At 40.1% G+C, this 72089-nt stretch overlaps 3 gene segments (V, D, J or C); all 3 read left to right on the top strand.

Moving 5' to 3' along the window:
* Nucleotides 1-46379: 46379 nt before the first annotated feature.
* LOC139185211 (T cell receptor alpha variable 38-1-like) lies at nucleotides 46380-47538 on the top strand. The segment is given in 2 exon segments: nucleotides 46380-46478; nucleotides 46713-47538. Coding segments are annotated over 2 exon segments (357 nt in total).
* A 1666-nt stretch (nucleotides 47539-49204) lies between these two features.
* On the top strand, nucleotides 49205-50616 carry LOC109564836 (T cell receptor alpha variable 38-2/delta variable 8-like). The segment is given in 2 exon segments: nucleotides 49205-49340; nucleotides 49594-50616. Coding segments are annotated over 2 exon segments (357 nt in total).
* Nucleotides 50617-57258: 6642 nt separating this feature from the next.
* Nucleotides 57259-58382, top strand: LOC109564215 (T cell receptor alpha variable 38-2/delta variable 8-like). The segment is given in 2 exon segments: nucleotides 57259-57394; nucleotides 57648-58382. Coding segments are annotated over 2 exon segments (357 nt in total).
* Nucleotides 58383-72089: the final 13707 nt, after the last annotated feature.

The following is a 72089-nucleotide window of genomic DNA, read 5'->3' as shown; positions in this document are numbered from 1 at the left end:
AGATTGCCAGGAGAAATATCAATAACCTCAGATATGCAGATGACACCACCCTTATGGCAGAAAGTGAGGAGGAACTAAAAAGCCTCTTGATGAAGGTCAAAGTGGAGAGTGAAAAAGTTGGCTTAAAGCTCAACATTCAGAAAACGAAGATCATGGCATCCGGTCCCATCACTTCATGGGAAATAGATGGGGTAACATTGGAAACAGTGTCAGATTTTATTTTTCTGGGCTCCAAAATCACTGCAGATGGTGACTGCAACCACGAAATTAAAAGACACTTATTCCTTGGAAGGAAAGTTATGGCCAACCTAGACAGCATATTCAAAAGCAGAGACATTACTTTGCCAACAAAGGTTCGTCTAGTCAAGGCTATGGTTTTTCCTGTGGTCATGTATGGATGTGAGAGTTGGACTGTGAAGAAGGCTGAGCGCCGAAGAATTGATGCTTTTGAACTGTGGTGTTGGAAAAGACTCTTGAGAGTCCCTTGGACTGCAAGGAGATCCAACCAGTCCATTCTGAAGGAGATCAGCCCTGGGATTTCTTTGGAAGGAATGATGCTGAAGCTGAAACTCCAGTACTTTGGCCACCTCATGAGAAGAGTTGACTCATTGGAAAAGACTCTGATGCTGGGAGGGTTTGGGGGCAGGAGGAGAAGGGGACGACAGAGGATGAGATGGCTGGATGGCATCACTGACTCGATGGACATGAGTTTGAGTGAACTCCAGGAGTTGGTGATATACAGGGAGGCCTGGCATGCTGCGATTCATGGGGTCGCAAAGAGTCAGACACAACTGAGCAACTGAACTGAACTGAAGTGAAGACCTTAAACTCACAGGCTGTTACACATCAAATTTATTCAATTAAACACAAATAAATAAAATATAAAATAAAACAAAAAGATAGCCATCAATGAAATAGAGTTGAGAGACCAGGAATAAATCCATACATCTGTGGCCAATTAATTTTCAACAAAGTGCCAAGGCCATTCAAAAAGGAAGCAACCCAGGGACAACTAGATAGCTATATGCAAGAGCACATACATATGTAAGAATTAACTTAAATGGTTCAAAGGCTTGAACATAAAAGCTATAACTAGAAACCCTTAGAAGAAAACATATGTAAAATTTGGTGACCTTGGACTATGAAACAGTTTCTTAGATGTGACATCAAAAGCAAAGTAACCAAAGAAAAAAATAGGTAAGTTCAACTTCATCAAAATTTAAAATTTTTGTGCATCAAAGGTCATAAAGTTTTCCACAAATGAGAGCAAAAAGGCAACCCCAAAAATGGAAGACTATATTCACAAATCATGTATCTGATGAAGATATACAATTGAAACTATATTTAAAAAGTAACTTACAATTCAGTAATGAAACGACAAATACCAATTTAAAAATGGGTTAAGGATTTGAATAGTCTTTGCTCCAAATAAGATCTGTAAATGGCCAGTGAGACCAAGAAAAGATGCTCAACATCATTATTCATTAGGGAACGTAGATCAAAATCACGAGATACCACATCACACTGACTAGAATAGACATCTTTCTTTAAATGGAAAATGATAAGTGCTGGTCAGACTGTGGAGAAATAGAAATGCTACATGATGTAGCCACTTTGGAAAACAGCTTGGCAGTTCTTTAATTGGTTAAAAATAGAGTTACCATTTTGGAGAAGACAATGGAACCCCACTCCAGTACTCTTGCCTGGAAAATCCCATGGGCGGAGGAGCCTGGTAGGCTGCAGTCCATGGCGTCCCTGAGGGTCGGACATGACTGAGTGACTTCACTTTCTCTTTTCACTTTTATGCATTGGAGAAGTAAATGGCAACCCACTCCAGTGTTCTTGCCTGGAGAATCCCAGGGACGGGGGAGCCTGGTGAGCCTGGTGGACTCCTCACACGACTGAAGTGACTTAGCAGTAGCAGAGTTACCATTTGACCCAGTAATTACACTCCTAGGTGTCTACAGAAGGATTGAAAATATGTTTGCAAAAGCTTATATACAAATATTTATAGCAGAATGATTCCTAATAGCCAAAAAGATTGAAACAACTCAAGTGTCCATCCACTACAAAAGAGATATATGAAATGTGGCTTATCCATATTATCACAGTATATTGCATTATATTCATATTAGGATTATGTCAAATTCTATACCCAACAATTATAAATTAATCTAATTTGGCTGAAAAGAAAACAAAACTAAAGAGCCAAACTCGTAAAAAACTGATCTCTTGACAGAATCTAACAGAAATAGAAAGAATCCACAAAAACATAATTAAAACACTCCATATAATTTAGATACTTTAAAACACACTACATAAAATTTTATGATGGGACTCAAACTATTTTAATTCAATGAAAATGAAAACACCACCTGTCAAGCTTGTGGGATACAACTAAAACAATACCTAAAAGGATATTTCTAGTCCTAAATTACGTATTAGAAAAGAAGAGGTTGCATGTCCATTGAACTGAGTAATCAACTTAACATAGAAAAGGGGCAACAAATAAGTCCCAAACAGAATAATAAATACAAAATTTAATTAATAAAATAGAGCAAAAGCAAAATATCATTTGAAATGACAAATAATGTTGATAAACCTCTGGCAAAACTGGTGAAAGAGGAAGCAATTGATAAAAAGAAACAACATTAGGAATGGGAAAGAAAAGAGAATATCATTAAAGATACAATAGATTTATAGCGATAGAAATAATTCATGCTAATAAATTGAAAACAGATACAATAGTTGATTTCATAGGGCAAAAAAAGAAAAAACCTCACCAACACTGACAAGAAAAATATCTGCACTACTACATATAAAATAGATAACTAATAGCAACCTGCTCCATAGCACTGGGCACTCTTCTCAATACTCTGTAATGATCTTTGTAGGAAAAGAAGTTTTTAAAATGTGGATACATATTTATATGTGTATAACTGATTCACTGTGCTATACAGCAGAAACTAACACATTTTAAATCAACTATACAGCAATTGAATTTTTTAAAATGAGAAAAAATCTGAATATATCTATCAAAACAACAAAATTGAATTAGTAGCTAAATGTTTACACACAAAAACACACACAGACACACACACAGGAACATACCAATCTCAGGTTCAGTTTTTTGAAAAGATATTTTAAAAGATAATTAGCATCATTTAAAAATTATTTTGGAAAGAAAACAAAGAAAAATCTTCCTAATTCATTTTGTGATGCTTTACAACTTTGATTTAAAAAAAAACACAGTTAAGATGATTGAATAGGAGAAATTTCTTCCTGAAAATAACTGAAAAATAAAAATTAAAAATATTGGCAAATTTAAACTGTAATGAATACATAACATAAAATAATATGAGTAATTAGAGTTCATTTTAGAAATGTGTGGAAAATAACATTAGGAAAATCCATTGGGTCACAAAGAGTTGGACGTGACTGAAAATGTGCACATGCCTTCATGTAATTTCAACTTAGTAGATTAAAAGAAAAAATTGCAAGAGTATCTCAGTAGATAATATTTTTTAATTGATGTTTTATTATGGACATTTTCAAATATGTACAAAGGAAGATAGAATAATGTAAATAATAATAAATAATATAATATAAATAGTAAATACTATAAATAATAATATAGGTATGCCTCACCGGAATTCAACAATTATCAGTAATCTCAGCATGACTAATTTTTCTTCATTCATACTCCTTCATCCCCTCTCACCCTCACCCAGTTGAATTACTTTAAAGCAGTTCCTTTGATCACAATCCCTTCCTGCATCTCAGATCTTCCTTCTGAGATTTCGTGTGTGTGTGTGTGTGTGTGTGTGTGTGTGTGTGTGTGTGTGTTTGATCACACCTAGCTGCATGCTTCATTTCCTGACTGGGAATGGAACCCACATCCCTTGCATTGAGACCTCAAAGTCCTAACTATTGGACCAGCAGGGAAGTCTCATTCTGAGAGACTGCTTTTGCTCCTTTCTTTCTAGGAACAAAGTCCGCAGTCTTAATTTCAACCTCATTTTTTTTTCCAACCTCATTCTTGAAGATAGTTTACTCATAATTTTAGTTTATTACTCATTAATTTATTACTCGTTAATAGGTTAATAGCTATTTTCTATCAGTATTTTGAAGACATTTTCCAGTATATTATAGCTTCCATTGCTGATTTTGATATATCTGCTCAGTGTCATTGCCATTCCTTTGTCAATAACTTTTTTTTTCTTTCTGACTTCTTTTAAAATCTTCTCTTTGACTTGGCAATATTTCTAAAATGTGGCTGTTTATAGAAATAACCTGAGCTGCTGGTTTAAAAAATGGAGACTCTCAGGTCTCTTCCTTGGAGATTCTATGTTATACTGAATTCACAAAAATTCACATCTATCGTTCAATTCATGAATTATCCTTTTAATTCTATTAATCTATTGTTTGGCCCATCCACTGAATTATGACATCCAACAATTACATTATTTCATTTATGAAAGTTATATTTGGTTCTTTATCCAATCCACCTAGCCAGTTTTTTCATCTTGATTCTTTTCTCATCGTTGACTTCCTGTATTATCTTTTTAATATTGCATACATAGATATTTTAGATTTAATAATTCCAAATTTGAAGACCCTGGGAATATTGACGTGTTGCTTATTTTCTAGCGGCTCTCATGTCTTCCAGGATAATGAGATCAATAGTGAGTCTTCAAAGGAGTTTTGGGAAAGACGTTTTGCCTCTCTCCCCACCTGTTCCTCTGTTCCAGCTCTCCACAGAATGCTTCAGCCCTTCACCCCACAGCGTGGGTTCCTCCTGGAACTAACAGCATTTTCTAACTTTCTGGTGTACCGTTTCCCTCTGCCTTCGCTGAGCCACAACCACTATTAGCGGTATGGGTAGCTTGGAGTAGTCTGTCCTTCAACGGTGACGCAATTTTGGAAGAACCTATCATCACTGTTAAAACATGTGGATTCAAGTTTACAGCTATTCTTCACCAGCTCACAAGATGGCAGTGCTCTGTTTTAAATGACTCCGAGTGACTGATGGGAGGGATTTGAATTTGAATTAGAGCTAAACGATACTTGTTTTCCTGGCTGGCTGAATAGTCAAATTGCTATTTCCCTTTTGTGGTGTGTGTGTCTGTGTCTGTGTCTGTGTGTCTGCACACATGTATGCACATACATGTGCTAGAGAGAGAGGGTGTTGGTTTAAAAAAGGAAAGCTTGGGGCAGTAAAAACAAACCCAAGAAGCGAAGGATGGAGACATGGCCACGAGCTTCTCTAGTGATCTTCTGGCTTCAACTGAGCTGTGAGTAGCACAACTCTTAATATAAAAGATGAGGGACAGTCAGGAAAATCTGAGGATTGATCCTCAGAAAACACAAGGAGGGGAAAGTGAAATTCATTCTGACTTATCTGGGAGCATCTAATGTTTTTACCGGAGAATATTTATGATCTCTGACAAGATTTGACCTGACATCATTCATTCTCTGACCAATTTATTTATTGATCTTTTCTAAACAGTGGTGAAGAGTGATGACCATGTGATGCAGAGCCCCCCATCTCTGATTGTCCATGAGGGAAGCAATGCAACTCTCAGTTGCAGTTACAAAGTGACTTTCAAAGCCTGCACTGGTATAAGCAGGAAGAGAAAGTTCCCACATTTCCATTTGCGCTAATTTCAACTGGGATTGAGAAGAAGTTAGGAAGATTAATAGGCACATTAGATGGAAAAGAACTTCTCAGCACCCTGCACATCACAGTCACTGAGCTCGGAGACTCAGCCACCTACCTCTGTGGAGGCACAATGCTTTCTAGGCACCTGCCGCCTGGACCCAAATGCTACAACTGAGGCTCCTATAACTGTTAGATGGGTTTCTTGCTAAATCACGCATGCCTTCAAAATCAAGCTGTATGGAAAAGCAACTATTGGTGAAGATCCTAGTGCCCCTGTTGACAATTACTCAGGAAGCTTAATGAGTCAGATCATACCAACTCATATCACGCTATTAGTGCTTTGCTACGAAAGTCAGCATAGCTAATATTTTCAGTGAATACCAACTCCATTACCACACTATTATGGCCTGTGGTAGAAAGAAAGCCTTTTACCAGGATTGCACCAGCAACTAGCATGTGTACCACCCATCATTCACTTTGCCTGACAGCTTCTATGGATAAAAAGTTCAGTTTATTTTTGGTTTTCTAGTCCCACCTAGAATAGACTTATTTACAGATGGAGTTCTCCCTGCAGCTTTTTTGCTGGACCTATTAGTAAAGAACAAAAAGTGAAAACCAAGGCATCGTTGTTTGATTCAAATGAAAGTTTTTCTTCCCTACTTTCAGTATTCTCACTCACTCCCTTGATTTGAGAGTTGTTGCTTATACTAGGTGCTTCATAAAATGATATAGTAGAATTTTCTTAAGATATAACACATTAATTTGAACACTTAGTATCTTAAGCAGTCTCCTCCCCAAAAAATAAGTGTTAGCCAACCCAAGTTATGCAAAACTAACATAAGCTTAGCCTGGTTGAGTTATGATATATTTTTCCATGAAATATTCTTTCATCATATTTATTGTATTAACAAAGAGTTTGTAATGAAAACAACTGTTTATTGAGATGAGAAAATACTATGTGCTTCGTTGGAGAAGGAAATGGCAACCCACTCCAGTACTCTTGCCTGGGAAATTCCATGGACAGAGGAGCCTGGTAGGTTGCAGTCCATGGGGTCACAAAGAATCAGACACGACTGAGCGACTTCACTTTCTTTCTTTCTTTCTTGTACTTCACAAATATTACTTCATTGAATTTTCATAGTAACTCTGATTGATCATTGTTCCTATTCCCTGTTAACAGATCAGGAAATGCAATTTCAGGAAGACTAAGGTATCCCCCCATAAAAAAACCTGATAGAATTTGAAATTAAGACTATCCAACTCCAAAGGCTATGCTTTCTCCAATACATGCCCCATGTTATATATCATGGGGAGAAAAATTATCACAGCATGACCACAATTTTATACCAGAGAAATACACAAAACATCAGAATAGCACATTTGACACATGAATAAAGTAACATGTTCACAATAACATGTGAATTAAACAACACCAAAATGTTTGCAGCAATATTATTGATAGTTGTCTTTGAGTACTGTGTGTGTGCTAAATCACTTCAGTTTTGTCCTATTCTTTGTGAGCCCGTGGACTGTAGCCTACAAGCTCCTCTGTCCATGGGATTCTTCAGGCAAGAGCACTAGAGAGGGTTGCCATTTGCTCCTCCAGGGGATTTTCCTGACCAAGGGATTGAACCTGCATCTCTTTACATCTACTTTACATCTACAGTGCACTTCTTTGCATAGGCAGGCAGGTTCTTTACTACTAATACCACCTGGGAAACCCAAAGGCTTAGTACTATTTATTATTTTTCTGCTTTATAATATTCTTTACTGTTTAAACTGCCTGCAAGGCGAAAAAATACAATATGTTTCATTTTAAAATACCAAAATCCCAGGAAACTGAAACTGCATTATAGGGTTATTATCTGACATATACAGTGTCGCTGGATTATGACAAGAACAATACATGACCAAACGACACAGCATTAAAACAAGATTTTTTATTGGTAGCAGATTAATGCTATCCCTTAAACTGGGAAGGTGCTAAAGCTACAAAGTGACCTATTTCTCCTGATAATCAATTTTAAAGATTAACCTATAAGTGGAGTGTTCTAATACCCTGTCTGTAAAAGAATGCAGACAATAAAGACAACTTGGGCTCATGAGTGTTAAGAAAACACATTGCAAGTTGAGCACAGCTCTGATTACACTGACCAGGAAAGGAGGAGACAGAGCAGGAAAACAGCAGATAATCATTAAAGGAAGAAACAGAGTTAAATGTGCCAGGATGTTGCTGCCTTTCTTCAGCCTCCACACACCTCTCTTTCCATTTTTCTTTCCTCCTTTTCTTTCTACACAAAGAGCCAGAAGCCAGGGATGGGATAAGAACTCATCTTTAATTTATTTAAGGCTACAAAATTGAAGTAAGAAACTCTATGGCAAATATAAAGTGAAGACAACAGGAAGAACAAGACAAAATATTTCTTTTTTCATTTGAAGTCCTAGGAAGAAAAGGTCTAGGAGTCTGATGACTAATCACTCTGCAGATGGCCTTCTTTAATGCAGGAGGTGTGTTCCTCAAAAGTTGTATGTAAACTGGGTTTTTATCTTATCACCCTCCCCCAATTCTTAATCCTCAAGAAGTATACAAGGCCAAACACTGAAAAATAAAAATCACAGTGTTAACTCATTATTCACTGTAGAAATCATCTTACCCTCAGCAATTTACAGTCCACATGCCCTCAAGTTTTCCCATATACAAGACCTGTCAGACACTTCGCCTCCAATGCATTAAATATACAGTTATATATATATATGTTTATAAGTTATGATGTTTTTAATATTTATAAAATTCATGTGGTGGGTAAAGGAAGTCTATTGCATTATTTGATCTGGTTTTCAATCTGTTTAAAATATTTCTTAATTTTAGTTACTCCTTTCATGCATGGTAAGGAAGGGAGTTTATGAGATTTTTCAACATATAGGCTGAAATCAGGGCCCTTTTATGACAACCTGGGACATGGTTTTTACCTGGCTATCTCCCTTGTCATTCTTGACAACTCATCAAGATAAAGTAGGTCCTTTTCATTCTCAGCAGATGGCTATATAGTCATGAATCCCATGAATTCTACTGAATTTTTCCTAAAGAAGAAATTTACTAGAAGAAAAAAAAACTGAGAAACATGAAACTTGAACTGCTATATTCAGAAACAATTTAAATATTCACCCATAGGATGCAGCCTACTTGTTAGAGTATATTTTTTAAAATACTCTAAAATATAGAGATTCAGTTCAGTTAAGTCACTCAGTCATGTCCAACTCTTTGCGACCACATAGACTGCAGCACACCAGGCTTCCCTGTCCATCACCAACTCCTGGAGCTTGCTCAAATTCAGGTTGATTGAGTCAGTGATGCCATCCAACCATCTCATCCTGTCATCCCCTTCTCCTCCTGCCTTCAATTTTTTCCAGCATCAGAGTCTTTTCAGATGAGTCAGTTCTTTGCATCAGATGGCCAAAGTATTGAAGTTTCAGCTTCAGCATCAGCCCTTCCAATGAATATTCAGGACTGATTTCCTTTAGGATGGACTGGTTGGATCTCCTTTCAGTCCAAGGGACTCTCAAGAGTCTTCTCCAACACCACAGTTCAAAAACATCAATTCTTCGGCACTCACCTTTCTTTACAGTCCAAATCTCACATCCATACATGACTACTGGAAAAACTATAGCTTTGACTAGACAGACCTTTGTCGGCAAAGTAATGTCTCTGGTTTTTAGTATGCTGTCTAGGTTGGTCATAGCTTCTCTTCCAAGGTACAAGTGTCTTTTAATTTCATTGCTGCAGTCACCATCTGCAGTGACTTTGGAGCCCAAGAAAACATAGTCTCTCACTGCTTCCATTTTTCCCCATCTATTTGCCATGAAGTGATGGGAGCAGGTGACATGATCTTAGTTTTTTGAATGTTGAGTTTTAAGCCAGCTTTTTCAGAAATTGCACTCATCTCACATGCTAGCAAAGTAACACTCAAAATTCTGCAAGCCAGGCTTCAACAGTACATGAACGATGAACTTCCAGATGTTCAAGCTGGATTTAGAAAAGGCAGAGGAACCAGAGATCAAATTGCAAACATCCATTGGATCATCAAAAAAGCAATAGAATTCCAGAAAAACATCTACTTCTGCTTTATTGTTTACACCAAAGCCTTTGACTATGTAGATTAAAACAAACTGTGGAGAATTCAAGAGATGGGAATACCAGACCACATTACCTGCCTCCTGAGAAATGTGTATGCAGGTCAAGAAGCAATAGTTAGAACCAGCCATGGAACAACAGACTGGTTCCAAATCGGGAAAGGAGTACATCAAGGCTGTATATTGTCACTCTGCTTATTTAACTTATATGCAGAGTACATCATGAGAAATGCAAGGCTGGATGAAGCACAAGCTGGAATCAAGATTGCTGGGAGAAATATCAATAACCTCAGATATGCAGATGACACCACCCTTATGGCAGAAAGTGAAGAGGAACTAAAGAGCCTGTTGATGAAAGTGAAAGAGGAGAGTGATAAAGCTGGCTTAAAACTCAACATTCAAAAATATAGAGATTATGAAGTGATATCAATAGTGTTTATAGGATAACATTAAGTTAAAGAAACAGTACAATGCCATCACCTTGTTACTCAAGTGTTCTTAGTTTAATTTCTACTCAAAATCACTGCAGATGGTGATTGCAGCCACGAAATTAAAAGACACTTACTCCTTGGAAGGAAAGTTATGACCAACCTAGATAGCATATTCAAAAGCAGAGACATTACTTTGCCAACAAAGGTCCGTCTAGTCAAGGCTATGGTTTTTCCTGTGGTCATGTATGGATGTGAAAGTTGGACTGTGAAGAAAGCTGAGCACCAAAGAATTGATGCTTTTGAACTGTGGTGTTGGAGAAGACTCTTGAGAGTCCCTTGGACTGCAAGGAGATCCAACCAGTTCATTCTAAAAGAGATCAGTCCTGGGTGTTTGGAAGGAATGACAGCGAAAGCTGAAACTCCAGTACTTTGGCCATCTCATGGGAAGAATTGACTCACTGGAAAAGACTCTGATGCTGGGACGGATTGGGGGCAGGGGAGAAGGGGACGACAGAGGATGAGATGGCTGGATGGCATCACTGACTCGATAGACATGAGTTTGAGTGAACTCCAGGAGTTGGTGATGGATAGGGAGTCCTGGCATGCTGCGATTCATGGGGTCGCAAAGAGTCAGACATGACTGACCGACTGAACTGAACTGAAATCAACTATGTTGTTTTATTTAAGCTTCTGCCTTAAAAACTATGTTTCTTATTCAATAGAATTTTTAAGGCTCTCCTCACCCCCTGCTTCTTTTTTTCCTTGTCTGACATGCTTGAATCCAGGGTATCCCACCTCTTCACAATATAACCAGAAAGTCCTCAGGAGATACACTCAAAACATAAATGAGTTTTTATAAGTTCCCACATCCCTGAGTCTGTATCTTAAAATATATACATCTGGTGCTTTGATGCAAAGGCATCTCTCATGACCAAAACCTCCTGTGGAGTATTTGAACACATGTCTTTGCACTAGTTCAGAGCTACACAAGGAGGGCATTTACACAAATGGCATTCCGGGCATTGATACCACTTAAAACGCAGACCTCCGTGAGCAGCAGGTCCTCTTACCCACCAGTCAAGCCAAATGTGCTCTTCTGCCCTTTCTGGACTCTAAGAAGCTACCTTATCATTCCAGACTATGACCCCCCATCACCTCCTTTTTTCTCTTTTTCACTTTGCTGAATCTACCTAGACTTCTAAAAGAAAACATTGGTGTTAGACTTTTTGTCTGCTTGTCCGTTTTTTTCCAGAAGACCCCTGAGATACAAAGAACATTTTGATATTTGGCAAAACTAATACAATTATGTAAAGTTTAAAAATAAAATAAAATAAAATAAACAAAGAACATGGTAACTCCTCTCACAGCTGGTCATTGGCTCAGGGATATGAAGAGCTTGCAATTTAGTTTAGTCCTGGGGCGAAAAACGCAGCTGAAATGGGAACTGTTTCTTTTTCATTCATTCCTGCTTTCTTCTATTAACAAGAACCAACAGAATTTACATCTCAAAAGAGTAACCTGTCACCAAAAGAAATATTCTAATTACAAGACCAGTATTTATTTGTCATAAAAAAAAAAGAACAAAGAAAATCATGTTAAAGAAACACCTATAACCTCAACCTACAGGAATTACCACTGTGGACAGTTAAGCATTTCTACTTTCCATTTCATCTTGTTCACAAACATGAAAAAATAAGTCTAGAGAGATGTGGGAAGTTCACATTATTTCAAAGAACCAGTGTTTTTCAAAGTCTCTGCAAGAAAAGATAGTTTTGTTTCTTTAAAAAAAAAAAATCTTCTTATGTAGTTCAGTTGAGCTCCTCCCATTTCTGATCTGAAACCCAGTGACCTGATTCTGAGACACTGTCCTCTTGGAAGCTGTCACCAAATAATGTAAACTCATTACCAAGAGATCCAGAAGAATGACGAATATGAAGTTTATCTTCACTTCACTTCTAGCACTGGCCCTTCCAGGTAACTGAGTCCTGTCCTGCATCTGAGTTGCCCTCCTGGAAGAGGCAGCCTGAATGAGCCTTGGTTGAGGTCTGCTTTGTGTTTCAGGGTTGAGAAGAGCAGACTGGATCAGATCCCAGGAGTCAGAAGTGTCTGGAGAAGAGGGGAAGACTGTGAGCCTCTTTTGTAATTATTATACTTCATCTAAGAGCTTCATTAGTCTCCTCTGGTATCGACAATATCCAAATCAGGCACCAGAATATATTCTCTACAGACAATGGGGGTCCTCTGGAAAAGGATATGCCAGTTTTGCCACAGAACGGTTTTACTCAGATAATACAGCCAACACAACAAATTTGTACATCAAAAAGGTGGTGCCTTCAGACACAGCCTTGTATCTCTGTGCCCTGGAGAGGCACAAAGAGAATACTGCATAGGGTGGCCGTACAAGAACATCAACGCACAGGAGGAAGCAGAATGTAGCACCCAAAACCACACTGAGGAAACCAGAATTGAAAGAGACACGTGTACCCCAATGTTCATCACAGCACTGTTTACAATAGCCAGGACATGGAAGCAGCCTAGATGTCCATCGGCAGATGAATAGATAAGAAAGCTGTGGTACCTATACACGATGGGATATTACTCAGCTATTAAAAAGAATGCATTTGAATCAGTTCTAACGAGGTGGATGAAACTGGAGCCTATTATACAGAGTGAAGTAAGTCAGAAAGAAAAACACCAATACAGTATACTAACGCATATATATGGAATTTAGAAAGATGGTAACAATAAGCCTATATACGAGATAGCAAAAGAAACACAGATATAAAGAATAGACTTTTGGACTCTGTGGGAGAGGGCGAGGGTGGGATGATTTGAGAGAATAGCACTGAAACATGTATATTATCATATGTGAAATAGATCGCCAGTCCAGGTTCGATGCATGAGACAGGGTGTTCAGGGGCTGGTGCACTGGGATGACCCTGAGGGATGGGATGGGGAGGGAAGAGGATGGGGGGTTCAGGATGGGGAACACATGTACACCCATGGCTGATTCATGTCAATGTATGGTAAAAACCACTACAGTATTGTAAAGTAATTAGCATCCAATTAAAATAAATTAATTAAAAAATACACACTGATTTTTTTTTTTTTGTAAGACACATCATGGTAGTTTGGAGATATGAGATCAGAAAAATTCTGCTCTGACTACATTACAGCTATTCAGTTGTAAGCAAATAGCTTAAGCTTTTGGAATTCTTATTTCCTGAAATTAGAGATAATAATACCATATTTCTTTGTCAGTTCTTACCTTTCCAGTTGGAGACAGGAGGCCAAGTGAGTAAGGGAAATTTTCACACAGGCTGCTTGAGTCAGAGGACACCTGCTGCAATGGTTCAAACCACACTTCTAACTGTCTACTACCATCCAAAGCCTAGCATCTTTGTACAAATGTTGGACAGGGTGTAAAAGACAAAGTAAGACTTTAAACCTAATTCATTATAAACTGTGTTAGCACAAGCAGCCTTGTTAGCCTTGTGATACCACAAGCGGCTTCCAGGCTAGAAACCTAGGGTTCCTGCAGTTCACAGTGAAGCCCTCACCAGCCTCACTGTGGCTGAATAACTGCACCAGTCATTATAAGAGAACTTATTTCTACATAAACAAAATGTTTTTCAAGTCTTAGCTCCAAACTTTGTAGCTAGTGTGAAACAACTGAGGACTCTTCTCAATTCTAGCTCAGCATCCTGGCTCTTCCTCCTCTCTTGAACTGGAGGCACCAGCTTTATGGTTCGCTGCCCCCTAAATCCTCTTCCTTAGTTGTCCCAGACCCACTGACAGAGGCCCCCCACTCCCTGGAATGCACTGTGTATGTCTCCAACTCATCTTTTACATGGATAAATAAGAAAAAGCAACCTTCAGCTCTTCACTCTAGAGTAGACCAGTCAGTGGAAGATTGAACTGATTGTGCCAAGCATTCAGAAATCTCCATTGACCTCTCATGGGAAACCACTTTGGTCTCAAAGAAAGAAGATAAGTTAAAGCTATAATCTTCATAATTAATTTTGTCTGATGATTGTTTTAAAATAGTTAAAAATTGTGGAATCTAAACTATGGCACAAATGAACTTATCTATGAAACAGAAACAGACTCACAGACCTAGAAAACACACTTGTGGTTGCCAAGCGGGGTGGGGGAAAGATGGATTAGGATTAGCAGATGGATAGACCAAAAGGTCCTACTGTATAGCACAGGGAACTATGTTCAATATCCTGTGGTAAACCATAACAGGAAGGAATACAGAAAGGAATGTGTATATGTATAACGGAATCACATCACTTTGCTACATACCAGAAATTAACACATTATAAATCAACTATACTCCAATAAAAAAGTTATATATTGAATTGTCTTTAAGAGATGAATACCTTCTCATTTTTAAAAAGTTGGAACATTATTGGAACATTACAGGTAAGGCATAAGTCCTTCCTGCTCACATCTTCATCTGGTCTCTTCTCCTAGAGGTAAATGCTGCTTTAGGTTTATATGGTAATATATATTACAGCCCTTTATCATAATTAATATGGGCATATATGTATACATGTACTCATGGAAAATATGTACTGTTATTTTGTGGCATTTTTACATAAATTTTAACAGACATGTTTTACTCAGCAACTTCCCTTTATTTTACTCACAAAATAGTCTTGAAGACAACCCATGTTAATAGATAGAGATCATTTCATTTCCTTTTAATTCATGCAAAGTAATTCATTGTATCAATGTTAATACATATGTTTTACTCAGCAACTTCCCTTTATTTTACTCACAAAATGGATTTGAAAACTAGCCATGTTGATAGATAGAGATCATTTCATTCCCTTTTAATTCATACAAAGTAATTCGTTGTCTCAATTGTCTTCATCTTATTTAATACTACCAGTAATAGTAATAATACAATTCCTCTATGAGGTAGTGAGCCAAGGCTTAGAAGATTAACTGACCAACATCACATGACTAGTAAGTGGCAGAATGGAACACAAATCAAATCTTCTGACTTTATTTAGAAGGTATTTCTGAATCTAGTCTAGGTTTTTCTTGTTTCTCATTGTCACCATGCTCAGTGACCAGGAAGAAGACTTTCTTCACAGAAACCCCTTTCTCCAGAGCCAACAAAGGTCTGTCTAGTCAAAGCTATGGTTTTTCCAGTAGTCATGTATGGATGTGAGAGTTGGGCTATAAAGACAGCTGAGCGCTGAAGAATCGATGCTTTTGAACTGTGGTGTTGGGAGAAGACTCGAGAGTCCCTTGAACTGCAAGGAGATCCAACCAGTCCATCCTAAAGGAAATCAGTCCTGAATATTTATTGTAAGGACTGATGTTGAAGCTGAAACTCCAATACCTTGGCCACCTGATTTGAAGAATGGACTCATTGGAAAAGACCCTGATACTGGGAAAGATTGAAGGAGGGAGGAGAAGGGAATGACAGAGGATGAGATGGTTGGATGGCATCACTGATTCAATGGACATAAGTTTGAGTAAACTCCGGGAGTTGGTGATGGACAGGGAGGCCTGGCGTGCTGTGGTTCATGGGGTCACAAAGAGTTGGACACGACTGAGTGACTGAACTGAAATGAACTGAATCTGAATATATGGCTTATATAAATCGCTGCTCATTTGGCATGATTCTTATGATTCTTGGGCAGGATAGCAAAACCCCTCTCCTCCATATTTGTAAACTTTCCTATAATGCAACTCTGGTTGGTGCTGCCAAGTTTTTCCTTCATTCCTTTCTCTCCAATCAAAGAAAACTATGTCTCTTCAAAATGCTCAATAACAGGGAATCAAGCCTGATGTTGAAATCTAATAGGAAACATAAAAAGGATTAAACTCAGATAACTGTGGGGAATAGTGACATGATGGAGTGTCGACATATTGTATTGGTTGTCATGTTTCCACCTGTGGCTGCAGCATCGCGCACAACTCCAGTGCTCTGCATGAGGCTGGCCATGCACACAGAGCAGAATGGAGCCTTGGGCTTGTCAGAACACACCAGATTTTACTCAGGGAGATCAGAGGACTGCCCACATGTGCTGCCCAAGACTGCCATGGGCAGTTGTAATTCCATCTTCCTCAGCAGGGACTGAGTCACCTGGAGGTGGAAGCTTTTCTGAAAGATGCTTGCAGTGAAGGAGAGGGAAAGAGTAAAAGAGATCAGGCTGCAATTTCTTCTGCAGTCTTCTTCAGACACTGGGGCTTGTAGAGGTTCTAAACAGGTTGTCCAGAACTATTGCACTGTGAGTCACAGATCCAGCCTGGCCTGTTCTCTGTTGCTACTTTTTCTGCTGGTTTCAGCAGCACTCAAAGAATCATTCTATCCTAACCTGGCATCTTTACAGAAGGGGGATCTTGGCTCTGAACTGCAAATACTTTACAAGTAATCCAGTTATTTTCTTTCTTGGTTTAGGTGGCATCCCAGTGGGGAGATATGATATTTTTCAAGTGATTGTTCGAAGTTCAGCAGCTTCTAGGAACAGACAATTTTCTGAGAACTTGCAGAAAGCAGCCAACACTGTCATTCTCACCATCTGAGCTGTGAAGCCAGGAGACTAGAAGGAGTATGTCTGTGCACTCAGGATGCTCACAGTAAGAGGAACAATGAAAACTGTAAGACCAAAACCTCAGAGCTTGTACCCCAGACTCACCTGCTGCCAGAGCTGGGGAGGACCCTCAGACCCTGAACGGAAAAGCATAACTGAAGAATGGAAAGGAAACAGATGATTGTATTACAGGAAAAACCATCGCAAACTGCATTCACTGAAGGTTTTCAACTCACAGTCCTGAAATTGACTCTCACCTTTAAATCTTAACAAATTAAAGAAAAAAAAATCTGGCATTTTCTTTTAACATAATTATGTTTCTATTTTCTTTAAACTTTTAGTAAAAGTTGCAGGGAGAAATATCAATAACCTCAGATATGCAGATGACACCACCCTTATGGCAGAAAGTGAAGAAGAACTAAAGAGCGTCTTGATGAAAGTGAAAGAGGAGAGTCAAAAAGTTGGCTTAAAACTCAACATTCAGAAGACTAAGATCATGGCATCTGGTCCCATCATTTCATGGCAAATAGATAGGGAAACAGTGGAAACTTTATTATTTTTTTTCGGGGGGGGGCTTCAAAATCACTGCAGATGGTGATTGCAACCATGAAATTAAAAGACACTTACTCCTTGGAAGGAAATTTATGACCAACCTAGACAGCATATTAAAAACCAGAGACATTACTTTGTCAACAAAGGTCCGTCTAGTCAAGGCTATGGTTTTTCCAGTAGTCATGTATGGATGTGAGAGTTGAACTATAAAGAAAACTGAATACAGAAGAATTGATGCTTTTAAACTATGGTGTTGAAGAAGACTCTTGAGAGTCCGTTGGACTGCAAGAGATTCAACCAGTCCATCCTAAAGGAAATCAGTCCTGGGTGTTCATTGGAAGGACTGATATCGAAGCTGAAATGCGAATATTTTGGCCACCTGATGCGAAGAGCTGACTCATTTGAAAAGACCCTGATGTTGGGAAAGATTGAGGGCAGGGGGAAAAGGGGATGACACAGGGTGAGATGGTTAGATGGCATCACCAACTCAATGGACATGAGTTTGGGTAAACTCCAGGAGTTGGTGTTGGACAGGGAAGCCTGGCGTGCTGTAGTCCATGGGATTCACAAAGAGTCAGACACGACTGAGGAACTGAACTGAATATTGTCGTGTATATATATATATATATATATATATATATATATATATGCTGCTAAGTCACTTCAGTCGTGTCCGACTCTGTGCGACCTCAGAGATGGCAGCCCACCAGGCTCCCCTGTCCCTGGGATTCTCCAGGCAAGAACACTGGAGTAGGTTGCCATTTCCTTCTCCAATGCATGAAAGTGAAAAGTGAAAGTAAAGTCGCTCAGTCGTGTCTGACCCTCAGCGACCCCATGGATCGCAGCCTTCCAGGGTCCTTTGTACACAGGATTCTATATAACAGAGTAGTAAATCACAACCCACTCCAGTATTCTTGCCTGGAAAATCCCACGGACAGAGAAACCTGGTGGACTGCAGTCCATAGGGCTGAGCATATATATATAAATGTTTTATTTTTCATATAGTTCAGTCATGTGCATTCCTACAGGTCAGTAGATATTATTCTACTTTATTTTTTTTCTTAATGATAATAACCTTTAGTGAATTATCTTAACACAAAAATAATGCATTTCCATTACAGAAAATATGGCCACTCAGGTAAAGACATAAAAAAGAAATAAAATTAGGAGGGAGAACAAGATGGCAGAGGAGTAAGTGGATGTGGAGTACATCTCTCTCCATGGATAACATCAGGAATACACCTTCAGATACAGAAGTACATGCAGAACACCAAATGAGAGTGGACAGGAGTATCTGATCAGCAGAAAAGAATATATAGACCTATAGACCTACACAAAACTCAGTAGGAGAAGGAACTAGGGGGGAAAATAGGAGTGTTAGTAGGACTGGACCTGCTCTCAGCAAGTGAGGGAACTGAAGTAGGGGTCCAATCCCCACACTGGGGCAATTGTCTGAGTCAGAGAAAAAACATTTAAGGCTGAGAGTGAAAACAGCTGATCTGTAGCAGCTTAAATGGAATGAAAATCAGAGGGTCCTTGCCACAGCCATACAGACCCCAAATGGCACAGTGGCTGGGAGCTGGAGTTTAGGGATTGTGGAGCAATCCCCGGGTGAGGGCTGCTGTTGACTGCAGAGAGACAGATCAAGGGGATGTGAGGGAGGAGTTTGTAGTGTGAAACGCCTGTGCAGAAAAGCTGGGCAGCCATGGAAGCAAGGCGATACTGCTGAGTCACATGTAGGGGGTGGAGCCATCACCATAGCCTCTCTCCCCCTACACGCCAGCATTGGCAGCTGAACAATAGGGAGGCTGGCCCATCAAATACCTGACCGTAGAACTACAGAGTAGGACCCCACCCAGGGTGCCCCATTAAGTGCCTTACGCACCCCTCTACAGAGTAGGACCCCAACTGGTGGGGGGGGGGGGCTCCCCTATGTGCCTGATGCACCTGAGAAACAGAGAAGGACCCCAAGCAAGGAAGCCCTCTAAGTGCCTGAAGGGGCAGAGCCTTGGAGAAAGACTAGCCAAAGAAGCCTTCTGATCACAGCTACAAGAGGCTCAAAAAGACTCCAATAGGGCCATAACTCCTGCGGTGGAGGTAGTCCGTGTCCCTGCACACTTGGTGCCATCAGGGTCCCCACAAGCCAAGCAGCTGTGCCACCTTCATGCTCAACTCTTACTGGGGCAGAGCTGCCACAGGCAAAAAAAAGTCTTGCACCTATGCACACAGGGTAGCTTCAGTAGTGTCCAACTCTGCGACCCTGTAGACTGTGGCCTGCCAGGTTTCTCGGGGCGGGGTGGGGGGGGCACGGGGGTGTTCTCCAGGCAAGAATACTGGAGTGTATTGGCCAATACTGGCTGTCATATCTTTCTAGAGCACTATATTTCCTGCTGCCCTAGCCGCCAACTCTCCTGAGTAACTGGTGCTGCCAGAACCCCTGCAACCCAAGCAGCTGCACCACCTCCACATCTGGCCCTCACAGGACAAACCCAAGCCCTCCAGGGCAGCCTCAGGAGCAAACCCCAGTGGATGACCCACATGCAGAGGTGGAAACAAAATCACAATTGAAACCCAAGGGCAGTGTGACTAAGGAAGAAGACCCAAAAGCCTCCCACCAGCTGTACAAGCTGAAAATTAAATCCACACGATCAAATAGGCAGACTCTGTGTCTATGGAATATATAAAAGGTCATTGAGAGCTCCCACAAAAGAAAACACACTCGTTCTGATAGCTGTGGACATTGGAAGGAAGAACACAGAGGAGTAGGACCAGATTAGAATCTGAGCTGTCTGCACAGCAGGTCCAAAGATCAGCACAGGGTTGGAGGGTATCCTTGGGAGGTGAGGTGGACTATGATTCACAGCAAGGCAAGGATTCTGACAGCAATGACTCAAGAAAAACATCTATTGTTCTTATGTTTTGACTTGATCTGTAGATTCTTTTGCATTTTTTCTCTTTATTCCTCCCTCTGTTGTTGATTTTACTGGCACCATGAAATCTAAGTAAGCTTTTGAGTTTTTTCTTTTTTTTCTCAGTCACATTTTTTATTGATGTTATAAAACTCTGCCTCTATGTTGGGCTTTTGCAGTTCTGGGGAGGTTTTTCTTCTTTTTTTAGTTTCAGTTTTTAATTTATAAACCTATTATTTTTTTTTTTACATATCTTTTCTTTATTTGCTTTTCCTACTGTTCTTTTCCCCTTACAGTTAATCTTTAATATATATAAATCTTCTTTATCTACTTCTATTTAACTTTGCATGTCTATTCTTTCCTTTGTTTCTTTCCTTTAGTCTCAACATATTTGTTAGTTTTATTTTCATTGCTTTATTCCTCAATTGGCACCTTGCTTTAATTTTGTTTTCCAGTTTGTGCTTTAGTTAACTTTGCTATGGTAGACATAATTTTTGGTTTCCTTTGTTTGCTGGGTCAATCTATTGTACTTTATTTTTGTTGGACTGTTGATTTTGCTTATGGGTGTGTACATATATGTGTATATTCCATTATTTTAATTATTATTTGCCTGATTTTGTAACTGCCATTTGTCTGGGATTCATCTTTGGTTTCTCATTCTTGGATATTTGTTTTAATCCCACTTAATGCCATAACAAACCACTGTGGAATCTTCATTGCTGAACAGAAATCAAGCCCTCAGCCTTTGGAGTGAGAGTACTGCCTCCAATACCCTAGACTACCGGAGAACTAACCCTAGCGGGTATCAAATAGTGAGAACTCACACAAAGGAAACCACCTGAATACAAGACCTGACATCACACAACCACCAGTAGCACCCTGTGCAGGACATCTCATCTAAACAACAAACAACACAAAAATACAAACCCAATCATCATCAGACAGGATTACCAACTCACTCAGCCTTGCCCATCAGAGAAAAAGCAAACAAACAAAAACTCAGCACAAATCTCACCCTATAAGCTTACAGAAACCACTGGATCAACCTTTGGGGGGCAGAAACCAAAAGGAAGAAAGAATTCAACGTTGAAGCCTGGGAAAAGGAGAACTCAAGAACAATAAGTTAAAAATAATAATAATAATCAAAAGGCAGAGAAATACTACATAAATGAAGGAACAAACTAGAAACACAGAAGTCCAAATAAATGAGAGGATATAGGCAAACTACCTTAAAAGTAATTCAGAATAATGATAGTTAAGATGATCAAAAACCTTGAAAACAAAATGGAGAAAATGCAAGAATTAATTAACAAAGACCTAGAAGAATTAAAGAATAAACATACAGAGATAAACAACACAATTACTGAAATTAAAAAGACTCTAGAAGGAATCAATAGCAGAATATCTGAAGCAGAAGAATGAATCAGTGATCTGGAAGATGTGAGAATAACTTCTGAAGAGCAGAATAAAATAAAAAGAATGAAAAGAACTGAGGATAGTCTCAGAGATCTCTGGGACAATATCAAATTCACCAACATTTGAATTATAAGCGTCCCAGAAGAAGAAGAGAAAAAGAAAGGGTATGAGAAATTTTTTAAAGAGATTATAGTTGAAAATTTCCCCAACATGGAAAATCAAATAGTCAATCAAGTCCAAGAGGCACAAAGAGTCCCATACAGGATAAACCCAAGGAGAAACATACCAAGACATATACTAATCAAACTAACAAAGACCAAACACAAATAAAGAATATTAAGAGCAGCAAGGGAGAAGCAACAAGTAACATACAAGGGAAACCCCACACACCTAACAGCTGATCTTTCAGCAGAAACTCTGCCAGCCAGAAGGGAATGGCAGGATATATTTAAAGTACTGAAAGGGAAAAACCTACAACCAAGATTACTGTACCCAGAAATGATCTCATTCAAAATTGATGGAGAAATAAAAAGCTTTTTAGACAAGCAAAAGTTAAGAGAATCCAGTAACACCAAACCAGCTTCACAACAAATGTTAAATGGACTAATATAGTCAAGAAATATAAGACAAGAAAAAAGATCTATAAAATCAACCCCAAGCAGTTAAGAAAATGGCAATAGGAACATATACATCAATAATTACTTTAAATGTGAATGGACTAAATGCTCCAACCAAAAGACACAGACTGGCTGAATGGATATAAAAATAAGACCCATACATATGCTATCTACAAGAAACCCACCTCAGAACAAAAGACACATATAGACTTCCCATTCATGCAAATGGGAAGCAAAAGAAAGCTGGAGTAGCAATCCTCATATCAGACAAAATAGACCTCAAAATAAAGAAGGTAACAAGAAATAAGGAAGGACACTACATAATGATCAAGGGAACAATCCAAGAGGAAGACATAACAATTGTAAATACCTATGCACCCAACATAGGAGTACCTCAATACATAATACAAACACTAACAGACATAAAAGGAGAAATTGACGGTAACACAATAATAGTAGGAGACTTTAACACCCTACTCACACCAATGGACAAATCATCAAAACAGAAAATTAATAAGGAAACACAAGTCTTAAATGATACATTAGATGAGATGGATCTCATTGATATCTTCAAGACATTCCATCCAAATGCAGAATACACCTTCTTCTCAAGTGCACATGGAACATTCTTCAGGATAGACCACAAATCAAACCTCAGTAAATTTAAGAAAATTGAAATTGTATCAAGCATCTTCTATGACCACAATGCTATGAGACTAGACACCAATTACAAGAAAAACAAACTATAAGAAAAAAACACATGGATTAAAGATTAAACAACACGTTTCTAAATAACCAACAGGTTACTGAAGAAATAAAAAGGGAAATCAGAAAATTTCTAGAAACAAATGGCAATGAAAAATGACAACTCAAAACCTATGGGATGCAGCAAAAGCAGTCCTAAGAGTGAAGTTTATAGCAATACAATCCTACCTCAAGAAACATTGAATAGACAACCTAACTTTACACCTAAAACAACTGGAAAAAGAAGAAGAAAAAAACATCAAAATTAGTAGAAGGAAAGAAATCATAAAGGTCCAAGCAGAAATAAATGAAAAAGAAATGAAAGAAACAGTAGTAAAGATTAATAAAACTAAAAGAGTTTTTTTTTTTTTTTTTTTGAGGTGATACACAAAATTGACAAGCCTTTAGCCAGATTCATCAAGAAAAAAACAGGGAAGAATCAAATCAACAAAATTAGAAATGAAAAAGGAGAGGTAACAACACACAGTGCAGAAATACAAAGTATTATAAGAGACCATTATGAACAATTATATGGCAATAAAATGGATAACTTGGAAGAAATGGACAGATTCTTAGGAAAGTTCAATCTTCCAAGACTGAACCAGGAAGAAATAGAAATTGTGAACAACCCAATTACAATCACTGAAATTGAAGCAGTGATCAAAAATCTCCCCAAAACCAAAAGCCCAGGACCAGATGGCTTCACAGGAGAATTATCTCAAACATTTAGAGAAGAGCTAATGCCTGTCCTTCTAAATCTCTTTCAAAAAATTGCAGAGGAAGGTACACTTCCAAACTCATTCTATGAGGCCACTATCACCCAAATACCAAAGCCAGACAAAGACAACACAAAAAAAGAAAACTACAGGCCAATAGCCCTGATGACACAGATGCAAAAATCCTCAACAAAATTTTAGCAAACAGAACTCACCAACACATCAAAAAGCTCATACACAATGACCAAGTTGAGTTTATTCCAGGGATGCAAGGATTCTTCCATATATGCAAATCAATCAATGTGATACACCATATTAACAAATTGAAAGATAAGAGCCATATGATAATCTCAATAGATGCAGAAAAAGCCTTTGACAAAATTCAGCACCCATTCACAAATTCATTCAAACTTTTAAAAAAATGGGCATAGAAGGAACCTACCTCAACATAGTAAAGGCCGTGTATGATAAGCCTACAGCAAACATTATTCTCAATGGTGAAAAACTGAAAGCATTCCCCCTAAGATCAGGAACAGGACAAGGGTGTCTACTTTTGCCACTATTATTCAATATACTTCTGGAAGTCCTCACTACAGCAATCAGAGAAGAAGAAGAAATAAAAGGAATCCAGACTGGAAAAGAAGAAATAAATTTCTTACTGTTTGCAGATGTCATGATACTGTACATAGAAAACCCTAAAAATAGTATCAGAAAATTACTAGAGCTAATCAGTGAATTTAGCAAGGTTGCAGGATACAAAATCAATACACAGAAATCTCTTGCATTTCTATAGACTAACAATGAAAAATCAGAAAGAGAAATTAAGGAATCAATCCCATTCACCACTGCAACAAAAAGAATTAAATATCTAGGAATAAACATACCTATGAAGACAAAATAACTGTACACAGGAAATTATAAGACACTGATGAAAGAAATCAAAGATGACATAAACAGATGGAGAGTTCCATGTTCCTGGGTAGGAAGAATCAGTATTGTGAAAATGACTATACTACCAAATGCAATCTACAGATTCAATGCAGTCCCTAATGCACTGCAATGAGTTCCAACCAGTCCATCCTAAAGCAGATCAGTCCTGGGTGTTCATTGGAAGGACTGATGTTGAAGTTGAAACTCCAACACTTTGGCCACCTGATGCAAAGAGCTGACTCATTGGAAAAGACCCTGATGCTGGGAAAGATTGAGGGCAGGGGAGAAGGGGACGATGGAGGATAAGATGGTTGGATGGCATCACCGACTTGATGGACATGGGTTTGGGTGGGCTCCGGGAGATGGTGATGGACAGAGAGGCCTGGCGTGCTGCAGTTCATGGGGTCACAAAGAATCAAACAGACTGAATGACTGAATTGAACTGAACTGATCAAATTACCAATGGCATTTTTCACAGAACAGAATAAAAAAATTCACAATTCGTATGGAAACACAAAAGACCCCAAATAGCCAAAGCAGTCTTGAGAAAGAAGAATGGAGCTGGAGGAATCAACCTTCCTGACTTCAGATTATACTACAAAGCTACAGTCATCAAGTCAGTATTGTACTGACACAAAAACAGAAATATAGACCAATGGAACAAGATAGAAAAACCAAAAATAAACCCATGCACCTATGGGTACCTTATTTTTGACAAAGGAGGCAAGAATATACAATGGGGCAAAGACAGCCTCTTCAATAAGTGGTGCTTGGGAAACTGGATGGCTATGTGCAAAAGAATGAAATTAGAACACTTCCTAACACCATACACAAAGATAAACTCAAAATGGATTAAAGACCTAAATGTAATACCAGAAACTATAAAACTCATAAGGGAAAACATAGGCGGAACACTCGACATAAATCAAAGCAAGATCCTTTATGACCCATCTCCTAGAGTAATGGAAATTAAAACAAAAATAAATGAGTGAGACCTGATTAAACTTTAAAGCTTTTGCACAGGAAAGGAAACTATAAGCAAGGTGAAAAGACAACCCTCAGAATGGGAGAAAATAATAGCAAATGAAATAACTGACAAAGGATTAATTTCCGAAATATACAAGCAGCTTATAGAACTCAATGTCGGAAAAGCAAACAACCCAATCAAAAAGTGGGGGAAAGACATAAACAGACATTTCCCCAAAGAAGACATTCAGATGGCTAACAAACACATGAAAAGATGTGCAACATCACTCATTAGAGAAATGCAAATCAAAACTACAATGGGATATCACCTCACAACAGTCAGTATGGCCAACATCAAAAAGCCTACAAACAATAAATGCTGGAGAGCATGTGGAGAAAAGGGAACACTCTTGGCACTGTTGGTGGTAATGTAGATTGATACAGCCATTATGAAAGACAGTATGGAGATTACTTAAAAAACTATCACCATATGACCTAGCAATCCCACTCCTAGACATATACCCAGAAGAAACGAGGGTTGAAAAAGATACATGTATCCCATTATTCCTTGCAGCACTATTTACAATAACTAGAATATGGAAGCAACCTAGATGTCCATCAATAGATGAATGGATAAAGAAGTTGTGGCACATATACACAATGGAATATTACTCAGCCATAAAAAGGAACACATTTGAGTCAGTTCTGATGAGGTGGATGAACCTAGAACCTACTATACAGAGTGAAGTGAATCAGGAGACAGATAAATATCGTATTCTAACACATATATGGAATCTAGAAAAATGGTACTGAAGAATTTATTTACAGGGCAGCAGTGGAAAAATAGACATAGAGAATACACTTATGGACATAGGGAGAGGGGAGGAGAGGGTGAGATATCTGGAAAAAGTAACATGGAAACTTACATTAATATATGTAAAATAGATAGCCAACGGGAATTTGCTGTACAGTTCAAGAAATTCAAACAAGGGCTCTGTATCAACCTAAAAGGGTGGGATGGGAAGATGGGAAGGAAGTTCAAAAGGGAGGGGATACATGTATACCTATGGCTGATTCATGTTGAGGTTTGATAGAAAACAACAAAATTCTGTAAAGCAATTATCCTTCAATTAAAAAAAGAAAATTAATGTAACTTTTAATATTTTAAATTTGTTTTTGTTAATGTCTCATTGTCCACAGTATAGATGTACCATAATCTCTTCAAGCATTTCTTTCATTGATAGATATTCAGTTTTGTCAGTTTAGGACTGAGTTCAGTTCAGTCAGTCTAGTTACTCAGTCGTGTCCAACTCTTTGCGACCCCATGAAGTGCAGCATACCAGGCCTCCCCGTCCATCACCAACTCCCAGAGTTCACCCAAACTCTTGTCCATCGAGTCAGTGATGCTATCCAGCCATCTTATCCTCCGTCGTCCCCTTCTCCTCCTGCTCCCAATCCCTCCCAGCATCAGAGTCTTTTTTTTAAATATAAATTTATTTATTTTAATTGGAGGTTAATTACTTTAAATATTGTACTGGTTTTGCCATACATCAACATGAATCCGCCATGGGTATCAGAGTCTTTTCCAGTAAGTCAACTCTTCGCATGAGGTGGCCAAAGTATTGGAGTTTCAGCTTAGCATCAGTCCTTCCAAAGAACACCCAGGACTGATCTCCTTCAGGATGGACTGGTTGGATCTCCTTGCAGTCCAAGGGACTCTCAAGAGTCTTCTCCAACACCACAGTTCAAAAGCATCAATTCTTCGGGGCTCAGCCTTCTTCACAGTCCAACTCTCACATCCATACATGACCACAGGAAAAAACATAGCCTTGACTAGATGAACCTTTGTTGGCAAAGTAATGTCTCTGCTTTTGAATATGCTATCCAGGTTGGTCATAACTTTCCTTCCAAGAAGTAAGCGTCTTTTAATTTTATGGCTGCAGTCACCATCTGCAGTGATTTTGGAGCCCAGAAAAATAAAGTCTGACACTGTTTCCACTGTTTCCCCATCTATTTCCCATGAAGTGGTGGGACCGGATGCCATGATCTTCGTTTTCTGAATGTTGAGCTTTAAGTCAACTTTTTCACTCCCCTCTTTCACTCTCATCAAGAGGCTTTTGAGTTCCTCTTCACTTTCTGCCATAAGGGTGGTGTCATCTACATATCTGAGGCTATTGATATTTCTCCTGGCAATCATGATTCCAGCTTATGCTTCTTCCAGTCCAGGGTTTCTCATGATGTACTCTACATATAAGTTAAATAAGCAGGGTGACATTATACAGCCTTGACATACTCCTTTTCCTATTTGTAACAGTCTGTTGTTCCATGTCTAGTTCTAACTGTTGCTTCCTGACCTGCATATAGGTTTCTCAAGAAGCAGGTCAGGTGGTCTGGTATTTCCATCTCTTTCAGAATTTTCCACAGTTTATTGTGATCTACACAGTCAAAGGCTTTGGCATAGTCAATAAAGCATAAATAGATGTTTTTCTGGAACTCTTTCCTTTTTCCATGATCCAGCGGATGTTGGCAATTTGATCTCTGGTTCCTGTGCCTTTTCAAAAACCAGCTTGAACATCTGGAAGTTCACGGTTCATGTATTGCTGAAGCCTGGCTTAGAGAATTTTGAGCATTACTTTACTAGTGTGTGAGATGAGTGCAATTGTGCGGTAGTTTGAGCAGTCTATCTATCAGATGTAGTCCCTTAAATCTATTTCTCACTTCCACTGGATAATCATAAGGGACCGCGAGGCAGAAGTGCACCGGCTGCGACGGACCACGCAGAAGCGTGGCCGAGTGGAGCTACCTCTCGCCTGAGGTCAGGGGCGGCAGCCGAGGGGAGTTACCTGACGTCCAAGGTCACAGGTTGTGGCTGAGAGTGCCAGGCTGCGACAGCACAGGAGTGGCCGAGAGGAGCTACCTCACATCCAAGGAGGGGTGGCTGTGCGGGCGCAGGAGGGCCAAGAGAAGCTACTCCACGTTCAAGGTCAGGAGGGGTAGTTGTGAGGAGATACCCCTCGTCCAAGGTAAGGAGCAGCAGCTGCGCTTTGCTGGAGCAGCCGTGAAGAGATACCCCACGTCCAAGGTAAGAGAAACCCAAGTAAGACAGTAGGTGTTGCGAGAGGCATCAGAGGGCAGACACAAAAACCATAATCACAGAAAACTAGTCAATTTAATGACACAGACCACAGCCTTGTCTAACTCAATGAAACTAAGCCATGCTGTGTGGGGCCACCCAAGACGGCGGGTCATGGTGGAGAGGTCTGACAGAATGTGGTCCACTGGAGAAGGGGATGGCAAACCACTTCAGTATTCTTGCCTTGAGAACCACATGAACAGTATGAAAAGGCAAAATGATAGGATACTGAAAGAGGAACTCCCAAGGTCATTAGGTGCCCAATATGCTACTGGAGATCAGTGGAGAAATAACTCCAGAAAGAATGAAGGGATGGAGCCAAAGCAAAAACAATACCCAGTTGTGGATGTGACTGGTGATAGAAGCAAGGAAGGTCTGATGCTGTAAAGAGCAATATTGCATACGAACCTGGAATGTTAGATCCATGAATCAAGGCAAATTGGAAGTAGTCAAACAGGAGATGGCAAGAGTGAACGTTGACATTCTAGGAATCAGTGAACTAAAATGGACTGGAATGGGTGAATTTAACTCAGATGACCATTATATCTACTACTGTGGGCAGGAATCCCTTAGAGGAAATGGAGTAGCTATCATGGTCAACAAAAGACTCCAAAATACAGTACTTGGATGCAATCTCAAAAATGACAGAATGATCTCTGTTCATTTCCAAGGCAAACCATTCAATATCACAGTGATCCAAGCCTATGCCCCAATCAGTAATGCTGAAGAGGCTGAAGTTGAATGATTCTATGAAGACCTACAAGATCTTTTAGAACTAACACCCAAAAAAGATGTCCTTTTCATTATAGGGGACTGGAATGCAAAAGTAGGAAGTCAAGAAACACCTGGAGTAACAGGCAAATTTGGCTTTGGAATACGGAATGAAGCAGGACAAAGGCTTTAGAGTTTTGCCAAGAGTGCGCACTGGTCATAGCAAACACCCTCTTCCAACAACACAAGAGAAGACTCTACACATGGACATCACCAGATGGTCAACACCAAAATCAGATTGATTATATTCTTTGCAGCCAAAGATGAAGAAGCTCTATACATTTAGCAAAAACAAGACCAGGAGCTGACTGTGGCTCAGATCATGAAGCCCTTATTGCCAAATTCAGATTTAAATTGAAGAAAATAGGGAAAACCACTAGACCATTCAGGTATGACCTAAATCAAATCCCTTATGATAATACAGTTTAGGACTGCTGATGTGATAAATAACTATAACCTTATTTACACAGTTTATATCTTTAGGATGGATTTCTAAAAATTAGATTATTGGATCAAAAGCTAGCTCTATGTTTATTTTTAGAAGACATTTTTGGCTTACTTTCAAATAAAGTTGTAGCATTTCACAGTTCCACCAACAATTTGTGTGAATTTTCCTTTGTTCTCATGAGTTTGGGAGAATATAAATGGTTTCAATTTTACAAATATGAAAGGCCAAAAATTAACTCACTGATGCTCTAATTTGCATTTCCCTGACTGTCAGTGAGATCAAAAGTTTATGGCCAATTGGACTGCCTTCTCTGTTAATTGCCTTTTTAAAATCTTTGTCCATTTTTCTCTTATGTTATTTGCTACTCATTAACAAAGTGTGGATCACAATAAACTGTGGAAAATTCTGAAAGAGATGGGAATACCAGACCACCTGATCTGCCTCTTGAGAAATCTGTATGCAGGTCAGGAAGCAACAGTTAGAACTGGACATGGAACAACAGACTGGTTCCAAATAGGAAAAGGAGTTCGTCAAGGCTGTATATTGTCACCCTGTTTATTTAACTTATGTGCAGAGTACATCATGAGAAACCTGGACTGGAAGAAACACAAACTGGAATAAGATTGCCGGGAGAAATATCAATAACCTCAGCTATGCAGATGACACCACCCTTATGGCAGAAAGTGAAGAGGAACTCAAAAGCCTCTTGATGAAGGTAAAAGTGGAAAGAGAAAAAGTTGACTTAAAGCTCAACATTCAGAAAACGAAGATCATGGCATCCGGTCCCACCACTTCATGGGAAATAGATGGGGAAACAGTGGAGACAGTGTCAGACTTTATTTTTCTGGGCTCCAAAATCACTACAGATGGTGACTGCAGCCATAAAATTAAAAGACGCTTACTTCTTGGAAGGAAAGTTATGACCAACCTGGATAGCATATTCAAAAGCAGAGACATTACTTTGCCAACAAAGGTTCATCTAGTCAAGGCTATGTTTTTTCCTGTGGTCATGTATGGATGTGAGAGTTGGACTGTGAAGAAGGCTAAGCGCCGAAGAATTGATGCTTTTGAACTGTGGTGTTGGAAAAGACTCTTGAGAGTCCCTTGGACTACAAGGAGATCCAACCAGTCCATCCTTAAGGAGATCAGCCCTGGGATTTCTTTGGAAGGAATGATGCTGAAGCTGAAACTCCAGTACTTTGGCCACCTCATGAGAAGACTTGACTCATTGGAAAAGACTCTGATGCTGGGAGGGTTTGGGGGCAGGAGGAGAAGGGGACAACAGAGGATGAGATGGCTGGATGGCATCACTGACTCGATGGACGTGAGTCTCAGTGAACTCTGGAAGTTGGTGATGGACAGGGAGTCCTGGCATGCTGTGATTCATGGGGTCGCAAAGAGTTGGACACGACTGAGTGACTGATCTAATCTGATCTGATCTGAACAAAGTATACACTGGTGTATAAAAATTTTGTCATTTCCTCGGTCTATTGTTTGTTTTCTGACTTCTTTACAGTATGTGGCATGATATATTTTCCTTTGTATGGAAATAGGACAGTTTATCTGTCCTATTTACAGCTTCTGTATTTCTACCTTACGTAAGGATATCTCCCATAATCCAAATATATACAAATATTCTATATTTTAGCCAGTAGTTGTATCATTTTTTAACAATAAAATATTTCAACCACCTAGAAATTATTTTTATATATACATCTATTTTCCACTATCACAATGTCTTTGTAATATTTTATGTTCCTGTATATGTATGTGTAACCAAACAGTATAAATCTTTATGAAAAATTTTACCTTCTTCCAAATATTACAGAACTGGGTACCCCAGGTGGCCCAGTAAGTAAAGAATCCGCCTGACAATGCAGGAGACACAAGAGATGCAGGTTCTATCTCTAAGTCGGGAAGATCCCTTAGAAAAGGAAATGGCAACCCACTTCAGTATTCTTGCCTGGGAAACCTCATGGATGATGGAGCCTGGTGGGCTACAGTCCATGGGGTGGCAAAGAGTGAGTCATGATTGATCACGTACACACCGCAGCACAACCATTATAGAACAGTATAAGAATCACTGCAGAATTGGATGCTGGCAAGAATAGTCACTAAATGCTCCAGTTCCAAGTTGAAAGGAGAAATTCTTGGTAATTCCAATGAGGTGAGAGAGGCCAAACCTTCTTGACTGGCCTTAACAAAAGAGATACTGGAGGGGAAACTGGGAACTTCAAGAGGGGACCTTTTGGGGAAATGCAAGTCTCGTAACAGAGGGAGGAAAGATATTTGACTTATTCCATCCATCTCCTTCCTATACACCTGGAGGCATCTAGTCCAGCCTGCCCCACTCCACTAAGCTGAAATCTGGCTAAAGTCATATGTCTCAAAGATAAGTTCTGACCTTGTGAATTGGCAGAAAATGTCAGATTCTTGTGAAAAGAAGATAAAAGGCAGAAAACAGGAAGCAGAGCTAGAAGATAGTGTACTAAATTTCATTCCCATCTTTTACCAGAAAAATATGCCTGTGAGTTTAATGAATTTGTCTAGGTTCTGAATCAACCTGTCTGAACCTATGCTGCCTCAGAGAACTACCAGTGACAAGGGTCCTAGCAGCTGGAGGCTGTGTTTTTCATGCAAATGTGAGCTTGGTGAGGAGGAAGAGTTTGTGCCTGAGGACAATCACTTTTTTCAAAAAACTGTGGGTGGAGGGCTCTGTAGCCCCTAAAGGAACCACAAAGACACCATCATGAGAAAGTGAGTACTTGGATACCTGCCACTGAGACAGTCTGTAACCAGACAAAGAGCCAACATGAAGGGACGGGACCCCTCCTCCACAATATGGGGCCATTCACAAAAAGGAAGAACAGTCTGAACAACCAAGGAGGCAAAGCTACTCAGACCAGGAAAGGGTGAGAGGAGAGCCAACCCAACCTCTCCCACCCAAACTCTGAGGGCTTGGATGGGTGATGGATAAAAGAACACAGTCCACTTGTCACTGGAAACCTTGGAACTGTCCTGCTGGCTGGAGGTGGGGGGCAGAGTTTTGACTCTAAAATGGTAATTAAGGTTCAAAACCCATACATGAATTGTTGAAACAAAACTAATTTAATAACTAAAAGAAAAAGAAAAGGCCTATCTTCCAATGGAAAAGTGAGGTTTGATAGAGAAAGAAAGAAAGGTATTAGCAAATGTTGAAGAAAATTAAAACTGTTTCATGTTTATACCCCATGACTTGCAATGCTCTCACCAAACCAGCAATATTTGGTTTCCTTCTGGACTTGACTATGTTCCACTTACTGGCTTAATCCTGTGCCTATATTGTACTGTTTTCTTTAGAGTAAGATTTTCTATCATAAAGAAGAAAATTCGATCTCAGTATTCTTGTTCAAAATATAGTTGACAATTTCAAGATACTGACAATATTCAAGATATATTTCAGTTTGGCTCAAACAAATGAGATTCTCTTTGGAATCACATTGGAAACTGATGTTTTAGGATATTATGTTTTCCTACCCAAGAATATTATATGCCTGTTCCTTTATTCAGGTCTTGTTTTAGTCCTTTAAAAGTAAGTTTTGCTTGCTTGTTTCCAGAAAAGTTGGAAAAAAATGAAATGAATCATTGAATAAGTGGACAATTGATGTCTGCTTTTCTGTGTCTGTTCCTCTCTCTGAGCAGGGAAGAAAGCCAACAAAAAGTGGAACAGAGTCCCCAGCCCACAGGTGCCAGGAGGGAGAAGTTTCTAGTTTTAACACAGTTACACAAGACTATAGGTTTTTATGTTTCAGACACAATACTTGGAAAGACCTTATTTTTATCATTTTCATTGTTTCAGAGATTAAACAGAAAGCAAGAGTGAGAGCCACAACCATTAGCATGAATACCTCTCTGTGAAGGTCATAGACTCAGCCACCAACTTCTGCCCTGTATTTATGGGACATGTGGCCCATAGGGTCGCAAAGAGTCAGACACAACTGAGCCACTAACACACACACACACACACACACACACACACACACACACACACACACACACTTCCCCTCTTCAGTCCATTCACAGTCCCACTAGAGACAGTGCTCACTTCCACACAAAATGATATTTCTCAGAATTCACATCTCAGGCTTTTCAAGTCTCCTCCTTTCTACGTGCTTTGTTAGGCAATATAAAAATATTTTAGTCATGATGCTTATACACAAAGAGTTTCTATCTAACAGTCATAGGAATATCTTTCTTTATATTTAAGCTTTGTGAAGATATCAATTTTTTATTACCAATAAGCACTCACTGAATGATGACTGAATGAATGAATGACTGGTAATATTTACTATACCCCAGGTATAAAGACAAATTTATAGCCAATGGTTAGAATTTATATGGAGATAAATTTCAGCTCACTATAAGGAAAAATAAGCAATTAGAGGTTTTTTCAAAACAAAACAGACTGCTTTGAGATGTAAAATAATCCTCATTGCACAATCATCAAATAAAAGAAGAAATCATCAAATAAAAGGAGAATGTCTATTTTCTAGTGATTTATAGAAACAATTACAAAATGATATGATTTTGTACCACACTTAAAATTTTTAAATTTAAATGAAAGAAAATACCATAAAAGAACTGAATAATCAAAGTGTTTATAAAATGCACCACAGATTTTTTTTAAAAAATCACTTCTAGATTCATGGAAATTGGATCTGAATTTTCACTTGATGTATGTGTAGGAATTTAAGTGAGGTCAATGGTAGAACACATTCCAGGCAGGGTAAACTCATTAAGGGCAAAGATCAAGAAACAGTAAGCAAAAAGAGTTTAGGAAAATAAAAGTTTTTAATATTACTGAATAAGACAATTTTTGTTGGATAGTACTGTGAGATAATATGAAATGTTAGCTTGAGGCAATAGTTCAAGAGGGCTACAGCAGCCCAGAACTGCATTCTTTCCAGATAAAAGATAAAACAGGTCATGAGGGACTTCCCTGGTGGCCCAGCGGTTGACTCCACGCTCCCACTGCCAGGGGTGCAAGTTCAATCCCTGGTCAGGGAACAAAGATCCTACATATTGCATGGCATGGTCAAAAACTAAATAAAACAAAACAAAAACAACACTATATTTTTAAAATGTCATGAGATTACCTGTCTTTAACCTAGGCAACACTGAATGTATGTGTGCTCAGTCATGCCTGACTCTTCTTGACCCCATGGACAGTCCACCAGGGTCCTCTGTCCATGGAATTTCCCAGGTAGGAATACTAGAGTGGGTTGCCATTTTCTGCTCCAGGGAATCTTCCCAACCCAGGGATCAAGACTGCATTTCTCGTGTTCACTGCATTGGCAAGTGGTTCTTTACCACTAGCACCACCTGGGATGTAACATAAAGGAATATATTGAAATTGTTTCTTAGAATGAACTATTAGTCTAAGTTTAAACTTAAAAATGTCAAAGATTTACTTTTACAAGCACATTTATAAATATAGAGAGAAACTTGATTTCCATAGTGATTGATTCAAGGAACAAATAAATTTGCCTTTCCCTGAGCAATTCTACCACCAACTAATAGCCATATTGCAGGAAGGAAAAATCTCTACACTTTCCCAATGTGCAGCAATTTTATGACCACTTTTCAGCATGAGTTTTGTTTGGATGTAGGGGGAGACTAATAGCTTCTCTGCTTTCATTAACCTCAAGTAAAGGACAAACTTCTAAATCAAATAATACAGACCAAACAAATAAAACATAGCTAGGTTCTGTATTGCTTTGTACTTTGTTGTCTTCCTCCCCTGGGTACAAAAGCCCTTGCATGATTTTCACTGAAAATAACTCCTGAATTCATGTGAGATTTTACCCTCCTCAGAACGTATACTGGTGTAGTTTGGATATGTCCTCACCCCTGCTCTTTGGAGTACTGAGTTGCCATAAGGATAAGCCAGGCAGATAATCCTTCGACATTAGGGCTAATTTCTAATTTACCCCCACTGTGTCTTCTATCATCACAAATATGTTTGTTATCTAATATGTTTCACTCTCAGAAAAGCAGAATTTGGTGTGCCTAAAAAAGGATTTTTCTTCAGACAGAAATACACTAAAATTTTAGGGAGTCTTATAGCTCCATTTTTCTACTAAATGGTGCAAGGTTTGAGAATCAAGTAAGCACATAAAAAATAGACATCAACACTGTAGTAAAACTAAAATGGTTATTCCACCATTTGGTGATTTAGTTTATATCCACATGATTCAGAAAGAGAAAAGTTTTCTTCAAAAGTAGAAACTGAGAAGAGTGAAGACTAGAAATCTATTTTATTGAATAAAAGACTTTCTGTAACAGTGATGGATGAAGTGAGAGACGTAGAAACTTCCAGTCAGTTTATACTTTCTACTTTTACCAAATACCTATTCCATCTCAGAAAGTAACCAATAGATTCATAATAATCCCACTCACCATTCTTTCTCTCAAGCAAAAAGTTTCTTGGTGCTGAATGTTGGGTAATGCTATATGTTCATTTGGGATCCTGAATGGTGGAAGAGGGACTTCCCCGTGGCTCAGCGGTAAATAACCCGCCTGCAGTACAGGAGCTGTAGGAGATGCAGGTTCTACCCATGGAGAAGGAAATGGCAACCCACTCCAGTATTCTTGCCTGGGAAATTCCATGGATAGAGGAGCCAGGTAGGCTACCGTGAATGGGGGTCACAAAAGAGTCGGACACAACTTACTGACTAAACAACAATTGATTTGCTGCTCTGTTTTATTGACCTCTCTGCCTAGTCTTGCACTTGAGAATGCAAGACTTTTTTCTTTCATACAGTAGATAATGTGCTCTTTTCTTCCACATTTCTTTAAACTGTTTTTTTGTTTGTTTGTTTGTTTTTCACATGAACGCTATAAAAGCTATTTTTTAATTGTTGTTTACCTGTCTTTTGGTAATGGCTTTTCTTCTCTTTTAGGTTTTCTGATATATCATTATCTCATCTGCAGATATGCAGGTGATATTTTACCTGTTTCTTTCCAATTGTTATGCATCTAATTGTTTTTTTCTTTTGGTCATCTGCACTAAGTAGTCGCTAAGCACAATGCTAAATAGTGGTAAATGTAGTGGATATCTTTGTCCTTCTCCTAACTTTAATAAGAAAGTTTCTACAACCTAGATGTCCATCGACAGATAAATGGGTAAAGAAGCTGTGATACATATGTACAATGGAATATTTCTCAGCCATAAAAAGGAACACATTTGAATCAGTCCTAATGAAGTGGATGAACCTAGAACCTATTATACAGAGTAAAGTAAGTCAGAAAGAGAAAAACAAATATCGTATATTGACACATATATATGGAATCTAGAAAGATGGTACTGATAAACTTATTGCATAAAGATGGTACTGATAAACATATTGCAGAGCAGCAATGGAGACACAGTCATAGAGAACAGACGTATGGACACAGCTGGGGTGGGGGAGGAAGGAGAGGGTGATTTGTATGGAGAGAGTAACATGGAAACATACATTAGCAAATCTAAAATAGATAGCCAATGGGGATTTGCTGTCTGACTCAGGGAACTCAAACCAGGGCTCAGTAACAACCTAGAGGAGTAGAAGGGGGAGGGAGGTGAGAGGGATGTTCAAATGGGAGGGGTCATGGGTAAACCTACGGCTGATTCATGTTGATGTTTGGTAGAAACCAACACAATACTGTAAAGCAATTATCCTTCAGTTATAAATTAATTAATTAAGTTGGAAAAAAAAAGAAAAGAAAGCTTCTAGTATTTCCCCAAAGGTAGGTGCTAGTTTGAAGTTGTGGCATATGTAATTTTGTCTGTTAAGGTTTTAAGGTGTTTTACCATATATGTGTGTTTTATTTTGTCACATTCTTTTTCGGCATCAATGGAAATGATATGATTTTTCTTCTTAGCTCTCAAACCAGTTATTAAGCTCCCCTTAGTTGCAAACTTTTGCTCCTGTACTTTGCAGCTATTGCAGAGGGCTAATGCCTATTATGCACTGCCCTCTAGAGGTAGCTAACTTTATGGGTGTTTTTCAAGACTTCAACAGTATCATGCAGATTCTATTTTGTACATTTTGTTAAACATCCCCAAAGGGTTAACTTGAATGAATTTGAAGTAGCAGACACTCAGCCTTCATTGACTGCGACAACCCCTGTCTATCATTACTTGAGAAAATCACTATCACCTTTAACCAGGTACATACCTGCTGCTTCTGACCTGGAATGTTGAAATCACCAATCCTATGACAGGAGAGAAGGGCTTCCCTGGTAGCTCAGCTGGTAAAGAATCTACCTGCAATGCAGGAGACGCCAGTTTGATTGGTTGGGAAGATCCCCTGAGGAAGGGATAGGCTACCTACTGCAGTGTTCATGGGCTTCCTTGGTGGCTCAGATGGTAAAGAATCCACCTGCAAAGCAGGAGACCCAATTGATCCCTGGGTTGGGAAGATCCCCTGGAGAATGACATAGCAACCCACTCTAGTATTCCTGCCTGGAGAATCCCCATGGACAGAGGAGCTGGGCGGGCTGCAGTCCATGGGGTCACTAAGAGTCGGACACAACTGAGAGACTAAGCATAGCATGAAATTAAAAGACTCTTGTTCCTTGGAAGGAAAGCTATGACCAACCTAGACAACATATTAAAAAGCAGAGGCATTACTTTGCCAACAAAGTTCCATCTACTCAAGGCTGTGGTTTTTCCAATACTCATGTATGGATGAGAGAGTTGGACCATAAAAAAGCTGTGCACCAAAGAACTGATGTTTTTAAACTGTGGTGTTGGAGAAGACTCTTGAGAGTCCTTTGGACTGCAAGGAGATCTAACCAATCACTCCTAAAGGAAATCAGTCCCTAATATTCATTGAAAGGGCTGATGCTGAAGCTGAAGCTCCAATACTTTAGCCACCTGATGTGAAGAACTAACTCATTGGAAAAGACCCTGATACTGGGAAAGATTGAAGGCAGGAGAAGGGGATGACAGAGGATGAGATGGTTGGATGGCATCATTGACTCAATCAACATGAGTTTGAGTAAGCTCCAGGAGTTGGTGATGGACAGGGAAGCCTGGTGTGCTGTAGTCCATGAGATTCACAAAGAGTCAGACACGACTGGGCAATTGGACTGAACTGAACTGATGACAGGAGAGAGAAAACTCCATGCAAATGTAAACCTCTCTTGTAGATTTTACTTCTTCCAAACAATTGTAACAACACCTCCTATTTTTCCAGAATAAAATTCCCTTCTTGAAATTTTGCTAACATTTCTCTGCTTTCAGATTTAATATGATTTGGCAGTACTCCTATTCAGGGAAAGAGCAATCATGCTCCCGGGAAAGTGTATCAATTGACAAACAGGCAGACTCTCCATTGGTCACTCCAAGTCTGCTGTTTTCTTCTCAAGGAGAAATGAGTGGGCTTGCAAAGACAAAGCACTGTTCACCTCAGACCCTATATCTCTAACAGGGAGTTAACTCCAATCTGAGACACAATGACACTGTGTTTCAGGAAAATGCTAGAAAAAGCAGTCTATTTTACATAACTTCATACATGAGAAAGACTAATATCCACAATTAACATCAAAGAAGATCACAGCTCTTTACTCATTGCAGACTCTCAGCCACTTACCTCATGCCCACAATAAGAACCAAAGAAAAAGAAGGGTGGGGTTAGACTGCCAGGACCAGGACTTTACCCAGGTAGTACAGCTGAAAAAATGTGGTGAAGTGGTAGCACCTAGAATCATCAGGGTAAGGACTGAATGCAAAGACTAGAAAAGAACTTTCTTTTTTAACTTCTCCTCTTCTTTAGTCACCAGGGCTTCCCTGGTGGCTCAGAAGGTAAAGCGTCTGCCTACAATGTGTGAGACCTGGGTTTTCTCTGTGGGTGGGGAAGATCCCTGGAGAAGGGCAACCCACTCCAGTATTTTGGCCTGGAAAACCCCATGGATGGAGAAGCCTGGTGGACTACAGTCCATGGAGTCACAAAGAGCTGGACATGACTGAGAGACTTCACTTTTACTTCTTTCAGTTCAGTTCAGTTCATTCGCTCAGTCGTATCTGACTCTGCGACACCATGGACTGAAGCACACCAGGCCTCCCAGTCGATCATCAACTTCCAGAGTTTACTCAAACTCATGCCCATTGAGTCAGTGATGCCATCCAACCATCTCATCCTCTACTGTCCCCTTCTCCTCCCTCCCTCAATCTTTCCCAGCATCAGGGTCTTTTCTTCACATCATCAGAGCCAGTTCTTCGCATCCAAAGTATTAGAGTTTCACCTTCAACATCAGTCCTTCCAATGAACACCCAGGACTGATCTCCTTTAGGTGGACTGGCTGGATCTCCTTGCAGTCCAAGGGACTCTCAAGAGTCTTCTCCAACACCACAGTTCAAAAGCATCAATTCTTCAAGTGCTGAAGAATTGATTCACTTCTTTAGTCAAATCCTAACCCTTGCTGTAATATAAAAGATGATGAAACAGGGTTTCATATACTGAATATGTAAAATATAGGAAATTACCAGAGATTACACAGATGCCCAGATCAAAATACAACCTGGAGGGGTGGGATGGGGTGGGAGGTGGAGCAAGATTGAAGAGGGAGGGGTAGACTCTCCTGGGTCTACAACAATAGGTATGCAACCATGTTTACCTATGATTGATTCATGCTGATATATGGCAGAAACCAACACAATATTATAAAGCAATTATATTCCAATTGAAAATTAAAAATTTAAATTAAAAAAAGAAACACTTACACTTTTGCAAAGGTACTACCATTTTCAGAGCTAGCCAGATACCAGGTTGGTCTTCACATCTGGGCGCATATTAAAAGACAGATACTGTATTTCTTTCCTTTATACTTTTATAGAGAACTTAGAGAAGTCCTAACTCTTTTAACTATTTTTAAATTGTTCAGAGTGAGAAATGTAAGAAATTCATAGGAGACCCTAACCAATTAAGGGAAAGAATCAGATCTTCTCTCAATGTTTTATTTATGACCCTCAGAACATAGCCATATAGGCAAAGAACATGCCTTGATCCCTTACAAGTGAGGAGAGTGAAGAAGGGAATCCCAGGTAGTAAGGACGTGAAGACAGTCACCACTAGAGAACATTTTGACACACTGCTTTTTTTTCTTTTTTCTTCACGCTTCACCTAACTGCATGTTCTATCATCCTTTAGCTTAACTTAAGGAATTGCTCTGTATTAAGGGTAATGGAAACAAAATTTAATTTAAAAATTTAGACTCCCCATGAGGGCAGTGCTACCATTAACAAATATAACTGGCTGGAAACTAGAATTATGTGAATGGGAGAAGCAGGAGCAGGTAAATTCAGTGATGCACTTGTGACAAATGAGATTTTGATTGGTTGTGAAAACAGAATAAAGATCACTGGGGCTTCCAAAGCAAAGCAAGAAGAATCTAGGATAATGGACTAATGACAATAAGCATAATTGAACATGGTCAATTTCATGCCTCCAAACTGAATCCTGAGAGACTCCAGGCAGAAGCAGGAATGCAGCCTCACCTGCAAGCTTCCTGATACTCCTGTACATGCAATTAACCTGTGAGTGGGGAGGAGGGGAGGAATGGTCAAGCCAGGGAAATGGGCAACTCTGGTAAGGAAATCTAGGGGCATCCCAGGGACAATATGGAGTTTATTTTAAGAAATTCAAAAGAAATAAGGAAAGTTTTTTATTTACAAAAAAAAAAATGTGTTTTATGTATGAACATTTTCTCACCCCTCCTGAACAGGGTCAAATGGACAACCACTGATGGAACAGAAAATCAAGGAAGGTGAGAACTTCACACTGAACTGCAGTTACAAAGACGGAGCTGATGATTTCTTCCAGTGGTAGGCAGGATCCCAGGGAAGGCATCCACTTCCTGGTGCAGTTGTTTTTGAAAGAGGAAGAGAAAAGCAGGGGAAGATTTACAGCCAAGCTTAACAAAAATGACCAGCAATTTTCTCTGCATGTGGAGGATTCCCAGCTCCATGATGCAAGCACCTTCTTGTGTGCAACAGGTACACAGTGCAGCTCAGACACCTGCGCCCCACACCTAAACACTGCTAAGCCTGCACCTCCTGCTTGAAGGGCTCCCAGGCACTGACTCTGCTCTGCGCAAAGCGAAACACGAAGAGCATTGTATAACAGTGTAAAAGAATTCATTTGAAGACCATGTGCAGAGGGGATAGTGTTTTCAAACACCATCTAATCTATTAATATTTTTGTTTCTCTGTGTGAAGTCCTTACTCTGTTCAAAAACTGGAGGCTTAACATCAGAAAGAAGAGAGCACTAAAGAACAGAGGGAATAGAGGAAACAGAGAAAACATCTTGCCTTTGAGCTCCTTTGTAGACTTTCACAAATATATCAAGAATACAAAATCTTGAAAGCAGTGACTATCAAATCCCACAGTGAAAGAAAACATACTCTGCCATTCCAAAAAGACTGCCTAAGAACATTGAGTACCAAAACCTGAGGGGAAATGGTTTAAAGTTTTTAAAGGGCAGAGTGAGAGGAGAACACAGTGTGATAGCAAATCTGGTTCCTCCTTAAAAGAGGATAAAATTTCAACCAGCTGACTGGAGAAGAGTCAAAGGGGCAACATTTTTAGGGGTGACCCCTAAAAGCACCTAGTTTCTTATTCCTTTCTAGAGTCAGGTGGAGGAGGAAGAGTCACATTTCAAGGAGACCATGAGCTGAAGGGGCAGTGAGTGTAGGCACACGAGGTTGGGATCACTGTATCTCACATTCATGCCCCCCAGACAACATCCACCACAAGGGAGTGCCGAGCAACCATGTGACAAGATGGGCCAACCAAAGGATGTCACCAGCCTCATCCTTGTGTACTTCAGTGCTTGAACAATAGACCTGTGGACAGATGAGCCAAGCTGACAGAATAGATGTTCTCCATGAGACCAGAAGGATGAGATGGGGGCAGAGGATGAGATAGTTGGATAGCATCCGTGACTCAGTGGTCATGAATTTGAGCAAACTCCAGGAGATAATGAAGGACAGGGAAGCCTGCCGTGCTGCAGTTCATGGAGTTGCAAAGAGTCGGACACAGCATAGTGACTGAAAAACAGCAGCATGAGCCCAGAAACACAAGTTTTCTCTCACCAAGTCGGACTTAACTACTTCTGCCAAATGTTCAACCTGTCAGCCATAGACACAACAAAGGGCATTCAATGTGGAATCACCCCTCCAGAAGACCAACCAGGCTCTAGTTGGCAAGTTAATTGCATGAAACCCCTTCCACCCTGGAGGTGGCAGAAATCTTTTCCTACTGGGAAAACTACATGTTCTGGGTACAAGTTTGGCTTCCCTTCAACAGTGCTGCGCATAGCAGCATGAACCAAGTGTTCAGAGGTTATCATGATTATCAAGGGATTTCACATCCCTTTGCATCAACAGACCCAATTTACAGCAAAAAGTTGGGACAATGGTCATGTGACCACTGGACATACTGATTTACTGCATATAATATTATCTGCCAACCACTAGCCTCATAGAACATTGGAATGACCACTTTACTAAAGCACCAGCTTAGAGGTAGTGCTCTGAGAGGCTGGAGGACTATTCTTCGAGATGGTGTTGTGTTCCTGTTAGATAAAATACATGGACCTGGGAACCAAGCAGTGAAAGTTGGATTATCTCCCCATCAACTCCCAATTCTGGTATTGGGAGAATACCAAAACTCACTTGTTCATTGCGTGTTTCCTGTTCTCATAACTCTAGTTTCATCTGGACTAGAGGTCCTATTTCCCTTTGAATAGAAAGGAGAGGATACTTTTTTGGAGGAAACAGAGAGGCTTTCATCAAGCCTAATGTTACATATGGGTTCCCTGGTGGCTCAGTGATAAAGAACCCGCCTGCCAATGCAGGAGATGCAGGCTCAATCCCTAGGTCAGGAAGATCCCCTGGAGGAGGAAATGGCAACCCACTCCAGTGTTTTTGCCTGGGAAGTCCAGTAGACAGAGGAGCCTGGTGGGCTACAGTCCATGGGGTCGCAAAGAGTCAGACAAAACTTAGTGACTGAGCAACAACAGCAGTGTTACATATACCACCTGGTCATCTAAGATACCCATATCCAAAGGCCAGAAGGACAGGAAAGGTGTTACTACACTGGTAGGGGCAATCGATCTTGATTATCATGAGGATTTAGGGCTGTGGTTACCTATTAGGACGAAAACTCAGCGGATTCACCAAGATGACTTTTAGCATTTTCATGACCATAATTACTGTAAACAGGCAACTTTAGCAACTATGGCTTGATAAAGGGAGAATAACCAGGGGTTCAGTCCCCTCAGGGATGAAGGTCTAGATTACCTCCTCCTTGGGACAGAAATCTAGATACAGAAGTATTAGTCAAAGGTGGGGAGAATCAAGAATTAGTGGTATAGGAGGGAGATGGAAGATAATAAATATAAATTATGGTTGTGGTATCATCTATAGCAGGATTCCCTGGTGGCTCAGACAGTAAAGAGTCTGTCTGTAATGTGGGAGACCCAAGTTTGATCCCTGGATCAGGAAGATCCCTTGGAGAAGTAAGTGGCAACCCACTCCAGTATTCTTGCCTGGAAAATCCCATGGACGGAGGAGCCTGGCTGACCACAGTCCATGGGTCACAAAGAGTCAGACACGACTGAGTGACTTCACTTTCACTTTTCATCATCTATAGCAATTGTAACTTATCCCACTAATATTCCTGTTGAGTTTTGTAAAATAACTAGTGTTCTGAGTGGATTAAACATAGAGCACAAGAGGATCTCAGCAGTGTAAGGATGGGCTGCACAGTGCTCTTGATGCTCCACTCACATCCCTTGGCAGTCACCTCTGCACACTGAAAACCCCAGCAACTCTGAGGACTATTTTCTGACCACGTGAACACATATGGCCAGTGTGCAGGACCGATCAGATATGCCAGAGAATTCATGTCCCCAAAGCAGCCCTAAATCTGCAATGGATAATGAATTTATGAACTACTCCAGCTCCCCTATGCTTCATTTGGGGTAACTCCAAAGGGAAATGCTTTACTATCTCCCAGAGTTACCCAGCTGGATTAAGCTCCAATTGCCCAGGGTAGTAACTGACTTGATGACAACCCTCTGTATTGGCCTCCTTTCCTTCCCCTATTCACTTCCTCAATGTTTCCTAGAATCACCTGCAAATAAACTACTTACCCACAAATCCATGTATTAGACCTGACTTTTGGAGAATACAAAACTAAGATACAGGAATTCAAATCATGGGTCAAGGACAGCAATGATTTAGAGGAAATTCTGGTTGTCCTTTCTTCCATTGCTATCAAACTGGCTTTAGGGGCACAGGAGATTTTGGCAGCTTCATTCAGAGCTGGTCCCAACTCTTACAATTTCCAGTTCATCTCTCTCAGTGAGAAGACTTAGCCACCCACTTCTGTTACAAGAGAACCCATGCTCACAGACAGGACCCAGTATATAGCAGAACCCCATGCTTTCTCTTGGCTTGAGGACTCCAACTCTAGAATTACATGAGTATCCCTGTCATGCCCTCTGGAAACGGAAACTTCTAGAGACTCATGGTGTGTTTTTTCCCTTGTTCCAGTATTTTTTTCAAAATGGAATGATAGTGATGGGAGCAATTTTTTTTTAATGACAATCTTTGTAATCGTTCACTGAAAAATACAAACCTGTATGTATCTATTGAATGCAAGGTTTGATATTACAAGTACACATGACTTAACAGTATAACTTATATAAAATGATACATATTAATATGAGTCGTTTGAGGCAATTCAGTGCTGATGAGAATTACTGCAATAGTTATTTCAGGACTTCTAAATATAGCACAAATGAGGTCTTATTTTTTAAGTGTCCATGGAAAATATAAGCACAATTAGACAATACACATTCTGCTTCCATTTACTATGAGTTTTAGTTTGTGCTTTTTTCAGTCATATATATCTTTGTTTTCATTATTTTGAGCAGCTCTAAAACTATAAAAAAAATGAATACATTAATATAACAGGTGTATTCTTATCATCCATAATTAATTGTTTATAGTTATCATACTAGGCCTGTCGTTTTTCTTAACATAAAGAAAAATTACAGACTTTGCCATTGTTGTATATAAAACCCTGCCACCCCTACCTACCATTCCAGGGCCCCACTCGTCTCCCTAGGATTAGGACTTGGCAAAATACATTTGCCAGCTCCCTCTTCTCTTAATTTTCATCCTAGAATTTTTAAAAACTCAGAAAACAGTTTTTGCTTTCATTTGAAATGATAACCTATAGCCTAATTCCTGGAGGGCAACCAAAAAGTATTGGGAAAACTTTCATCAGTGAGGCGTGGTCACCTGTCAGCTGTCCTACTATTTCCTGCTCTTAAGCTCATGTGTCACTGAGCGCAGAAGGGAACCCAGATCAGAGCAAGAGGCTTCTCAGCCTGCAGGGTAGAGCTGTGAGCATGACACTTGTTAGCTTGCTGTGGACAGTCCTGGTCTCCATGTGTCTGGGTAAGGAAGGCTTAGGTCTTTATTTATAATGTTATCTAATGGGGCTGTGAAACAGGAGAAGACTAATAGCACTGGAACAGCATTGCCTCACAGAGCCCAGTTGAAACCCGATATGTTCTGCTGAGGTTTGGATCAAGAAGAAAAGTGGGTGGGGATGGAAACCAGCTTGGGTATCTGCCTGCTTTCTCTCTCCTGTGACACCCAGTGCAGACCTTTCTCTCCTCCTTCCCACAGGACCCAGTGTGGCCCAGACGGTCACTCAGCCTCAACCACAAGAGTCTGTACAGGAGGCAGACACAGTGACCCTGGACTGTACATATAGCACCAGAGATACTGATTATTATTTATTCTGGTACAAACAGCCTCCCAGTGGGGAGATGGTTTACATTATTCACCAATATGCTTTTGAACAACAGAATGCAACCAACGATCGCTATTCTGTGAACTTCCAGAAAGAAGCCAAAGCCTTCAGTCTCAGGATCTCAGACTCCCAGCTGGAGGATGCTGCAGTGTACTTCTGTGCTTACAGTGGTGCACAGTGAGATGAGCAAGGGAAAGAGGCCTACAGAAACCTCAGACCTCAGCATCTGTGCAGAGGTCGGGGGAAGTAGCTGGGGTAAGAGGAACAGAAAACCATTGACTTCTCCTTGAAATAATAGTTGTTCCTATCTAATTATAAGAAACACAGAGGGATGAATGTCTGTGACTTGTAGTCCTTAAGTAAATATAATAATAACATGTATAGTACTTTCCTGTTTTACAAGGTGTCTTCATTCGTGATATCATCTGTAACCCTCATAGCTTCATACGGTTTACGTGATCAGTTCGATTTCTGAAGCATTTCTTCTGTCTAGCAAATCTTTATAATTTTCCTGGGAACTCTTACCTCCAAGAATCTTAATCTTTTCCAAGTTGTTCATAGGTGTTTGTCCTTTTAACTGTCCTCCTTGACCAAAACTGAACCTCCTCAGAAAAAGACACCTATTTTAGTACACAACAGTTGTGACAGCGTGGACATAACCAGGGAGGGACCCCACTGGTCTCACCACAGACTTAAGAGAAAACCTAAATTGATTTCACTGACCTGCACCTCTGACTGCCACCTAGGTCACTTTGAACTCCTTGAGCTGATGGTCCAGCAGGCAAAGATAGGAATTACTAGATGGAGAGGTTATAGACCCTGATTATCATGGAGTACCAGGTTGTTGCAGCACAATGAAAACAAAAATGAATATGTCTGGAATGCAAGTGTTTCACATGGGGTATTTCCAGGCCCAGTAAAAACAGCAAATGGGCACTGTGGCAACAAGGTCTAGAAAGAACAAACTAAGAACAGAGGCATCTCAGAAGTGAGGGTCTGGGCCACCACACCTGGTAAGAACTTGAGTTTGCTAACATTCTGTCTGATATACAGAAGTTTGGAGAGCATTGCAGAGGAGGGAGAAGATGAGTACCACTTAAACGAGTGGGGCCTGAAGCTCAGGTCATACCACCTCGTGTATCAAGTGTTTCAGATGGATTGCAGCCTGCCACGACCTTGAATACTCAGAGACCCAGTGTAAATAACATGTGACAAGCACACATCTGTGTACTGTCAAAGCGAGCTCTGTAACAAATATCTTATGTGCCTTATTATCACATCCAAATACCTAGGTCTGATGTTATCAATGGCTGTGACAAATCTGTGGACATGGGGACTCATCTCAAGCTGATAACATGCAACATTAAGCATCCACTGTGTCTTAGTTTTACTTCGTACCCCAGGGCCTTTTCTGATTCCTTGGGAGCTCATTCAGTCCATGGGCAAGCACAGCCTGAAACTAAAGGGGAATTACCAGCCCTGCCAGCAAGCACCAACCAGAAGGAAAAGGGATGGATGCATACACAGATTCTTGCCTCCCAATGATAATCCTGAGATGCATCTTGTATGTTTCTTGGAGATCCTGGCAGAATCAAGCCCCAACACTGCGCTATCTACTTTCTCATTTCTGCTTCTTAAGATCACTTCCTAAATAAACTGCCTTCACCTGAATTCTTGCTTTAGGCTCCTTTTTTGGGGTTGCAAGGAGACAAAATTAAAACAGAGGTACTTTAAAATTTTGATAGAGAAAGAACGGAAGAAAGTTCAATGTAAACATTACTGGGCTGATTTCTAACAAGAGCAGGTGGGTGCTGAGTGATTACGTAACTGGAAAAATAGAAGCTGACACCTTATTTTTTCAAAAGCTAGTGAAATAGATCATATTTATGAAAATCCAGTCTCTGTAGATGTATGATCATATCCTTACTTACCAAGTCTCAATTTTTATTAATATCATTATCCCTGTCCCTGAATCTGCTCATCCTCATTATTTAAACCTCATTCCTACTTCTTCTCAAAATATACCTATATTCCAGTCCGTCTATTGTCCTTACCAACCCATAAGCATCTCAGTCTCTTGAATTTCTTTTCTGGTTTTTCCACTCACCCAAATTTCCCTTTCATGTATATATCAAGCTGGTCAAATCATATTAGTCCCATAAGCACACCTCAAAACTTTATCTCCTCCAAGTTCTTCTCTAATAGTGAATCCTTGAACCCCTTCTCTCCAATGGTCACAGACTCCTTATAGAACAGTTTTCTTGACTAAACCAAGTTCCTTCTGTGCCTCAGTAATTATTTTCATGACCTGAAGAGGGCACTGCTTGCACGGTTGACGACAGAGAATCAACGGCCCATCTGACGAGCCAGTTCCTGTCTTGAAGCCAGGATGTCACCAAGGTTCTGATGAGAACAAGGGACTTTTATCTCCCTGAAGGAGAGAACTGCCAGCATGGCAGGCCCCGGTTTGCTGTGGGCAGCCGTGGTCTCCATCTATCTTGGTAAGGAAAGCATATGTATTTGCTTTTACTAACAGCCACTAGGACTGGGAAGTAGGAAGAAAAATTATTAACACAGGTATCTTGTTACTTCCTCATGGGTCCAAGCTCCAGGGGGCAAGAAAGCTGATGAATTTTATTGAAGTTTAGATCAAGCAGAAGAAAGGTGGGTGGCAATGGGGACCAGCTTGGACATCTGCCTGCTTTCTCTCTCCTGTGACACCCAGTGCAGACCTTTCTCTCCTCCTTCCCACAGGACCCAGTGTGGCCCAGACGGTCACTCAGCCTCAACCACAAGAGTCTGTACAGGAGACAGGCACAGTGACCCTGGACTGTACATATAGCACCAGTGAGAGTGTTTATTATTTGTTCTGGTACAAACAGCCTCCCAGTGGGGAGATGTTTTTCATTATTCGCCAAAATGCTTATGAACAACAGAATGCAACCAACGATCGCTACTCTGTGAACTTCCAGAAAGAAGCCAAATCCTTCAGTCTCAAGATCTCAGACTCCCAGCTGGAGGATGCCGCAGTGTATTTTTGTGCTTACAGTGGTGCACAGTGAGATGAGCAAGGGAGAGAGGCCTACAGAAACCTCAGACCTCAGCATCTGTGCAGAGGTCGGGGGAAGTAGTTGGGGTAAGAGGAACAGAAAACAATTGACTTCTCCTTGAAATAATAGTTGTTCCTATCTAAATATAAGAAACACAGAGAGATGAACGTCTGTGACTTGTAGTCCTTAAGTAAATATAATAACATGTATAATACTTTCCTGTTTTACGAGGTTTCTTCATTCGTGATATCATCTGTAACCCTCATAGCTTCATATGGTTTACGTGATCAGTTCGATTTCTGAAGCATTTCTTCTGTCTAGCAAATCTTTATAATTTTCCTGGGAACTCTTACCTCCAAGAATCTTAATCTTTTCCAAGTTGTTCATAGGTGTTTGTCCTTTTAACTGTCCTCCTTGACCAAAACTGAACCTCCTCAGAAAAAGATACCTATTTTAGTACACAACAGTTGTGACAGTGTGGACATAACCAGGGAGGGACCCCACTGGTCTCACCACAGACTTAAGAGATAACCTAGGTTGATTTCACTGAACCTGCACCTCTGACTGCCACCTAGGTCACTTTGAACTCCTTGAGCTGATGGTCCAGCAGGCAAAGACAGGAATTACTAGATGGAGAGGTTATAGACCCTGATTATCATGGAGTACCAGGTTGTTGCAGCACAATGAAAACAAAAACGAATATGTCTGGAATGCAAGTGTTTCACATGGGGTATTTCCAGGCCCAGTACAAACAGCAAATGGTCACTGTGGCAACAAGGTCTAAAAAGAACAAACTAAGAACAGAGGCCTCTCAGCAATGAGGGTCTGGGCCACCACACCTGGTAAGAATTTGGGTTTGCTAACATTCTGTCCCGGCGGCCAACCCTGACCTCTGACGCAGGGTAACTCCTCTCGTCGGGGTCCCTGACCTCGGATGCTGGGTAGCTCCTCTCAGCCGCCCCCCTTGACCTCGGACATGGAGTAGCTCCTCTTGGCCGTTCCTGCGCCATCGCAATCTGGCACTCTCAGCCGCTGCCCCTGACCTCAGACGTGGGGTAACTCCTCTTGGCCGCTGCCCGTCGGGCATGGGGTCCTCCCAGCTTCTGCCCCTGACCTGGGACGTGGGGTAGCTCCTCTCGCCTGCGCTTTCGCAGCCACCTGCTCTTTGGCCTGCCCCAGCCGCAGGGAGGAGATACCCCACGCCCTTAAGCCCGAGGCCAGGGGAAATTGGCGGGAGGAGATACCCCACGTCCTAACGCCCGAGGCCAGGGGCGGTGGCCAGGAGGACCAACCCCACGCCATGGCTGCGCGGGCACAGGAGGGCCTAGAGGAGCTATCCCACTTTGAAGGTCAGGAAGGGCGGTGGTGAAGAGATACCCCTCGTCCAAGGTAAGGAGCATTGGCTGCACTTTGCTGGAGAGGCCGTGAAGAGATACCCTACGCCCAAGGTAAGAGAAATCCAAGTAAAACGGTAGGTGTTGCAAGAGGGCATCAGAGGGCAGACACACTGACACCATAATCACAGAAAACTAGTCAATCTAATCACATTAGGACCACAGCCTTGTCTAACTCAATGAAACTAAACCATGCCCGTGGGGCAACCCAAGGTGGGCAGGTCATGGTGGAGAGATTTGACAGAATGTGGCCCACTGGAGAAGGGAATGGCAAACCACTTCATTATTCTTGCCTTGAGAACCCATGAACAGTATGAAAAGGCAGAATGATAGGATACTTAAAGAGAAAATCCCCAGGTCAGTAGGTGCCCAATATGCTACTGGAGATCAGTGGAGAAATAACTCCAGAAAGAATGAAGCGTGGAGACAAAGCAAAAAGAATACCCAGCTGAGGATGTGACTGGAGATAGAAGCAAAGTCAGATGCTGTAAAGAGCAATATTGCATAGGAACCTGGAATGTCAGGTCCATGAATCAAGGCAAACTGGAAGTGGTCAAACAAGAGATGGCAAGAGTGAATGTTGGCATTCTAGAAATCAGCCAACTGAAATGGACTGGAATGGGTGAATTTAACTCAGATGACCATTATATCTACTACTGCAGGCAGGAATCCCTCAGAAGAAATGGAGTAGCCATCATGGTCAAAAAGAGTCCGAAATGCAGTAGTTGGATGCAATCTCAAAAATGACAGAATGATCTCTGATCGTTTCCAAGGCAAACCATTCAGTATCAGAGTAATCCAAGTCTATGCCCCAACCAGTAATGGTGAAGAAGCTAAAGTTGAACGGTTCTATGAAGACCTACAAGAACTTTTAGAACTAACACCCAAAAAAGATGTCCTTTTCATTATAGGGGACTGGAATGCAAAAGTAGGAAGTCAAGAAACACCTGGAGTAACAGGCAAATTTGGCCTTGGAATACAGAATGAAGCAGGACAAAGACTAATAGAGTTTTGCCAAGAAAATGCACTGGTCAAAGCAAACACCCTCTTCCAACAACACAAGAGAAGACTCTATACATGGACATCACCAGATGGTCAACACCAAAATCAGATTGATTATATTCTTTGCAGCCAAAGATGGAGAAGCTCTATACAGTCCGCAAAAACAAGACCAGGAGCTGACTGTGGCTCAGATCATGAACCCCGTATTGCCAAATTCAGACTTAAATTGAAGAAAGTAGAGAAAAACACTAGCCCATTCAGGTATGACCTAAATCAAATCCCTTATGATTATACAGTGGAAGTGAGAAATAGATTTAAGGGCCTAGATCTGATAGATAGAGTGCCTGATGAGCTATGGAATGAGGTTCGTGACTTTGTACAGGAAACAGGGATCAAACCATCCCCATGGAAAAGAAATGCAAAAAAGCAAAATGGCTGTCTGGGGAGGCCTTACAAATAGCTGTGAAAAGAAGAGAAGCAAAAAGCAAAGGAGAAAAGGAAAGATATAAGCATCTGAATGCAGAGTTCCAAAGAATAGCAAGAGATAAGAAAGCCTTCCTCAGCGATCAAAGCAAAGAAATAGAGGAAAACAACAGAATGGGAAAGAGTAGAGATCTCTTCAAGAAAATCAGAGATACCAAGGGAACATTTCATGCAAAGATGGGCTTGATAAAGGACAGAAATGGTATAGACCTAACAGAAGCAGAAGATATTAAGAAGAGATGGCAAGAATACACAGAAGAACTGTACAAAAAAGATCTTCACGACCCAGATAATCACGATGGTGTGATCACTCACCTAGAGCCAGATATCCTGGAATGTGAAGTCAAGTGGGCCTCAGAAAGCATCACTATGGACAAAGCTAGTGGAGGTGATAGAATTCCAGTTGGGATATTCCAAATCCTGAAAGATGATGCTGTGAAAGTGCTGCACTCAATATGCCAGCAAATTTGGAAAACTCAGCAGTGGCCACAGGAATGGAAAAGGTCCATTCCCAAAGAAAGGCAATGCCAAAGAATGCTCAAACTACCGCACAATTGCACTCATCTCACATGCTAGTAAAGTAATGCTTAAAATTCTTCAAGCCAGGCTTCAGCAATATGTGAACCGTGAACTTCCTGATGTTCAAGCTGGTTTTAGAAAAGGCAGAGGAACCAGAGTTCAAATTGCCAACATCCACTGGATCATGGAAAAAGCAAGAGAGTTCCAGAAAAACATCTATTTCTGCTTTCTTGACTATGCCAAAGCCTTTGACTGTGTGGATCACAAGAAACTGTGGAAAATTCTGAAAGAGATGGGAATACCACACCAGCTGATCTGCCTCTTGAGAAATTTGTACACAGGTCAGGAAGCAACTGTTAGAACTGGACATGGAACAACAGACTGGTTCCAAATATGAAAAGGAATATGTCAAGGCTGTATACTGTCACCCTGCTTATTTAACTTATATGCAGAGTACATCATGAGAAATGCTGGACTGGAAGAAACACAAGCTGAAATCAAGATTGCCAGGAGAAATATCAATAACCTCATCTATGCAGATGACACCACCCTTATGGCAGAAAGTGAAGAGGAACTAAAAAGCCTCTTGATGAAGGTGAAAGTGGAGAGTGAAAAGTGGGCTTAAAGCTCAACATTCAGAAAACGAAGATCATGGCATCCGGTCCCATTATTTCATGGGAAATAGATGGGGAAACAGTAGAAACAGTGTCAGACTTTATTTTTCTGGGCTCCAAAATCACTGCAGATGGTGACTGCAACCATGAAATTAAAAGACGCTTACTCCTTGAAAGGAAAGTTATGACCAAGCTAGACAGCATATTAAAAAGCAGAGACATTACTTTGCCAACAAAGGTTTGTCCAGTCAAGGCTATGGTTTTTCCTGTGGTCATGTATGGATGTGAGAGTTGGATTGTGAAGAAGTCTAAGCACCGAAGAATTGATGCTTTTGAACTGTGGTGTTGGAGAAGACTCTTGAGAGTCCCTTGGACTGCAAGGAGATCCAACCAGTCCATTCTAAAGGAGATCAGCCCTGGGTGTTCTTTGGAAGGAATGATGCTAAAGCTGAAACTCCAGTACTTTGCCCACCTCATGGGAAGAGTTGACTCATTGAAAGAGTCTCTGATGCTGGGAGAGATTGGGGGCAAGAGGAAAAGGGGAGGTCAGAGGATGCGATGGCTGGATGGCATCACTGACTCGATGGACATGAGTCTGAGTGAACCCCCGGGAGTTGGTTATGGACAGGGAGGCCTGGTGTGCTGCGATTCATGGGGTCACAAAGAGTCAGACACGACTGAGTGACTGATCTGATCTGATCTGATCTGAAAGTTCTGTCTGATATACAGAAATTTAGAGAACATCACAGAGGAGAGAGAAGGTGAGTACCACTTAAAGGAGTGGGGCCTGAAGCTCAGGTCATACCACCTCGTGTATCAAGTGTTTCAGATGGATTGCAGCCTGCCACGACCTTGAATACTCAGAGACCCAGTGTAAATAACATGTGACAAGCACACATCTGTGTACTGTCAAAGCGAGCTTTGTAACAAATATTTTATGTGCCTTATTGTCACATCCAAATACCTAGGTCTGATGTTATCAATAGCTGTGACAAATCTGTGGACATGGGGACTCATCTCAAGCTGATAACATGCAACATTAAGCATCCACTGTGTCTTAGTTTTACTTCGTACCCCAGGGCCTTTTCTGATTCCTTGGGAGCTCATTCAGTCCATGGGCAAGCACAGCCTGAAACTAAAAGGGAATTACCAGCCCTGCCAGCAAGCACCAACCAGAAGGAAAAGGGATGGATGCATACACAGATTCTTGCCTCCCAATGATAATCCTGAGATGCATCTTGTATGTTTCTTGGAGATCCTGGCAGAATCAAGCCCCAATACTGTGCTATCTACTTTCTCATTTCTGCTTCTTAAGACCACTTCCTAAATAAACTGCCTTCACCTGAATTCTTGCTTTAGGCTCCTTTTTTGGGGTTGCAAGGAGACAAAATTAAAACAGAGGTGCTTTAAAATTTTGATAGAGAAAGAATGGAAGAAAGTTCAAGGTGAACTTTACTGGGCTGATTTCTAACAAGAGCAGGCAGGTACTTGAGTGATTACCTAACTGGACAAATAGAAGCTGACACCTTATTTTTTCAAAAGCTAGTGAAATAGATCGTATTTATGAAAATCCAGTCTCTGTAGATGTATGATCATATCCTTACTTACCAATCTCAATTTTTATTAATATCATTATCCCTGTCTGCCGGGGTCCAGCCCCGGTTGTTCCAGGGAATTCGAAGGGGAGATGGCTTCGGCAATCAGGAAACAATAGCTTTAATTAAGTATTAATTAGAGATATAAAGAGTAATAAAATAAGGATAGCTCAGTGAGAAAATTCAGTGGAGAAAAGAGGCTGAATAACTTGGTTTATGCGGAAAACCAATAAAACTTCAAGAGAAGAAGTTTGCACCACCCACGTATGCCACAGGCGTCTTCCCATTCTACCGAGGGAGAGGAGACACTAAGGCCTCCCTGATCAGATCTTAGAAGCCCAGGCAAAATTAGTAGGCTTGTCGGGCCTCTGCCCTCCAGATGGGAATTCAGCCAGAAGGTGAAAGAAAGAATGACATGAGGAGACCAGTCTTTCGAGGAACTGATCCCATTCTTTATTTTCCAGGGCCTGTTTTTATACACAGAGATGTAATACTAAAGTCACGTGGGGTCAGCAGTCCTGACTTTTATCAAAATCAGATGCTTCATACAAATGTATACAAAGGTCTTAGAGGTGTTACATCATCTTCTGGCCAGGGGGCCTGCTGACAATTTATGACCCTCTCTTTGTGACAGCGGTCAGTCAACCAGAACACTTATTTCTCCAGGGGTGATTATTCTTAAAACAGACACCACCTTCCGAAGGCATCAGATAAAGTTACATTCCTATAGGGTTAGGGTATAGTGGGTTTTAATTAAGGAAAGAATTTGCTTAGCCTAAGGTCTAACGTGATTAATATCAAAGGTTAATACTTATTTCTCTTATATATGTTAGTTATATTCATTAATGTGTATAAGGGGCAAGGGATATGGAGATGTAGCAGCAAATTTTGGCTCAACAATGAAACCCTCCACCAGTATAATTCCTAACTAGCCCACCAGTACTATAGTAAAAATTTTCTAACTTCTAAAAAAAATCTGTTTTTAAAAGGTTTAAAGCATCTTGTGCCTCTCACGGCTGGGAGGCTGTGAACAATCACATGTGGCCGGACAAACCTGTCAGGCAGGCTAGAGAACCTTCAGAGGAGTTTGTAGGTTGAAACACTCCTGTCACGCCTAGGAATTATTATTAACTGGAGCTGTAAGTTAACTCTTTTTCAGAGCAAGGTGGTAGGGGACAGCCCCCCATAAAGTCAGAGGTGTAGGTGAGAGCACAAAGCAGTAAAGTAGGCAGACTCTGGTTTTGGGGGTAGATGCTCGAGAATTTCCAGGGGGACTCCTGAGGCTCGATCCCACCTTTGCGTATGCCGAGCCTCCTTCCTCATGACCTTTGCCACAGGCAGAGATCCTCACGCTGGCTCCCGGCACCTGTCCCTGAATCTGCTCATCCTCATTATTTAAACCTCATTCCTACTTCTTCTCAAAATATACCTCTATTCCAGTCTATTCTCCTTACCAACCCATAAGCGTCTCAGTCTCTTGAATTTCTTTTCTGGTTTTTCCACTCACCCAAATTTCCCTTTCATGTACATATCAGGCTGGTCAAATCATATTGGTCCCATAAGCACACCTCAAAACTTTATCTCCTCCACGTTCTCTAATAGTGAATCCTTGAATCTCTTCTCTCCAATGGTCACAGACTCCTTATAGAACAGATTTCTTGACTAAACCAAGTTCCTTCTGTACCTCAGTAATTATTTCCATGACCTGAAGAGGGCACTGCTTGCACGGTTGACGACAGAGAATCAACGGCCCATCTGACGAGCCAGTTCCTGTTCTGAAGCCAGGATGTCACCAAGGTTCTGATGAGAACAAGAGGCTTTTATCTCCCTGAAGGAGAGAACTGCCAGCATGGCAGGCCCCGGTTTGCTGTGGGCAGCCGTGGTCTCCATCTATCTTGGTAAGGAAAGCATATGTATTTGCTTTTACTAACAGCCACTAGGACTGGGAAGTAGGAAGAAAAATTATTAACACAGGTATCTTGTTACTTCCTCATGGGTCCAAGCTCCAGGGGGCAAGAAAGCTGATGAATTTTATTGAAGTTTAGATCAAGCAGAAGAAAGGTGGGTGGCAATGGGGACCAGCTTGGACATCTGCCTGCTTTCTCTCTCCTGTGACACCCAGTGCAGACCTTTCTCTCCTCCTTCCCACAGGACCCAGTGTGGCCCAGACGGTCACTCAGCCTCAACCACAAGAGTCTGTACAGGAGACAGGCACAGTGACCCTGGACTGTACATATAGCACCAGTGAGAGTGTTTATTATTTGTTCTGGTACAAACAGCCTCCCAGTGGGGAGATGTTTTTCATTATTCGCCAAAATGCTTATGAACAACAGAATGCAACCAACGATCGCTACTCTGTGAACTTCCAGAAAGAAGCCAAATCCTTCAGTCTCAAGATCTCAGACTCCCAGCTGGAGGATGCTGCAGTATATTTTTGTGCTTACAGTGGTGCACAGTGAGATGAGCAAGGGAGAGAGGCCTACAGAAACTTCAGACCTCAGCATATGTGCAGAGGTCGGGGGAAGTAGCTGGGGTAAAAGGAACAGAAAATTATGGGCTTCTGTAGAGGAAAAAAATATTATTCCATCTGCCTATAGGAAACACAAAGGATATCTATAAGCTGAAGTTCTCAAAATAGTAATAAAAATAATGGAGGTACATAATGCTTTATAAAGTATTTACATTCATATGCATTTAACTTTCAAGACCCTGTTGATAGGAGAGGTCAGATATTCTGTGTCACTACCATCCAGGGATTTTTATAGCTCTAACTAAAGCTGTATTCTCTATCTGCATGTTCCATGATTATATCCAAGTCAATATATCTGAAACCAAATGTTTCATACTCCCCATAAATCTTATTTGTTATTTTCCTCAGCTTTGATCAGGATTAAAACACACAATAAAAAATCTTCTATTTCTGGGCTTGGAGAATTTCTTCATCACTTACCTCCCAGCCTGGGCTGTCTAATTTTGTGGTGTGTGTGTGCACCCACATCTAATTTCTTTATAATTACAAAACAGTGTGACAAACTACATCACATTTATCTCATTGTTTCCGTTTCTGACTTCAACCTAATTCCACCCTCTTTTTCTCAAATTTCCTTAAAGCACAATTGGCCTGATCTAGAACGTAAGGAAAGAGAACATGTCCAAAGGGATTTCATGTGCTGCTAGTACTTGTCAGCAAATGCAAATTAATAATTTTTAAAAAACAAAAAGGTTAACCTCTGGTTATGGAACCACTGCTTCTGGGATGTGGTGAGCCATTTAGAAGAACCAGGTCTAAAGGTGGGGCCAAGCAGCTGCCATAGCCAGAGTCACCACCTAACATCCCCCGAGAAACTGGGAATGTCTGGACCTGGAAATGATTCCACCTTACTTATGTGAAAGGGAAAAAATAATAAAATCAAAAAAAAAATGATGCCAATATTTCTTTGTATGTCCATAATCCGCCCTCCCCAGTACATAGCTATGAAGACCCTCCCTCCTGGAGCATTTAATTCTATCTGCCCACTTTGAGTGAATGATAAAGTTGGAAAAGATATTCCATGACTGAAATAGTTAAGCCTTGAGAGGGTTCCAGACCTTCAGAATGCTCCAGAGAGGGGTTTCCATGAAAAATCAGGGAAGACAAATCAGCCAAAGATTTTTTTTTTTTTTTTTTTGCTTTCTTCTGAAGTCCTGATGGAAAAGGAAATCAACACTGACAGTACAAAAATTAGTGCTAAATGTTATAAATTGTGCTTTCTTTTTCTTTCTACTGTTCTAGATCAATGACTCTAGGGTAGACGTGGCATGTAGCAATCACCTGGGAGTTAAAGACTACAGTCTTCACCCTCAAACCTTGAGAATAACCACAGTTACATTGTTACTATGGGAGTGTTCAGTTCACTTCAGTTCAGTTCAGTCGCTCAGTCGTGTCTGACTCTTTGCTACCCCATGGACTGCAGCACACCAGGCCTCCCTGTCCATCACCAACTCCCAGAGTTTATTCAAACTCATGTCCACTAATTCATGTCCATGGGAGTGTTTCACAACCATAAATTATGCTAAGATGGTAAAAAGTTTGATTAACCCCATTTCATTGAAGTTCATCTTTTTAAAGCAGAGTTGATTAAGATGTTTACCTAATTTAAACTGTTTAAGCAAATAATTCTGTTTGGAATAATGAATGGAAAAGTATATTATATGCCCTCAGTTAATAGGATCGGGGAACAATGAATCTACTGGGGCACTACCCCTCCTAATGACACTTCACATGAACTTTAGGCAAAGCTAACTACTAGATACATGACTGACTTTCCCTGATTATACACTATAAAAGCTTATTGCTTGTTAAAAATGGAAATACCATGCTCGTTGGCAACTAGCCATTTCCTAATGGCCCCTTACATGCTCACTTCCAACCCCAACAATTTTGGCTGTCTTGGTTCCTCTCCCAAACTTATTCATGACCCAGCAACTAAAGAGAAAATGCTTGGCACAGCCAGCAATTAAACAGTGGAATAGCTTAGAATCCTCACCAGGATTCTGTTCAACACTCTGACTTTCTCCCCACAACCTGTGTCTGTTCTGATATCCATACCAAATAACAAACAGGTTATTAAATATTGGGTTATGAGTTTTTAATATCACCTCAGCCTAGAAGGAAATACAACATATACCATAGCATACTATAACAAATAGTCTACTAGGCAAGAGTGAGCTAATGCAGGTTAATAAAGAAATAAGTTAAAAATGTAAAATTTTTTGTCATGCAGACATATTCATAAAATAAAAGTCTGATAGATACGCAGGTATCAGCTAATCTGATCCTTAATTTTGCCTCGTTCACTTTTCTACCTACTGTCTGGGCAGGAATATCCTGTCCTGCTTCTGTGATGAACAGATGTTCTGAATCCCAGTTTCTAATATGGTGGGTGGAGGGGGTAGGTAGGGGATCTTCCCATCAGTTCAGTTCAGTCGTTCAGTCATGTCTGACTCTTTGTGACCCCATGGACTGCAGTACGCCAGGACTCCCTGTCCATCACCAGCTCCCAGAGTTTACTCAAACTCATGTCCATTGAGTCGATGATGCCATCCAATCATCTCATCCTTGCTCGTCCCCTTCTCCTCCTGCCTTCAATCTTTCCCAGCATCACAGTCTTTTCAAATGAGTCAGTTCTTCACATCAGGTGCCAAACTCCAAAAATTGGAGTTTCAGCTTCAACATCAGTCTTTCTGATGAATATTCAGGACTGATCTCCTTTAGGATAGACTGGTTGGATCTCCTTGCAGTCCAAGGGACTCTCAAGTCTTCTCCAACACAGTAGTTCAAAAGCATCAATTCTTCTGCACTCAGCTTTATAGTCCAACTCTCACATCCATACATGACTACTGGAAAAACCATAGCTTGATTAGAAGGTCCTTTGTTGGCAAAGTAATGTTTCTGCTTTTTAATGTGCTGTCTAGGTTGGTCATAACTTTTCTTCCAAGGAGTAAGCATCTTTTAATTTCATGGCTGCAATCACCATCTGCAGGGATTTTGGAGCCCCCCAAAAATAGTCTCTCACTGTTTCCACTGTTTCCCCATCTATTTGCCATGAAGTGGTGGGACCAGATGCCATGATCTTAGTTTTCTGAATGTTGAGTTTTAAGCCAACCTTTCACTCTCCTCTTTCACTTTCATCAAGAGGCTCTTTAGTTCTTCTTCGCTTTCTGCCATAAGGGTGGTGTCATCTGCATATCTGAGGTTATTGATATTTCTCCCGGAAATGTTGATTCCAGCTTATGCTTCATCCAGCCCAGCTTTTCTCATGATGTCCTCTGCATTTAAGTTAAATAAGCAGGGTGACAATATACAGCCTTGATGTACTCCTTTCCTATTTGGAACCTGTCTGTTGTTCCATGTGCAGTTCTAACTGTTGCTTCCTGACCTGCATACAGATTTCTCAAGAGGCAGTGGGGAGTATTAATTTGTTGGAGTGGCCCACATAACTAAGGAAGCTTGTTTCCTCACTAGGTCGCCAGTTTATTATGAAAGCATACAAGTCAGGAACAGCCAGGTAGAAGAGATGGGTAGGGCAAGATATGAAGAAAGGAAAGCTTTCAAGCTCATCTTCAGCACACCACTCTTCCTGAATCTCCACCTGTTCACCAACCCAGAGGCTCTATGAACCCCAGCCTTAAGGGGTTTTATAGGGGCTTCATTGTTTAGATATGACCGATTAAATCATTGTCCATTGGCAATAGATTCAACAGCTGCATCCCCTCTCCGGAGATCAGGGGGATGGGCCTACAAGTTGCAACCCTCTAATCACAGGATTGGCTCCTCTGTCAACCAGCCACTGTCTTTAGGTGCTTTCTGAAAATCACCACGTTAACATAATATAAGATAACTTTAAGGCTCTTTTTTTTTTTTTTTTTTTGTATGATATCGTTTAATGTGAAGTCTGAAAAATACAAGCTAGTGAATTTAACTTTTAAAAAAGAAGCAGATTCACAGATATAGAAGGCAAACCAGTGGTTACCAGTGGTGAGAGGGAAGCAGGGACAGGCAATATAAGTGGAGGAGATTAAGAGGTACACACTCTTAAGGTATAAAATGAGCTATAAGTATATTGCACAAAATGGGGAATGTAGCCAACATGGAGTATGTTAAAAGTGTTTGTCACTCAGTCATGTCCAACTCTGTGACCCCATGGACCATAGCTCGCCAGGCTCATCTGTCTTGTGGAATTCTCCAGCCAACAACACTGGAATGGGTAGCCATTTGCTTCTCCAGGGAATCTTCCTAACCCAGGGATCAAGCATGGGTCTCCCAAATTGCAGGCAATAAGGCTCTTGCCACAAGAAATTCCAAGAGTTTTAGGTGCCAGAAATGGAATGAAGATCAGATATCCATTTCTTATCATAAACCAAAACATCACATGTGCTTAGGTTAGTATTTGCTTAAGAACATGGTCAGAATAGAACTTTTAGGTGTTGAGACCACATTAGGATATTTTGATTCCTATTAATATGCTTTGCTAACACTGTTTTTCTGCTTTGGTTACTAACAAAACCGAGAGTATGGAGCTTTCATGTTCTTTCTCTCCTAACACAGCTCTTTGTCTCACTTCTCTTTGGAAGCTTCATTGTGTCTGCAACATCAGGAATGGGCACGTTCCACTGACTGCAGCAACAAAAGTCTACCCTTTGGCAGAAGGAAATTTCTGCTTAATGGGAAGGCTGATGCAGATAACCTTTTCTAGAAGCTCAGAATTACACTGATCATTTCTTGCACAGAACATTTGCAATTTCAGAAAGGTGAGTGATGTCAGATCTAAAAATCTTTGGTTCTGTCTTACTTCATTTAGATTCAGATATAAGGGGAAACACTGGAGAAATCTCATGAATTTCAATGAGTGCTATTTTCCACCAATCTGTAGAAGATATAAATTTAAAGAATGGTTAAAGCATTAACCAAAACGGACATTGCCAGTAATTCTGCACTGTCATCAAAGCATGTATGTTTGTAAGCCAATCAGCACTTTAGATGAGTGATAGAATTTGGAAAACTATAAAACCTTCACACATTTTTAAGATGACTTCTAAAATATTTTATAATTACTTTAAATGTTTAAGTAGCTCTAAAGGTTATAAATTCCACTGCAGTATAAATATTGACATTCTCAAATAAAACTCATATAATAGCTTATAAATATATGCAATGAAATCTTAATATCAAAGTAATCTGATATCCATCAACATCCAATTAAAACTCATGAACAAGATATCATGTTACTCCTTTCTTTTCTTAAAATCATATTTCCATTCAATTTCTCCTGCAGAATTTAATACATTTTGTCTTTAAAAGTCTTTTACTGATTACCAAAAACGTCTGCAAAACATGTATGAAATTAAAATTATTTTTTAATTTTCCCTAATCATATTGCTCTAATTGTTAAAAGTTATTTTTTTTCTGGATTGAGTTGTAAATACAATTACTAGTAATGCATACTTAATGAAAACAACCTAAATATGTTATAATTTTTAAACATTTTTTTTAATGTAACAGCCAAAAAAGATTTTTGAAAGCACATTTCTTAATGAAATGACTGAGGTCAGATTTAATTGCTTTGATTAAATGCTTTGCTGACACCAAAAAAAAGAAATACCCCTTTCCTTAATGCCCTAGTGGTTTTTCAACCTCAGAGCAGCACTGCAAAAATTCCATGTAAAGTAAGAAGGACAGTTGTGAAATGAAAGTTAGGAAATGAGAACCACAGTCATTTTTAGGAAAGGGTACATAGAGAAGTCAAGGATCTAGAAACTGATTCCCTTAAATACGTATCTCTTCCCTACTTTGAAGATCACTGCATGAGTGTATCTGCTAAGTCATCTCAGTCATGTACAACTCTTTGCAACCCTATGAACCCACCAGGCTCTTCTGTCTATGGAATTCTCCAGGCAAGAATACTGGAGTGGGTTGCCAAGCCCTCTTCCAGGGGATCTTCTCGACCCAGGGATTGAACCCACGTCTCTTATGTCTTCTGCACTGGCAGGTGGGTTCTTTAGCACTAGCACCAACTTGGAAGCCTAGCATTAGATTTCTCTATGTATTACTGATTCATTCTCAGCCAGTCTTCATTCCATAAAGAGTTTTGAGGAAAGTAAGCAGGAAATTTGAAAGACAGAGTCTTCAGTTTCAGTAAGCTGATAAATTTCCTAAAACCTCTTTGATATTTCTGGTTTGGGGGAATGGCTACTGATGAATTAGAAAATAACAGGGCCTGAACTCTTGCATGATACAAAGTCATTTGCATACAAGTCACTCATACCTGTATCTTTATCTTGGAAAAGGCAATTTTATTTTTTTATTTTTTATTTTTTGCTTTTTTTTTAATTAATTTTATTTTATTTTTAAACCTTACATAATTGTATTAGTTTTGCCAAATATCAAAATGAATCCACCACAGGTATACATGTGTTCCCCATCCTGGACCCTCCTCCCTCCTCCTTCCCCATACCATCCCTCTGGGTCGTCCCAGTGCACCAGCCCCAAGCATCCAGCATCGTGCATTGAACCTGGACTGGCATCTCGTTTCATACATGACATTTCACATGTTTCAATGCCATTCTCCCAAATCTTCCCACCCTCTCCCTCTCCCACAGAGTCCATAAGACTGTTCTATACATCAGTGTCTCTTTTGCTGTCTCGTATACAAGGTTATCGTTACCATCTTTCTAAATTCCATATATATGTGTTAGTATACTGTATTGGTGTTTTTCCTTCTGGCTTACTTCACTCTGTATAATAGGCTCCAGTTTCATCCACCTCATTGGAACTGATTCAAATGTATTCTATTTAATGGCTGAGTAATACTCCATTGTGTATATGTACCACAGCTTCCTTATCCATTCATCTGCTGATGGACATCTAGGTTGCTTCCATGTCCTGGCTATTATAAACAGTGCTGCGATGAACATTGGGGTACACGTGTCTCTTTCCCTTCTGGTTTCCTCAGTGTGTATGCCCAGCAGTGGGATTGCTGGGTCATAAGGCAGTTCTATTTCCAGTTTTTTAAGGAATCTCCACACTGTTCTCCATAGTGGCTGTACTAGTTTGCATTCCCACCAACAGTGTAAGAGGGTTCCCTTTTCTCCACACCCTCTCCAGCATTTATTATTTGTAGACTTTTGGATCGCAGCCATTCTGACTGGTGTGAAATGGTACCTCATAGTAGTTTTGATTTGCATTTCTCTGATAATGAGTGATGTTGAGCATCTTTTCATGTGTTTGTTAGCCATCTGTATGTCTTCTTTGGAGAAATGTCTATTTAGATCTTTGGCCCATTCTTTGATTGGGTCATTTATTTTTCTGGAGTTGAGCTGTAGGAGTTGCTTGTATATTTTTGAGATTAGTTGTTTGTCGGTTGCTTCATTTGCTATTATTTTCTCCCATTCTGAAGGCTGTCTTTTCACCTTGCTAATAGTTTCCTTTGATGTGCAGAAGCTTTTAAGTTTAATTACGTCCCATTTGTTTATTTTTGCTTTTATTTCCAATATTCTGGGAGGTGGGTCATAGAGGATCCTGCTGTGATGTATGTCGGAGAGTGTTTTGCCTATGTTCTCCTCTAGTAGTTTTATAGTTTCTGGTCTTACGTTGAGATCTTTAATCCATTTTGAGTTTATTTTTGTATATGGTGTTAGAAAGTGTTCTAGTTTCATTCTTTTACAAGCGGTTGACCAGATTTCCCAGCACCACTTGTTAAAGAGATTGTCTTTAATCCATTGTATATTCTTGCCTCCTTTGTCAAAGATAAGGTGTCCATATGTGCGTGGATTTATCTCTGGGCTTTCTATTTTGTTCCATTGATCTATATTTCTGTCTTTGTGCCAGTACCATACTGTCTTGATAACTGTGGCTTTCTAGTAGAGCCTGAAGTCAGGTAGGTTGGTTCCTCCAGTTCCATTCTTCTTTCTCAAGATCGCTTTGGCTATTCGAGGTTTTTTGTATTTCCAAACAAATTGTGAAATGATTTGTTCTAGCTCTGTGAAGAATACTGTTGGTAGCTTGATAGGGATTGCATTGAATCTATAAATTGCTTTGGGTAGTATACTCATTTTCACTATATTGATTCTTCCAATCCATGAACATGGTATATTTCTCCATCTATTAGTGTCCTCTTTGATTTCTTTCACCAGTGTTTTATAGTTTTCTATATATAGGTCTTTAGTTTCTTTAGGTAGATATATTCCTAAGTATTTTATTCTTTTCGTTGCAATGGTGAATGGAATTGTTTCCTTAATTTCTCTTTCTGTTTTCTCATTATTAGTGTATAGGAATGCAAGGGATTTCTGTGTGTTGATTTTATATCCTGCAACTTTACTATAATCATTGATTAATTCTAGTAATTTTCTGGTGGAGTCTTTAGGGTTTTCTATGTAGAGGATCATGTCATCTGCAAATAGTGAGAGTTTTACTTCTTCTTTTCCAATTTGGATTCCTTTTATTTCTTTTTCTGCTCTGATTGCTGTGGCCAAAACTTCCAAAACTATGTTGAATAGTAATGGTGAAAGTGGGCACCCTTGTCTTGTTCCTGACTTTAGAGGAAATGCTTTCAATTTTTCACCATTGAGGATAATGTTTGCTGTGGGTTTGTCATATATAGCCTTTATTATGTTGAGGTATGTTCCTTCTATTCCTGCTTTCTGGAGAGTTTTTATCATAAATGGATGTTGAATTTTGTCAAAGGCTTTCTCTGCATCTATTGAGATAATCATATGGTTTTTGTTTTTCAATTTGTTAATGTGGTGTATTACATTGATTGATTTGCAGATATTGAAGAATCCTTGCGTCCCTGGGATAAACCCCACTTGGTCATGGTGTATGATCTTTTTAATGTGTTGTTGGATTCTGATTGCTAGAATTTTGTTAAGGATTTTTGCATCTATGTTCATCAGTGATATTGGCCTGTAGTTTTCTTTTTTTGTGGGATCTTTGTCAGGTTTTGGGATTAGGGTGATGGTGGCCTCATAGAATGAGTTTGGAAGTTTACCTTCCTCTGCAATTTTCTGGAAGAGTTTGAGCAGGATAGGTGTTAGCTCTTCTCTAAATTTTTGGTAGAATTCAGCTGTGAAGCCGTCTGGACCTGGGCTTTTGTTTACTGGAAGATTTTTTATTACAGTTTCAATTTCCATGCTTGTGATGGGTCTGTTAAGGTTTTCTATTTCCTCCTGGTCGAGTTTGGGAAAGTTGTACTTTTCTAAGAATTTGTCCATTTCTTCCTCGTTGTCCATTTTATTGGCATATAATTGTTGATAATAGTCTCTTATGATCCTTTGTATTTCTGTGTTGTCTGTTGTGATCTCTCCATTTTCGTTTCTAATTTTATGGATTTGATTTTTCTCCCTTTGTTTCTTGATGAGTCTGGCTAATGGTTTGTCAATTTTATTTATCCTTTCAAAGAACCAGCTTTTGGCTTTGTTGATTTTTGCTATGGTCTCTTTTGTTTCTTTTGCATTTATTTCTGCTCTAATTTTTAAGATTTCTTTCCTTCTACTAACCCTGGGGTTCTTCATTTCTTCCTTTTCTAGTTGCTTTAGGTGTAGAGTTAGGTTATTTATTTGACTTTTTTCTTGTTTCTTGATGTGTGCCTGTATTGCTATGAACTTTCCCCTTAGGACTGCTTTTACTGTGTCCCACAGGTTTTGGGTTGTTGTGTTTTCATTTTCATTCGTTTCTATGCAAATTTTGATTTCTTTTTTGATTTCTTCTGTGATTTGTTGGTTATTCAGCAGCGTGTTGTTCAGCCTCCATATGTTGGAATTTTTAATAGTTTTTCTCCTGTAATTGAGATCTAATCTTACTGCATTGTGGTCAGAAAAGATGCTTGGAATGATTTCTATTTTTTTGAATTTACCAAGGCTAGTTTTATCGCCCAGGATGTGATCTATCCTGGAGAAGGTTCCATGTGCACTTGAGAAAATGAAATTCATTGTTTTGGGATGAAATGTCCTATAGATATCAATTAGGTCTAACTGGTCTATTGTATCGTTTAAAGTTTGTGTTTCCTTGTTAATTTTCTGTTTAGTTGAACTATCCATAGGTGTAAGTGGGGTATTAAAGTCTCCCATTATTTTGTTATTGTTAATTTCTCCTTTCATACTTGTTAGCATTTGTCTTACATACTGCGGTGCTCCCGTGTTGGGTGCATATATATTTATAATTGTTATATCTTCTTCTTGGATTGATCCTTTGATCATTATGTAGTGACCTTCTTTGTCTCTTTTCACAGCCTTTGTTTTAAAGTCTATTTTATCTGATATGAGTATTGCTATTCCTGCTTTCTTTTGGTCCCTATTTGCATGGAAAATCTTTTTCCAGCCCTTCACTTTCAGTCTGTATGTGTCCCCTGTTTTGAGGTGGGTCTCCTGTAGACAACATATGTAGGGGTCTTGTTTTTGTATCCATTCAGCCAGTCTTTGTCTTTTGGTTGGGGCATTCAACCCATTTATGTTTAAGGTAATTACTGATAAGTATGATCCCATTGCCATTTACTTTATTGTTTTGGGTTCGAATTTATACACCATTTTTGTGTTTCCTGTCTAGAGAATATCCTTTTGTATTTGTTGGAGAGCGGTTTGGTGGTGCAGAATTCTCTCAGCTTTTGCTTGTCTGAGAAGCTTTTGATTTCTCCTTCATACTTGAATGAAATCCTTGCTGGGTACAATAATCTGGGCTGTAGGTTATTTTCTTTCATCATTTTAAGTATGTCTTGCCATTCCCTCCTGGCTTGAAGAGTTTCTATTGAAAGATCAGCTGTTATCCTTATGGGAATTCCCTTGTGTGTTATTTGTTGTTTTTCCCTTGCTGCTTTTAATATTTGTTCTTTGTGTTTGATCTTTGTTAATTTGATTAATATGTGTCTTGGGGTGTTTCGCCTTGGGTTTATCCTGTTTGGGACTCTCTGGGTTTCTTGGACTTGGGTGATTATTTCCTTCCCCATTTTAGGGAAGTTTTCAACTATTATCTCCTCAAGTATTTTCTCATGGTCTTTCTTTTTGTCTTCTTCTTCTGGAACCCCTATGATTCGAATGTTGTAGCGTTTAATATTGTCCTGGAGGTCTCTGAGATTGTCCTCATTTCTTTTAATTCGTTTTTCTTTTATTCTCTCTGATTCATTTATTTCTACCATTCTATCTTCTAATTCACTAATCCTATCTTCTGCCTCCGTTATTCTACTATTTGTTGCCTCCAGAGTGTTTTTAATTTCATTTATTGCATTATTCATTATATATTGACTCTTTTTTATTTCTTCTAGGTCCTTGTTAAACCTTTCTTGCATCTTCTCAATCCTTGTCTCCAAGCTATTTATCTGTGATTCCATTTTAATTTCAAGATTTTGGATCAATTTCACTATCATTATTCGGAATTCTTTATCAGGTAGATTCCCTATCTCTTCCTCTTTTGTTTGGTTTGGTGGGCATTTATCCTGTTCCTTTATCTGCTGGCTATTCCTCTGTCTCTTCATCTTGTTTAAATTGCTGAGTTTGGCGTGTCCTTTCTGTATTCTGGCAGTTTGTGGAGTTCTCTTTATTGTGGCTTTTCCTCGCTGTGTGTGGGTTTGTACAGGTGGCTTGTCAAGGTTTCCTGGTTAGGGAAGCTTGTGTCAGTGTTCTGATGGGTGGAGCTGTATTTCTTCTCTTTGTTCAGTTGCGCTCCTTTCGAAGAGTTGGATTGCTTTTCTGGGTGCCTGATGTCCTCTGCCGGCATTCAGAAGTTGTTTTGTGGAATTTACTCGACGTTTAAATGCTCTTTTGATGAATTTGTGGGGGAGAAAGTGTTCTCCCCATCCTACTCCTCCACCATCTTGGCTCCTCCCGAAAAGGCAATTTTAAATGCCAGCATCATTCATTAGCAACACTATAAAAGAAAAAGCTGTTCCAATCTTGGCGAAAAACATGACCATTGCTAGTTCCTTTTTTGTCTGTCATGCAAGAGCATTTTCTAGTAGACACTTATCTGACACTCTGGAAGAAGGTAACTAACTGTACAACAGTTGGTACTAGAATTTGGGGTTAATTTTTCTTCTAGACCATAAACTTACAATACCTCATCTATTTCCATGGGTTAACTTCCAACACACATGAGTGTAAACCATATGAGCCTTTCCTCATAAATATTTATGGATTGGTAGGTAAATATGCTGTGATACCAGTGAAGGAAACCATCATCCCATCCAAGGTATTTTCTTCACTATAATCAGGTATTATTTTAAAATGCAGATACAATCATTTCAGGCTCTTGCTTAAATTAATCAGTGACTTCCCATTTCCCATGGTATAAAATTCAGAATTATCAAGACTCAAAAAGTCTTCTTTTCTCTGACTTACTTCTCTGGCCTCATCTCCCAACACTCATCCTCACCCATATTGGACTATGGGCTTACTATCTCCTGCCTGCCCTTCTAGGTCTTCTTCATCCTTCCACACCCTGTTCTGTGACCCAGGTGGCTAAACTATAGCAACTGTATCAATGGGCTCTCTTGCCTCCTGAATTTTGGTTGGTATAGCCTCAAGGGGGGACACCTGCAGAAACCAGAGGAATGGAGGAGCATAAGGTCAGGGTATACAGTGCCCCGAAAACATCTACTTCTGCTTTATTGACTATGCCAAAGCCTTTGACTGTGTGGATCACAACAAACTGTGGAAAATTCTTAAAGAGATGGGAATATCAGACCACCTGACCTACCTCCTGAGAAATCTGTATGCAGGTCAAAAAGCAACAGTTAGAACTGGACATGGAACAAAAAACAGGTTCCAAATCAGGAAAGGGGTACGTCAAGGCTGTATATTGTCACCCTGCTTATTTAACTTATATGCAGAGTCCATCATGAGAAACATTGGGCTGGATGAAGCACAGGCTGGAATCAAGATTTCTGGGAGAAATATCAATAACCTCAGATACGCAGATGACACCACTCTTAAGGTAGAAAGCGAAGAAGAACTAAAGAGCCTCTTGATGAAAGTGAAAGAGGAGAGTGAAAAAGTTGGCTTAAAACTCAACATTCAGAAAAGTAAGATCAAGGCATCTGGTCCCACCACTTCATGGCAAATAGATGGGAAAACATTGGAAACAGAGAGAGACTTTATTTTGGTGGGCTCTATTCAAAAGCAGAGACATTGCTTTGCCAAAAAAGTCCATCTAGTCAAGGCTATGGTTTTTCCTGTGGTCATGTATGGATGTGAGAGTTGGACTGTGAAGAAGGCTAAGCGCCGAAAATTGATGCTTTTGAACTGTGGTGTTGGAGAAGACTCTTGAGAGTCCCTTGGACTGCAAGGAGATCCAACCAGTCCATCCTAAAGGAAATCAGTCCTGAATATTCATTGGAAAGCCTGATGTTGAAGCTGAAGCTCCAATACTTTGGATGCAAAGAGCTCCAAATACCGGATGCTCCAATACCTGATGCTCCAATACCTGATGCTGCAATACCTGATGCTGCAATACCTGATGCAAAGAGCCAACTCATTGGAAAAGACCCTGATGCTGGGAAAGATTGAAGGCAGGAGGGGAAGGGGACGACCAAAGAAGAGATGCTTGGATGGCATCACCGACTCAATGGACATGAGTTTGAATAAACCCTGGGAGTTGGTGATGGACAGGGAAGCCCAGCGTGCTGTAGTCCATGGGGTCACAGAGTCAGATACAACTGAGCAACTGAACTGAACTGATATAGTGCCCCAGATTCCTACCTCTGAGACTGACATAGGCTGACATTTAACCTCTATCACAAGGTCAGCTCTTTAAGACAGCCTCTCCAAAGAGCCTCTCTATCCCCAGTAATTACTTTGTCCTTTCCATTTAAGACCCAGAGTGATGCCAGAGCCAAAATAGCACTATCCCTTAGGTGTTCCCTTCTCCCTGCTTATACTTCTGTAACTAGTATCTCATTAAAGTCTCCTCAAATTAGGCAAATTTTGTTTGAGTTTTCTGCTAGAATCCTGATTGATGCTTTCAGATTCTAAAATGTTCTTATTTTTTACTTTAATGTTACTTTTTCAGAGAGGATTTTCCTAGCCTCCTTGATTCAGTATAACTTCCTGTTAAACTCTTACAGTGCCCAG

This window comes from Bos indicus, chromosome 10 (genome assembly GCF_029378745.1).
Source record: "Bos indicus isolate NIAB-ARS_2022 breed Sahiwal x Tharparkar chromosome 10, NIAB-ARS_B.indTharparkar_mat_pri_1.0, whole genome shotgun sequence".
NCBI classification, from domain to species: Eukaryota; Metazoa; Chordata; class Mammalia; order Artiodactyla; family Bovidae; genus Bos; species Bos indicus.
Note: the sequence above shows the minus strand (reverse complement) of the source record. Positions and strands in the feature narration are given on the sequence as shown.